This window comes from Rosa rugosa, chromosome 6 (genome assembly GCF_958449725.1).
Source record: "Rosa rugosa chromosome 6, drRosRugo1.1, whole genome shotgun sequence".
Lineage (NCBI taxonomy): Eukaryota > Viridiplantae > Streptophyta > Magnoliopsida > Rosales > Rosaceae > Rosa > Rosa rugosa.
The window spans coordinates 10,838,609-10,908,703 of NC_084825.1; the positions used below are offsets into that span (position 1 = coordinate 10,838,609).

The 70,095-nt window shown below is 39.7% G+C and overlaps 4 protein-coding genes, 1 long non-coding RNA gene and 1 pseudogene across 66 annotated transcripts; 2 read left to right on the forward strand and 4 right to left on the reverse strand.

Moving 5' to 3' along the window:
• Positions 1-11,197: 11,197 nt before the first annotated feature.
• Positions 11,198-18,850, forward strand: LOC133718665 (uncharacterized). Of its 11 annotated transcripts, none has more exons than XR_009850480.1 (8): positions 11,198-12,087; positions 12,686-12,831; positions 12,959-13,020; positions 13,164-13,405; positions 13,889-13,964; positions 14,341-14,496; positions 14,869-14,981; positions 18,534-18,850. It is a non-coding gene; the product is annotated as an uncharacterized LOC133718665 (long non-coding RNA). The 11 variants fall into 11 exon arrangements; XR_009850478.1 differs by having other exon boundaries at positions 12,694-12,831; XR_009850470.1 differs by having other exon boundaries at positions 11,199-12,087; positions 12,661-12,831.
• A 5,412-nt stretch (positions 18,851-24,262) lies between these two features.
• LOC133718187 (uncharacterized) lies at positions 24,263-28,013 on the reverse strand. Of its 2 annotated transcripts, none has more exons than XR_009850135.1 (4): positions 26,775-28,008; positions 26,205-26,329; positions 25,946-26,075; positions 24,263-24,545 (listed from the first exon to the last, which is right to left on the reverse strand). XR_009850135.1 is itself a non-coding variant. In XM_062144998.1 (4 exons), exons 1-3 carry the CDS (start codon positions 26,939-26,941, stop codon positions 26,036-26,038), a joined length of 345 nt encoding a protein of 114 aa, XP_062000982.1. In that variant the 5' UTR covers positions 26,942-28,013; the 3' UTR covers positions 24,263-24,545; positions 25,946-26,035. The 2 variants fall into 2 exon arrangements, 1 of the variants encoding a protein (XP_062000982.1); XM_062144998.1 differs by having other exon boundaries at positions 26,205-26,342; positions 26,775-28,013.
• Positions 28,014-35,798: 7,785 nt separating this feature from the next.
• Positions 35,799-44,149, reverse strand: LOC133716208 (loganic acid O-methyltransferase-like; annotated as a pseudogene).
• Positions 44,150-48,790: 4,641 nt separating this feature from the next.
• On the reverse strand, positions 48,791-50,783 carry LOC133715786 (loganic acid O-methyltransferase-like). Its single transcript, XM_062142430.1, has 3 exons — positions 50,139-50,783; positions 49,377-50,033; positions 48,791-49,255 (listed from the first exon to the last, which is right to left on the reverse strand). The coding sequence occupies exons 1-3, from the start codon at positions 50,199-50,201 to the stop codon at positions 48,926-48,928; spliced, it is 1,050 nt and encodes a 349-aa protein (XP_061998414.1). The 5' UTR covers positions 50,202-50,783; the 3' UTR covers positions 48,791-48,925.
• Positions 50,784-54,223: 3,440 nt separating this feature from the next.
• On the reverse strand, positions 54,224-65,354 carry LOC133714072 (loganic acid O-methyltransferase-like). 27 transcript variants are annotated; one of them, XM_062140107.1, is made up of 15 exons: positions 65,120-65,354; positions 64,351-65,007; positions 63,538-64,227; positions 63,306-63,436; positions 63,065-63,178; positions 62,873-62,936; positions 62,555-62,631; positions 62,403-62,463; positions 62,079-62,330; positions 61,782-61,850; positions 61,393-61,681; positions 61,201-61,295; positions 60,971-61,026; positions 54,765-54,846; positions 54,224-54,675 (listed from the first exon to the last, which is right to left on the reverse strand). In XM_062140107.1, the coding sequence occupies exons 1-3, from the start codon at positions 65,180-65,182 to the stop codon at positions 63,895-63,897; spliced, it is 1,053 nt and encodes a 350-aa protein (XP_061996091.1). In that variant the 5' UTR covers positions 65,183-65,354; the 3' UTR covers positions 54,224-54,675; positions 54,765-54,846; positions 60,971-61,026; positions 61,201-61,295; positions 61,393-61,681; positions 61,782-61,850; positions 62,079-62,330; positions 62,403-62,463; positions 62,555-62,631; positions 62,873-62,936; positions 63,065-63,178; positions 63,306-63,436; positions 63,538-63,894. The 27 variants fall into 27 exon arrangements, with proteins under 27 accessions (XP_061996091.1, XP_061996087.1, XP_061996086.1 ...); XM_062140103.1 differs by having other exon boundaries at positions 61,147-61,295; XM_062140102.1 differs by having other exon boundaries at positions 61,142-61,295.
• LOC133714075 (uncharacterized) lies at positions 55,055-59,196 on the forward strand. Of its 25 annotated transcripts, none has more exons than XR_009848424.1 (8): positions 55,055-56,306; positions 56,410-56,478; positions 56,552-56,661; positions 56,744-56,774; positions 57,568-57,610; positions 58,346-58,446; positions 58,518-58,630; positions 58,718-59,196. XR_009848424.1 is itself a non-coding variant. In XM_062140120.1 (7 exons), exons 2-7 carry the CDS (start codon positions 56,438-56,440, stop codon positions 58,525-58,527), a joined length of 336 nt encoding a protein of 111 aa, XP_061996104.1. In that variant the 5' UTR covers positions 55,055-56,306; positions 56,410-56,437; the 3' UTR covers positions 58,528-59,196. The 25 variants fall into 25 exon arrangements, 11 of the variants coding, with proteins under 11 accessions (XP_061996104.1, XP_061996107.1, XP_061996108.1 ...); XR_009848426.1 differs by having other exon boundaries at positions 58,518-58,624; XR_009848425.1 differs by having other exon boundaries at positions 58,518-58,581.
• Positions 65,355-70,095: the final 4,741 nt, after the last annotated feature.

Consider the following 70,095-nt stretch of genomic DNA (forward strand, 5'->3'; position numbering starts at 1 on the left):
CAATCACCCAAATGCGGCATACGACCACATCATGAGTGAGGCGGTCATCCACGCCCAGGCGGAATTCATTACATATGGAGAAACCCCACCGCCACCAGCAACTCCAACAAAATCATCACAGCCATCCCCCAGTCATCAGGAAACCGCTAACAAGACCCCTTCAACACCGCCACCTGACAAGAAGCGGGAGTGGCAGCAGGGCCACCACCAGAGCAAGCGGCAGAAGGACCAGCATTACAACAAGGGCAACCGCCCAACCCACGGGGATAACCGCAACAAGCAGGCGAAGTCCTCACAGCGGTATGCAGTGTTCACGGTCCTCACGGCCTCATATGAGGACATCTACAATCAATGCAAGGATCAGATCCCCCCGCCACCACCTCCAAAGTACCCAAGGACGGGCAAGCCCAGGAACACCGGCAAGTGGTGCAAGTACCACGAGGACAGCGGCCACAATACCAACAGCTGCAATGCTCTCAAAACGGCCATCGAGACTCTGTACCGCGACGGTAAGCTGGAGCAATTCAAGGTACGACAACCACCACCAGTAATTGCCAACGTTGAGACCTTGGGCCGCATCAACACCATCGATGGCGGCGCTCCAATCACCAGCATGTCTCACCCAGGCCAGAAAGCGCTATGCACACGCTAATCACCCAAAGGAGGTCTGCAACATCCGCTACGAGAGATCCGCCAAACTCCCAAAGTCAGGTTGGGAACCTATCACTTTCTCAGAGGAGGAGGAGCGCGGAGTCAATTTACCCCATGACGACCCATTCTTGGTCGACGCCATTCTTGGCAAATTCTCGGTGGGGAGAATCTTGGTGGACAGTGGGTCCGCTGTCAATGTCATCTTCAACGGCTGCTACAACAACCTCAAGCGGAACAAGAAACTACTTCAGGATCACGAGCCACTGCTCAGCTTCTCCGGCGACGTCACACAACCGCTGGGGTCTGATTACATGAGACTGGTTATTGGCACTAGTCCATGTATGGCGGAGGTACATACGAAATTCATCATTGTCGATTGCTTCAGTTCGTATAACGCCATCATTGGGCGGCCGACACTCAACAAGCTCAAGTGCATCATCGCCAGATACATGCTTCTCATGAAATTCCCTACACCCAACGGCACGGGCTGTGTGAGAGGAAGTCAACAGTTGGCTCAGGAGTGCTACTCAACGACCATTGCGCGCTCGGCGCGCCGCCATGAGATCCTGACAGTGGGCAACCACGCACCTCCCTCGGATATTTTAAAGGATCCTCGGGATGAGGAGGAAAAATATGTAAAGAAAGAGCCGGTCAACCCGGACACATCGTTGAGAGTTGTCTGCATCTCGGACGAGCACCCTGAGCGGACAGTCCGCATAGGCGCCCACCTAGACCCAGAAGTGGCGGCAGAGCTCACCCAATTCCTGCGTGATAATGCCGCAGTATTTGCATGGTCCTACGCAGACATGCCAGGTATCTCTCCTGAAATTATCACTCATAAGCTGACCATCAAACCATCCTTTTATCCCATCAAACAGAAGCGGAGGGCCTTTGATGAAGAAAAATACCGGGCAATAGGAGAAGAAGTTGCCAAGCTCCAGGGCATTGGATTCATCCGCCAAGTCATTTATCCCCAGTGGATCTCCAATCTGGTTATGGTCAAAAAGCCCAGCGGCAAGTGGCGAATGTGTGTCGACTTCAAAAATCTCAACAAGGCATGCCCAAAGGATAGTTTCCCGCTACCCCGTATCGATCAGCTAGTCGATGCAACCGCCGGACATGAGCTCCTCAGCATGATGGACGCTTTCTCCGGGTATAATCAGATCAAGATGCATCCCGGCGATCAAGAATGCACCACCTTCACCACCGACAAAGGCCTCTACTGCTACAATGTCATGCCTTTCGGTCTGAAGAATGCCGGCGCAACTTATCAGCGGTTGATGAACGCCATGTTCGCTGAACATCTGGGAAAAATTATCGAGGTCTACGTAGACGACATGCTAGTTAAGAGCATAAAGGCCAGCGGACATGTGGCAAACCTCAGAATCATAGTAACTATTCTCCTAGCCTACGGTATGCGCCTCAACCCAGAAAAATGTTTCTTTGCGGTCACCGCCAGCAAATTTCTGGGTTACATCGTCAGCGAGCGAGGCATCGAGGCTAACCCGGACAAGGTACAGGCCATCCTCAACCTGGCGGACCCCAAATATAAGGTGGACGTCCAGTGCCTCCAGGGCAAATTAACCGCCCTTTCTCGATTCATCTCCAGACTCACCGACAAGTGTGCCCCATTCTTCAAGCTCCTCAAAACAACTCACAAAAAGGTCATCAACTGGAACCCAGAATGTCAGGCGGCGTTCCAGGGCCTGAAGGAGTACTTGGCGGCAGTCCCTCTCCTTTCTGTCCCTGTGCAAGGAGAGACGCTCTTCATATACCTAGCGGTCTCAACATCGGCGATAAGCTGTGCCATTGTCAGGCGGGAGGATCAAGACGAACTCCCAGTGTTCTACGCCGGTAGGGGCATGAACGGGGCAGAGACAAGATATCCTCCATTAGAGCAGCTTGCCCTCGCACTCATCGTCGCCGCCAGGCGCCTCCGCCAATACTTTCAGGCTCACACGATCCACGTGTTAACCAATCAACTGCTGAGGCAGGTTATGCAGAACCCTGAACACTCAGGGCGCCTCAGCAAGTGGGCCATTGAGCTCAGCGAGTTTGACATAGAATACAAGCCAAGGACCGCCATGAAAGGCCAGGCGGTGGCGGACTTTATCGCTGAGCTCACCGATCGTCAGCCAGAACCCGGCACCGAGACGGAGTCTGGAACAGAAATGGTTACCGCGGAGGAAGCAGCTCCGCTGCACTCAGACTGGAACCTGCATGTGGACGGCTCCGCTAGCGCCAAGGCCAGCGGCGCCGGAGTCATCTTAACAGGACCCGGGGGACTGAACGCGGAGTACGCGTGGAAATTCAACTTCAAAGCTTCAAACAATATGGCGGAGTACGAGGCCCTCATTGCCGGCTTGCTCCTCGCCATTGACTCAGGGGCTGACAGCGTCAACATATTCAGCGACTCTCAATTAGTCGTTAACCAGGTCAACGACAGCTTCCAGGCCAAGGACCAGCAGTTATCGGCATATTTGGGGTACGTCAAAACGTTGCTCAAAAAGTTCAAATTTCACACCATCACACAAATCCCCAGGGAAAAGAACGCCAAGGCTGATTCACTGGCGAGACTGGCAACCGCCCAACCACACCAAAGTCCAGCGGACACAAGAGTGGAGTGCCTTGACAAGCCGAGTATCACAAAGACCCTGGCGGAGATCTTCAGCATTGAGGTCAGCCCCAGCTGGATGGATGAGATCATCGCATACAAACGCAACGGCACATTGCCGGAGGACAAAGTTCAGGCGCGACAGCTCAAGCGGAGAGCAACCCGCTACAACATCCAGAACGGTAAACTTTAACGCCAAGGATTCACTCATCCCAACCTCCGCTGCCTAACCTCAGAGGAGGGAAAGGCCGTCCTAGCGGAAATCCATGGCGGAGAATGCGGAAACCACTCAGGCGCCAGATCCTTGGCCAATCGCACAATGCGACAGGGCTACTTTTGGCCCACACTTGGCGATGATGCCAGGCGGATTTCGAGATCTTGCCACAAATGCCAACAATTTGCAGATCTCCCACATGCACCGGCAGAGCCGCTGTCAATTATCATTGGCCCATGGATTCACTCCACGTGGGGCCTCGATTTGATGGGAAAGTTCCAAACCGCCAAGGGCCAGTTCAAATACATCATCGTCGCCATCGACTACAACAGCAAGTGGATAGAGGCGGAGCCACTCACGGCCATAACTACCGCCAAGGTAATTCACTTCCTCTGGAAGAACATCTATTGCCGCTACGGTGTCCCACATACAATCATTACAGACAACGGCACACAGTTCAACAATAAGGAACTTATATCTTTCACCGCCAACCTTGGCACCAAGATGAGCTTTGCATCCGTCGCCCATCCTCAAACCAACGGCCAGGTCGAAGCAGCAAACAAGATAATCAAGAAGCTGCTAAAGAAGAAGCTCGACGACGCCAAAGGTTTATGGGCGGAGAAGCTGCCAGAAGTTCTGTGGGCCATCCGGACAACTTCAACTTCCGCCACCGGCGAAACACCCTTTTGTATGATGTTCGGAACAGAGGCTGTCCTACCTGTTGAAGTAACTCAGCCTACTGCTAGGGTCGAAGGCTACTGCCCAGAGACCAACAGCGACGGCGTCAACCTGGACAGAGACCTCCTAGAAGAAAAAAGATACAAGGCCCATTTGCACAACTTGCAAAACAAACAACGGGTATCGCGTTTCTACAACGCCAGAGTCAAGGCCCGGAACCTCCAACTAGGGGACTGGGTAATGAAAGAAGTGATTCCACCGCCAACAAAACTCCGCCCAACTTGGGAAGGTCCATACAAAATTGTGGAAGTCGTTAGCCCAGGCACCTTCTACTTAATGTACAAGGATGGCGTCACGACGACCCACCCTTGGAATACCGAACACCTTCGGTATTACTACAAATAGTCATACCGCTACCCAAGAGCATCTTGACTTAGCTAAATTTTTGTTCAATATTTAGCTAAGGGAAGCTACCCAACGGGTACTACCCCTCTTTTGTACACGCTGATCAATCAGCTATCAATGAAACGAGGAATTATTCAAACCATTGTTACCAAGTCTAGCACTGAGGGCAACTGGCAACGCCAGCAATCGTCAGCGGACCTCGTCCGCTACGTGGTGCACTTGGACCAATCTTAATTCCTTTAATGTTTCATTGACACAAAAAAAAAAAAAAAAAAAAAACTTCGAAAAACACATCATAGCAAACACAAGTCAAGGTACTAGCGGTACAAACACATCATAGCAAACACAACGTCGAAAAACTTCATTCCATTTCAAAATTTCTGTTACAAGCTATTGTGCCTCAACGGCTACACAAAAAAAATTCAAGGGGAATCTCTGGCGGTCCCAGCTGGCTTCAGGGGTTGCCCTCGGCATCTTCTGTTGCAGCAGGCGGCGGCACGATCGCTCGACTCGTTTGATCGGACCCTCGAGCTGTCGGACTGGGGGTCTCTATTGTGCCGTCCGCCCGGGTGTGCGCCGCCAGGAATCCGGCACGCGACACCTCCGACGGTGTGGGATTGGGGGTCTGCTGGGACCCTTCCGTCGGATGTGCACTGCTTTCCCCACTGCCTGAGCGGGCACCTCCCGCTGGGGCAGGCACGACCTCTTTGTCCGGCAGGGCACTCTTGGCCGGCAGCGCATCAGGCTTTGACGCTTTGGCGAAGTCGATGGCGCCCTTCCGCTTCAGCATTTCTATGTTTGCTAAGGCCCCGGCCTTCGCAGACTCGGTCATTGCCTTCGCATATTCCACCGACTGCTTGAACGCTTCAACAGCGGCGGCCGCGGCAGTATCCCCTTCAGCCCTCAGGCGGGCAACCTGGCCTTCCAGCCGCTTCAGCTCCGTCGCCCTGGCGACCGACTCCCGCTGCACGATAATAAGTTTCTTGTCCTTGGCAGCTATCCGCTCCTCCAGCAGGGCGATGTTCTCCTCCAGCAGGGCGATGTTCTCCTCCAGCTTAATGACGCGGTCATTCCTCTCCAAGTCCCGCTCGATGGCCACGTTGAGCTTACCGCGGACGTCGGCGAAGTCACATTCCGCCTTGACAAGCCGCCTCTCTGTCTCCGCCAGCTTCTCCCTCGATTCCCCCAGCTCCTTCTGGAGACTTTGAATCTCCTCCCTCAGCTCCCCTTCGACCAGAGGCTGCTTCTTCGCCGCCTCAAACATGTCGTACAGTCCGGCTGATACCTGACCAAACGCCGAGCTGTAGGGCGATTGGTCAATCGATGTCGGGCGTGAGATCCCCGCTAGGCCGCCAAACCCTAGCCTTTCGCACAGGTGGAAGAGGAATTCCCGCTCGCCACCTGTCATAAACTCCGCGTAGGCGGCAAATGAGTCCAGGTCGCTGGCGGTGGGCACTTCTCCCTCCACTACCGCAGCTTTTGGCGGAGCTTGGCGGGCCTTCTTCTGATGCCGGGCCCCAATCGTCTCCACGTCTTCATCCTCTTCCTCGTCGGGGGAGTTTATCTGCCGGCGCTTCCTCTCAAGCACCCTGGTATTCCCGCCAGCAGCCCTCGTCACCCTCGGCGGCGGTTCCTCCCTTGGGGCGGTCACAGTCCCTGCCGGCTGCACCGGCTTTTCTTTCTGAGAACCACGCCGGTTGGCGGGTACCCTCTCCTTCGTAGCAGCCGCTGTGGCGGCCCCTTGAACGACGGGCAGCCCATCATCGCCAAGGTGCGAGTGAAGCGGCATCTGCAACACCACCGGAACCTCTGACTGGCTCAGCGCCAGTGTCTCGGGGTTCACTACGCTCTGCTGGGCCACCAACCCCTCGGCATACATTGTCTCCAGGAAATTATCAATCTCCGCACGGTCCATGGCTTTTTCGAAAGCGTCCCGGCTCGATTTGTTACCTGGCGGCGTTTCTAAAAAAAAAAAAACTCAATCAGTCAGTCGGCTACTTAGCACAAAAAAAAAAAAAAAAAGGGGCAACCTGGCGGCACTTCCTTACCAACGGACCGAGTTAATTTCTGAGCAACTAGCAACTCCCAGCCAGTCAGAAGTCGGAAGTCCAGCAAGTTGCGGTTCCGCCAACAACCTCTAATCCGTGCCACGCGACACTCTTCCTCGCGCATTAAGTTGTACCGCAATCCCGCTGCACAAGCACAAACCAATTAGTAAAAGTACGTACAATACGGGCACCCGCCAGATGCAGTCAGCGGAAAATGGTTACCGACCTCGGATAGGTTGGAACTCCGACTTAATCCTAAACGTCGGCCCTCCCTCGTTCCCCACACCTGGTACTCCCACCCTTCTGTGGCGACTCAGAAGCTTCCCCGCCAATAGGACATGGAATCCCTTAGATTCTCAATCAACTTGGGCGCTCCCTGGCGGCGGCTCAGGTTCACTTGCCCTCTACAACCCTGGCGCTTCACGTAAACTAGCTCGTAGAAGTGCAGCACCTCCGCCACAGTAGGCCTCTCGCACCCGGACAACCGCCACAGCGAGTTCATCGCCAACATCAACCGCCACATGTTGGGGCAAATCTGACCAAAAGCAAGGCCAAACTTGCACACCAGGATTTGGAGATTTGGCACCAGCGGGAGTGTCACTCCTTGGCGGAATATCGCCTCATGTACAGCCGCCGCCCCCTCTGGGAGAATCGACGCCTTCTCATCTACCGTCGGCGGGCGCAGCTTCACCGAACCCGGCAGCCGAAACGTCTTCTTCATTCGGGTAACGGCGGCGGCATTCATCCGCCCTCCTGCCTCATCAACAGCGGTGCCATCCGGGAAGAACCACGCTGACTCGACATGCTCCCCCGCCGTTTCTTCTACCTCAGCGGAGCCGCTGGCAGCGCTATTGCTCGCCAAACGCTCGTCGCACCTAGCTTTGGTAGCAGCGGCCTCGCCCGCCCTAGAGCTCTCTGGACGTTGACCACGACCCATGGCTACTTCCCAGGGTATGGTCTGTAGCGGCTCAACCTCTAGCGGTTCTGGCAGTGAGGTTCCTGCATGGGCAGACGGACGCAACGAGTCAATAAAAGTCCTATCCGCCGCACTGAACGACACGTCAGACCCGGAATCCTCACTGCTCGAAATCTCTATGACGTTAGCCATCCCAAACCCTAAAACCCACACCAGTTAGCACAAACACAGATCTAGCCTACCCTTACATCAGTCACAGCCAAGAACATCAAGAGCAATTTACCCAGAAAATAGCAGATTCAATGAAACAGGGAAAGAAATCAAGAGACCAACCTTAGTGACGAAAACTCCGGAGTAGTGGTGAGCGATAGTCTTCAGGGGGGAAAATCTTCGTTTTTTCGGGAACGATACCTCCAAACTCTGGCAGCCTCTCCCTTCGGTATCACACGAGCAAGGCAGGAAGACGACGACTGAGTTTGAAGCTTTTGCCAAAGTGTCAAATCTCGCTGAGTTTCCCCCCCCCTTTTATGTCAACATCAGCGCGTTCTCAGCCGTCCGCTAAAAAACGACATCATACACCGGCCGTACACGTGTCACGGTTTTCCACTTACTCTCCGGATTAACCGAGGCGTCGCCTCGGTTACGGAATCCATAATTACCATCATTAATGACGAGAAGACGGCCAGGCTTAGGAGACAAGCCTCCGCAAGCTAACCCTCTACGGGTTGGACACGTGTTAACCACCACCAGACGAAACGTCTGGTGGAAGTAACCACTTGCCATGACTTCCCCAACCATCCGAAGTCTCCGCTGAGCGAAACCCCGCCAGCGGAACTTCTCCCTTGTCATCTGCCAAGTGACGAAGTCTCCGCTGAGCGAAACCCCGCCAGCGGAACTTCTCCCTTGTCCTCTTCCAAGTGACGAAGTCTCTGCCGAGCGAAACCCCGCCAGCGGAACTTCTCCCTTGTCATCTTCCAAGTGACGAAGTCTCCGCCGAGCGAAACCCCGCCAGCGGAACTTCTCCCTTGTCATCTTCCAAGTGACGAAGTCTCCGCCGAGCGAAACCCCGCCAGCGGAACTTCTCCCTTGTCATCTTCCAAGTGACGAAGTCTCCGCGGAGCGAAACCCCGCCAGCGGAACTTCTCCCTTGTCATCTTCCAAGTGACGAAGTCTCCGCTGAGCGAAACCCCGCCAGCGGAACTTCTCCCTTGTCGTCGTCCAAGTGACGAAGTCTCCGCTGGGCGAAACCCCGCCAGCGGAACTTCTCCCTTGTCGTCGTCCAAGTGACGAAGTCTCCGCTGGGCGAAACCCCGCCAGCAGAACTTCTCCCTTGTCATCTTGTAAGCGGGTCAGCTTCCGCTACACACCTCTAGCGAAGCCCCTTATCATCTTGCAAGCGGCGTACATTGTTCAGCGCAGTATCGCTCAATAAAATACCGCCAGGCACGTCTACTGGACGCTGTTTCCTGCTGCAGTCAGCGGGGGGATTTCCGCCAGCGGCGGATCCCGAGGCCACGCCTCACTCTGACAACGACCGCCACGCGGCGTTACGGTCAGACGGTCCCTACGGGACACGGGGACTTGTGTCAACAGTCTACGACGGCCCTGATCAGGCACGTTGACCCCCGTCACTTGGGTGCTAAAGATTGGGCTCGCTACCCAACACCCTCTGCTCCGCGCAGCTCCCCCTCAACAAACAATTTACAGACCATCCGGAGGTCTATCTTAGCCGGGGAGTGGGGGACTCCCTGGGGGGCCTAGCAGGGGCCCACCCGAAAGGGTATAAAGCGTTTGCTCAGAAAAATCCATGGTTGACAACGCACTGACGCTAATTATGCTCTTGCAAGTCTAGCGGAGGAAAACGCTTCAAACCGCCGAACAACTCCCCAACCAAGATTGCCCTCCTTGACTGGGGACTTGGGGGACTTGTACATACATGTACATTTGCAAGCATAATTAGCTATAATGAGCCACGCTCATTGTACCGCCAAAGGTACTAATTCCAACCAAAGGAATGACATACAAACACACCGCCAGGCGGGCTACAACCTCAGCGTCGGATCACCCCCGGATCACCGCCGACGCGCCGCCACGCGCCGCGCCAAAGTAGCATCAGAAGCTCCCAGAGCTAGGAACTGAAGCACATCAGTCCCACATCGAAAACAAAGAGAAGATCAACATCTTCCTCACCTATAAAAGGTTCTCTCCTCTCTCCTCATTAATGACGCATTCAATACTGACCTACTGTTACTTTGTCAACATAAATACATTGACTAACTTAGGCATCGGAGAGTTGAAGACCGCCCGACGCGGTCTCCCTCTGACGCCCTTTGTATTTCACTTGACAGGTAGCGGAGGCTTTAAGAGTAACACAAGTATCAATCCGCCCACCGGATTAGCGTTAACAAAGGTTCAGCTACCGCCGAACCTTTAGACATTAACATCTTGAATCTTGTAGAGGAGAAGCCTTTGACGAATCCTTGAAGATTTGGGTGAGTGAATCCTTCAAATTCCTAAAGGGCTACCTGTTTTTGGTGCGGCGCTGTTGATAGATATAAAGTATGAACAGAGGGCGAAGAGTATAGGAGTATATATGTGTGGCTGGCTGTGTGTAGGGGTGTACAAAACATGGTACAAACCGGCCAAACCGGCCAAAACCGACCGATAAATATGGTTTGGTTAAGGTTTTTTAACTTTAAAAATTGAAAATTGGTTCAATACCGAACCGAACCATTTATGAACTGGATTGGTTTGGTTTCTCTTGTACTTAAACCGCGGAACCCGAACCGACCGGTATGTTTGAAATATAAGAGAAAAAGTTTTTTTTTTTTTTTTATATATATACACATAATAAATATATATTCATTTATCCGGTTTGTTCTAAGTAAGTTTAAATCTCCAGTTATAACTTTATTCTCAAATGATATACTATCATATTGAATTCAAGGCCCAAAGGCCTAAAACCTTAGTATATAATCGCTACAATTTTTTTGATCCTTTCATATCACATCTCTGATCTCTCAATGTCTCATTCTTTGACCTTTAATACTATCATATTAAGCTAGCATTCACTATGCCAAAAACTGCATCACACTACACTTTTTAGACAACGAAAAATAAATTTCCGTTGTGTGATCACTGAAACTGCTTCACACAACAGGTTTAATGAGATTGGCGTTGTATAAGGAGGTCGTACATCAATTTTTTTGGGTCCAAGATTATTGTACAACAGTTATAAGGATTTGTCTGTTGTCTGAATGAAAAAAAAATTTCCCCCTCACCTTGCTCAAATTCGGGTCGAAATTTTGACTCACCTTACACAACAGTATAGTTGTATATGTTGTATGAGAGTAAGTTGCAAAATAACATACAACACATTTTCTTGTTTCCGTTGTGCAAGTTTGGAAGAAAATCAGATGTACCCCAAAACGGCCAATTTTTTGGTGAAATGGTGGTACATGATTGTAAGCTCCTACAACAGAATGATCTATTTTGGATGTGTGAATGTGAGATGACAATCCTAGGCGGGAGAAATGAGTTTGAGTTTCGTACAAGGCGGGAGATTTGTTTGCTGGGTCCCTAAGCTAAAGTTTCAAGTGTAGACTATCAGACAACCGAAATTCATTTATGTGTTGTCTGAATTGATTATACAAAGTAAAAAACTAAACTTTATGCGCTTTTGTCTACCGCTTCAACAAACTTAATGCACATTATCTCCCACTTAGCCGTTTTCAACACTTTGCTGGTCTCCGACAAAAATAGCAAAACTCATCTTCTTCTTCTCAAAGAACATTGAATCGAACCCATCTTCTTCTCAAAACACCATCTTCTGAAAACACTCGATAAATCCTAGGGCTCGATCTAGTCAATTAGGGTTTTCAATTTGGGGATTTGAAGGATGGAGGAGGAAAAGGTAGGGGGTTTCTCTGGTACATTAATCGATAAATCTGGAGGAAGAGAGGAGGAGGAAGAAGAAGACCCAACAACAACAATAACAACGAGATTACTAGGAACAACAGCAGAAGAAGATCATCATCCAAATCCTCTGGCCTCTGATTGTCGAGGGCGGTCTTTTATCTGATTGGTTTTTACCTCAAACCCCAATCACAGGTCTCTGCTTTATTCCTATAATTCATCATTAACACATAGTCCTCGGCACCCAGCTCCTCACCCAAGCCAGATCTATCACCTCTAATTCTCCACCACCTCTCTCTCTCCAAGGAAGCTCTCGACGAAGCCGAGAAGGCCATCACACTCCATCCGCAAGAGGTTGCCGCTCACATCCTTAAAGCCTTAGCTCTCGACTCCCAGGGGCTTCAAGACCTCCCTGCTCGATGCCATCGACATTACATTCTTCAAGCGGACGGAGATTAGGATGTCCATGAACCCTAACAGACACCAAGGAGATTAGGAGTTCTATGAGAGAAGAAGATGATAGAGGAGGTCAAGAAGGCTTACGAGGAGGCTTTGAAGCTTCATCTAAGAATGACAACCAGTCCCCCAAGGCCACAGGAATGGTATCAAGAAGCCCTAGAGGCACCGCCACACTTTCACCAACAGGGTAAGCTTCGTTTTCTCTTTCTGGTTCTTCAATTAATTGTTGTTGGTTTCCTTATATGGATTGTTTGCTTCTGAATGTTATGGAGTCCGGTAAGAGCTTGTGGATTGCCTTCTGGCCTCAACTACTTGCTTTAGGCCTCCTCCGTAAGCTCTCATTCTCACTCTTAAATTTGAATTTCCTTTGCATATTTTGGTTTTTACATATAATTCCTTGAATTCATGCAATTAATATTCACCAGCTATTTTCTCTAATTCAAGCCTGAAATAGGTCTTACTTGTTGAATATGTTCTGGTTCTTTTATTCGATGTATCAAGTTTTGAATATAAATTGCTTTACCTTTCTATTGGGTTGTTTGGAATTCATGAAAAGGAATGATCAAAAACTGTTTAACTGAAAGCAACTTACTTTGATTAGTTGCATATGGGGAGGAATAAAGATTTGAGATACGCAATTTTTTGATCTATTCCTTTTCATGCTTACTCTAAAAATTGAAATGAGATGTATGTTTTGATCATGGTGTCACTGAGGAATATAGTTTAATTGGATTAATTTGACTCGATTTTATGTTGACAGTGGCTTCATATTTGTTCTTGTTGAGATTAGCAGAAAGGGATCAAGTATGTGCCATATAGCTTTATTGTTGTTCCTCTGATTTGCAAAGAAAGAGGTTTGACATGCTGAATAGAAGGCAATAAGGCTTGCCACTTTTGAAAGAAGCTCTCGAAAATGTTCATGCTAAACTAGGTATGAAGAAATGCTCCTTTTATTTCCAGATATGTTAAACTGAGCATGTTTGATATGTTAAACAAGTCAATACTTGCTAATACCTTGAAGTATTTATAAACATATATGGTGGTTTGTGATGATGCAGAGTCTAATGTACCAACTAAGGAAAGGTGGTGCCTTCGGCCATGGTCATGGAATCTTACACAAGTAAAGCTTTTATCAATTTGTTTGCTCTGGTTTTACTTTTGTAGAGTTTTATATTCCAGTGATAGGCATGTCGCAATCCCAACTTTATCCAATTTCAATTTTTATTCATACTAACAATGATGATGATTGCATGTTATTTGCAGTCCCATGGAATCAAATGAGAACACACAGAACCTTCAACTGCCACGGAGATGCAAATATGGAAGTTACGATCATCCATAGTATAGCACGCATACATGTCAATCATACTGTCATATTGAGATGCTTTATAGATAAGGGGTCTGGGGGACTTTATCCTCTGTCAGGTATGGAAGTGAAGTTCAACGAAACAAGAGAACTAAATATGATACAGCAAACTATACGGATAACGATTGTGCTTTAAAAGGTATCCTTCCTGAAGAGTAACTAAATTGTGGCTTATGTTAAGAAATCTTTTGATTTACTAGCATTTGTAACTAAATTGTTCTTTTGATTTACTAGCATTTGTAGAAACAAACAAAAAATGACTCTGCCAAAAGAATTCTAAAATTTTTGAGCCTATCATCATTAATTCACCAAAAGAATGTTTGTGTCTTGCCTTGAAGTTGTGCTAGATGTACTAATTTTATTAGATAGTTAATGTTTGTGTCTGTCATAATGAATTTAATTACTCACCAACACTTTGCTGGGGACATGAGCAATGTAATTGAAGTACATTAATTGTAATGCGAACTAGTCGATGAGGCTGGCTTATGTGACTCTAAGGGTGTTCTTCTCTTTCACTCTTAGATTTACAATAGAGTTTGTTTGCTGCACATGATGAAAGTTATCATCATAATTGTTACATCCTGGATGCTTAATAATCTGTTTTATTTTTTCAATGGGGTAGGTGCCAGTAGAAGTACCTTATTGGAATCAAGTCTTCAGGGACCTGGGATGGGCACTGATGGTGGATATTGGAAGGGGTACCATTCTTATTCCTTTAATAATGAACTCTCTCTCATGTCTATTTATAGTTACAACTCCTAGTGTAATCTATGAATTTAATAATTTTTGTTATAGACTAATGTATTTATATGTTCTTACTAGTATTTGTTCATTGCTCTCTTTTGTTTGTCATTTTCATGTTTTTGAGCAGTTTCGGTACAGTTGTTTTGCCAAATATCAAATTGTCGGAAGTCTGATCAGTGATTTGATGCTGGAACCAACTATGCTTGAATTTGCTCTACTATACTTGCATTTTCTTCCCAGTACTTGTATAGGCATTTTTGTTTTGTTTTCTGTAGAGTGAATTGTTCAGTGCTGTTTGAGTGACATTGTCTATAATGCATTTATTTGCAGAACAAGGCCCAGCTTGTGGTTATCGCTCATGATGTCGATCCAGTTGAGTTGGTTGTATGGCTCCCTGCTTTATGACTGAAACTCTGAAGACCATGACTGAAACTCTCAAGCAGACGGGTCGAAAAGCGAGATTGATTGGGCAAGGGATCCCAGAAGGTTAGGTCTTTTTTCTTGCTTTTGGTTCAGTTCAAATTTGTTTTCATTATCTTCTTACTTTGTCATTGAATCAACCATTTAGGGTACATATTCATTGTCATTGGTACCTTTTGCATGGCTCTGGTTAAAGACTAAGATTCTTATTCGAGCGAGTTTTTCTTTTAAGTAATGTGAAAAATGAACAGCAAGACTACTTTTTAGGTAGTCTAGTGAGTTATAAAGTTTAAAAAAACCATCTTTTAAGTTATAAGTAGAATACAAATTATATATCTGAGTATGAAGAATGGTATGGTTAGGCACATAGAGCTTGTTTTGATTACCCATATTAGTCAATCACAACATCCTGGTTTTCTTAATGGACTTTCTTTGCAGGTCATCCCATTAAAAAAATTGTGCTCTTGCGTATCGGATCCCATAATTGAAAAGGCATGTCACAACCCAACCTTGAGTCATGACTAAGGTGGTGGTTAAAAACTGAAATCAGAGTAAGGCATTTTTTTTTTTATGGTTAAATTCTAATCTTTTTGGGTGAATAAGTATTGAGACTCTTGTGATCACAAGAGTCTCAAGTACTTATTCCTCAGAAAAGATTTGTTATGTTAAAGTTCTGTTTCATAATTTGCTGGAATTCTTCGAAGTATGAACATAAACTATAATATTCTTTGTGTCTTCTTCTTACAAAGCTTTACGGCAAATAAAGCTGCATCATGATACGCTAAAAGCAAGCGCGCAATTTAACCCTGCAAAATGTAGTTGTTAGTATAGAATAAGTAGGGATCGTTCTATTCCGGGGATTGAGGGTACACCTGTCATTGTCAAACAATTAAACAATTAAAATTAAAACAAAGTATAATATTCACAAATGTATTCACAAAATATAAACATTTTACACGAAAAGGGGGGATTTTGTTTTTGGTTTTTTTTTGAAAATGAAACTAAGTTAACAAAAACAATTAAAATGCAAAAACATAAAAATACGAATGGAATGAAGGAACAAAGATCAAAACCGAAACTTATGATTAAAATTGATTCAAACCCTAATATTGTTCATCTAAGTCATGAGAAAGGAGTTGATCATGTGAAACATTCGAAAGCAAATGAATTCCCATTTTTTACTTTTCAATGCTAATTAACCTAAGCGAAAGCACCTAGATTAATCCTATCAAACATGCAATCAAACCCTAGAAAGCTAGTCAATCATGTCATGTTTAACGCATTACACATAGAGAAAGGCTATCAACTCAAGTGTACAACTTAGTATGGAAAAGTCCACCTAATTGCAATTCTCTTTAATTAAATTCGATCTTTGTACAAAACCTTTACTACTTTGATTCAAGTTTACACAAAACGAAAAGTCGATTTCATGTTCTTAAACCTAGCACCATTCATATCGAAACCCTAAGTGTTTGCAACCACATAAGATTAAAATACAAAAGTTATCTATAACGCAAATTTAATTAAACAAACCCACATAAGCAACTCTCGAATCACAATATATGAATCTGAAAATTCTCAATTAATCATAAAAATTCCAGAAATAATACTTTGTTCAAACATATATGTCAACTAGTTCATAACCAACGAAATTCAAAGCAAAGGTTACAAAGGAGAATAGGATTACACCGTGGATGAAGATGAGATGGATGATTCACGTTGTGGATTCTTGAAACTCGAAAGCAAGCTTCAAGGATGGCTATGGATGGAAGTGCTCACGGCTTCTCTTCTTCTTCTTTGGCCTTGCTTGAACTCGTGGAGATGACTAAACTTGAAACTAGAGGATGGAAAGGAAAATGGAAAGGAAATGGAGAGACAAAGAAAATGGAATGGATGAAGGAATGTCCTTTCTTCTTTGTTGTAGCCTCTATTTATAGGCTACCAAGCAAAACTATTTGGATTTAAACAAATGATGATATGTTAGGTTTGAGCATTTAAACATTAATGGAATTTATTAGGTTTGAATATTTAAACACTAATGGAATTTGTTAGGTTTGAATATTTAAACACTAATGGAATTTGTTAGGTTTGAGTCACTTTCTACTCATTTTTCCTTCAATTAATTCTCCACCAAGACTTCAGATTTTGCCCGTGACTTCTTCATATGAAATGATCCATCATGAGTGTAGATCATTCTGTAAAATTTTCAGAATTTATCTCCATGTGTTTGGGCCGGAATTTCTGCTGGACTCCTTACAGGTCCAGTTTTCCAGTTTTGCTTCTGCAGAAAATTGGGCTGACTGTTTGAAGGCCTTCCACTTCTTTTTGGCTCTTGCACTCTTCATAAGAAATGTTTCTTAGGATGTCTAGAATGGATCTGGAAGGTTTCAGCTCATTTGAAGTTCATTTGGTCAGGTGGTCGCTCCTTCTTCCTTGCTTGGCTTGGTTTCTCCTAGCCGGAGTAGGAAAATGTGTAAAGTTGACATTTTTAGTGCATTTCCATTTTTCTCCATCATTTTATGGACCTAACACTTATTTCATCATCATCTACTCCAATGTACCTAAAAGTAAAAATTGAATTAAAAATCGATTCGTTAAGGAATTAACTAAGCAAAATGTGAGGAATTAACTATTAAAATACCACATTAAAATGCTCCTATCACATCATGTCTTTGTCTATTAAAAGTTGATGCTCAAGTGAAAAGCTGATTTGAAACTCCTCAATTTTACTATTTTCCTTAAATGCTTTCTCGTATCAAGTTCTCAATTTGGTACATATGACGTTGTGTTTTGGTATGAAAAGTCTGATTTGAAATACACTCTTGTGTCACGTTCGTTGAGTCAAACTTGGAACCAAAACTTTCATTATTAGGCCTATATTAAAACAAAGTTCTTTTCTTTCTCTTTTCTACACCCTTTTGAATTTTACGACTGCTGATATACATGTTCAACATACTTGCTGACTTCTTTCCTGCCTTGCAAAAAAAAAAAATGATTTTTGATTTACCTTGCACTACGTTTTGAAACAAAGCTTCTCAATTGTTGAATTCACTTGAAGCAAAGCTTCGTTCTTTGACTACAGCTACATTGAAGTTACGAGTTTACGAACTCAAAAATAGATCACTCAATAAAGGTCTGCCTGTATTAATAACTAGGGCTAAATACAAATTACTACCCTGTGGTTTAGGTCCAAAATCAATTCAGTCCCTGAACTTCTAATTTCATCAAAAACACCCCTGCACTTTCAATTTTGATCTAATAGGTCCAATTTGTTAGTTTTCCGACAATTGAGTTATTTAACTTATTAATGTGGCTCATATATGGCCTATGTTTTATGATGTGGTGTCGAGGTGGTCTGCATAGTCAATTTAGGAGTGAGTCCTACTATTAAAAATAAATAGTTTTTCAACAAATAATCCAACTATAACTTGAACTCATAATAGAATATTAACGAATTGGACCTATTAGATCAAAATTGAAAGTGCAGGGGTGTTTTTGATGAAATTAGAAGTCCAGGGACTAAATTGATTTTGAACCTAAACCACAGGGTACTAACTAGTATTTAGCCCTAATAACTAATAGATGCTCTTGGCTTTTAAGTACTTGTGACGTTTTAGCCTTCGCCATTTACCAAAAGCCTTGGCAATGACTTTCTGATATGAACAAAATCTTTTAGCTGTGCACAGTTGGTCAAATTTCCCTTTTTTTTCCTACAAGAGTTTGCTTATAGTAAAGAGACTTTACATGTTAAGTTGATGCCAATTTCAGTTTTGCTAATGAAAAAGCTGATCTCTCATACTTTCGAATCAAAGTATGGGTAAACTTTTCATTTGTTTTAAATCTAATTCTTTTATCTGATTACTCTTTTACTCATGGTTTGTGAACTTGAATTTGTATGTGGTCGAAAGTCTAGCTATGCCTATGAAAAGTGAAAACCAACCATTACTTCAATGTACAAGGTTTATATATATGTTTACTGATTTGGTTTTTCATTAAATTTTATATGGATTATTTACTTGAGATCAAATTTTACTCCCTGATCATGCCCCTTGTTATTCACAAAATGATTAACTAATTCTTTTGATATAATAAACTGATTTCAGTGGGAGAGGAGAGGCAGTAACCAATACACCCAAGCGGATATTGATCAAGTGCGAAATGAGTGGGGGAAGTTTGTTGTCAACAAATATGTGCATGAGCCATGAAGTAGCGCGCTTGTTGCTGGTCCATTTTTGCTAAGGAAAGCATCTTTTTTTGTGCTTCTCTGCTGGTACATTGTCATGCACCATGTGTTGCATGTTTTGGAACAATCGATATATATGTATTAGCTTTTTGATGTCCCAAGTAGATGGGCATGCACTAGAATGCTTTTCTTGTTTAAAATGTTAGGTTCAATGATTAGTGGTTTGCAATGTTTATATTTGATGGTTTGCAATGTTTATATTTGATATGTAAATGGATCAAATGCACAATTTAATTCAGGAATGGGATATGTTTAAATAATCAGACAACAGAACATATATAATGATAACTGCCTGTTGTCTGAATGGCCAAAAATGAGGACAAATCACACTGCAATCATTCATATCACACATCGGTTTTTAACAAATCACTGTCTTGTAATCTACACTCACACAACAGAAGCAATTAAACTCTGTTGTCGCAAAGTTAATCAGACAACAGAAGAAATTGAATTATGTTGTCCCAAAGTTAATCAGACAACAGATATAGTCCAAGAACTGAAGTTTGAATATCAGTCAGACAACACACAAAATAAAAGTCTGTTGTTTGAGAAGCTCAACATACAACAGCTTCAAAACTAGCACTGTTGTTTGAAGGCAGCGCCGCAACTGCCGCGCAGCTGCGCCTAGCATCTGCCGAGCCACCTGCCAAGCCATCTGTCGAGTATCACACAACATGTTTAACACATACACGTTGTCTGTATGTTTCTCAGACAACTGTGTTCCACCGTTGTCTGAATTTTCATCAGACAGCGGCTCGGTCTACAACGGTGGCTCTCCATATCCCACAACGGTTTCCATCTGTCGTCTGATAATGTTTTTGGCATAGTGATTGATGGCTAAGTTGTTAAATAAGTGAATCACTTTGAATCTAATTTAGGTTTTAGTTTTGGACTATATGTTTTGTGTTTAAGTAAATCTGAATTGTGTGTAGCCCAAACTCTAGGTTACTTGACCTAGTGGTAATAGGGTTTTAATTAGAGAGAATCTTGGAGAATATCTTAGAGATATCCATTCATTGTATGATTACATTTCCTTGTACGATTCAGATTCTATGCATTGTAATCCTCTATATAAAGAGGCCCATATTATCAATGAGAATACATAGCAATTCTCTCTCAAATATCGTTTTCCTAAAACACGTTATCAACACGAAACCCTAACCCTGAAACCCTAAATTCGTAGCCTTCAAATCCCAGAAACCACCGCCGCCCACCTTGAAGCTCTCAACTTCAGGAGTCTAGAACCGGCGGCGCCACCCCCAGAACCGGCCAGAAGGACACCGAACCGGCCCCAAGAATAACCACAACATCTCCTGCCCGGTTCACACTTTTTCCGTCCACCATTTACCTTCAAATTCTGTCACAGATCGCAACTATACCCCAGAATCCGGGAACTTGGAAGAAACTCACCGGAACCAGCCATATACTTCCTGAACCGGCCAGTTGAAGCTCAGAAATTCCGAGCCGGCCAGCCACTGCCAATACCTGCACCTGCAGCACCACCGAGCCCAAACCCAGAAGCCTGCAAGCCCAAAAAGGACAAAAGCCCATAAATGAGAAAAAAAAAAAAAAAAAAAAAGGAAGGAGGCAGCCCAAGCCGAGCCCACGCCGCGGCCCATTGACGCAAGCCACGTTAGCAGCATCGTCATCAGCCACGTCAGCAGTTCGGCGCCACGTCAGCAGTTCGGTGCCACGTCACCGCAGACAACTTTTTCTGGCCACCGCCGGCGACTTTCCAGCAGTTTTCGAGCAACTTTTTCCGGCCAAATTTTCCGGCGACCTATTTCGAGGTATTTTTTTCTAAAGGTTCCGGTTTTTTTTAGAGTTTTTTTAATTCAATTTCTCTTCTTTTTCGGGGAATTGCAACCTCCCTTCTTCTACCCCCCTTTCTACATCATAGAGGAGACCAAATTAAGCCGAACTGTGGGGGTTCGTGCTCACTCCAAGTTTGGAGCTTGTAGAGTCCTCCAAACTTAGAGTTTGTTGAGATAAAACGATCGACCACAAACATCATTGTTTCGATCTAATCCAACCTCTCTTGGAATCGAATTTCTTGGAAGCGACTACGCTCGGAAATTTCTAATTTCTTGGAAATGACTACGCTCAGAAATTTTTATTGTTTTCATGGTAGCATTTTTTCGCTCCGAAACTAACCCTAATCTTTTGTTGTTTTTCTGGATGAGTAACCTGAACAAGTTGAGCTTCGCTCCACTAGAGACAACAGGCGCAAGATACCACAAGTGGGTCTGTGATGTGCTTCAGCATCTTAAGGCTGATGGGATCCTAAGTACGATCCAAGAGCCAAGTGAGAACGTGCTTACTCCTCAACAAGCTACCGCTTTTGAAGCGAATAGAGCTACGAGAGAGGCCAATGAAGCTAAAGCCATAATTCTCATGACAAGGAACATGAATGACGCGCTCCAGAATGAGTACCTCAATGAGGAAGACCCCAGAAAACTATGGGTAGAACTCGAGTAGCGTTTTGGCAATGTTCGTGACTCCCCGCTTCCTGATTTAGAAGTGAGATGGCATAGCCTCCCCTTTTGTGATTTCAAGTTTGTACTTGACTACAATTCGGAAGCACTTCGTATCAAGTCTTTAATGGAATTCTGTGGGCAGAAAATCACAAATACGATGTTGATCGAGAAGACTCTCTCTACCTTCCCCGTCTCTGCATTAATGATAGCCAAGAACTATCGAATTGATGTCAATGCTGGACGCATCACAAGATTACATGAGCTTATTGGTGATATGAACATAGCTGAAAAGCACGACAACATACTTGTGAAGAACTATAACTCTAGACCTGCGGGAGAAAAGCCAATTCCGAAGTCTAATTATAGTCGTGCCCCTAAGGGAGGGCACCAGGAGCGAAACCCTAAGGAAAGGGATTATTCTGGACGTTCTGGTCCATATTGTCACCCCAAAGAGGAAGGAAATCGCCAAGATAGGTGTGCACGGAACCGTAGAGGTCAACGTGTGAAGAGAGAGAGAGGCAGAGCCTCCGGCTATGGTGGTGGTGCCACCAAGGATTATAGTCGTCCCCAACGCGCTCTAGGCGCACCTCGATCAAGGGAGCCTAACCATGATGATGCTTGTCTTTGGTGTGGTGCGTCCAGACATTGGGCTAAAGCATGTAATGCACCCCAGAATGTTGCTAACGCGTACAAGACGTATCGTGAAGCAAGGGAAGCAAATTACATGGAGCAAGAAGATCAAGATGACTATCTCGCTCTAAGGGTTGAAGACTTCAAAGGCCAAGATCCAGAGACTGGCGATTTTGATTAAGTTTTTTTATTTTCCAAGAGATGTAATAGGCAATTGCCATATATTTTTGTAGTAGATGCCAATGGTTTAGTCTTTCTTCAAAGTAGGCTCACCCAAAGTAAGTGTGATGTCGAGGAGGGTTCTGAGATTAGTGGTACTTAAGCGAGCCTTGCTCCACTGACATCTGTCTACTCACCTGGTCACATTTATTTTGGAGTTACCGAAAGAAGTTAGACGACTACCATTGTTTTGCATTAGCTAGCATTTTGGATTAGATTTTCTTTGATCAAAGAGACAATGATGTAACTCCGTTGGCTTATGAATAAAATTTCGAGTTCTTTTCATGACTCCATTTTGATTATGAGCATATTACTTTGTGACTACGATGGCTGGGCCATCAGTATTAATTCAAGGACATGGAATGGCCCAAGTTCCCCTTGCCTAATGGCACCTTTATTACTGTCACAGAAACTCTCTACTCTCCTAGGGCAAATCACACCTATGAGTAGCCAACGGATTCCATGCGAAAAGGCATGTAGAGAACGGAAATGAGTTCCTTTGCAATACCTCTAATGATTGCGAACAAAGGCGCATCTTAGAGAAGTTTATGTGTCTCTCTAGTGGACTCTATGTCACTATTCGAGCTATTAAATCCAATAAAGTTATGAGAGAAGATCTTTTGGATTTAGACACATATTGGCTTTGTCACGACAGGATAGGTCATCCTGGCCATGATATGATGATCCGTCTACCAAAGACTTCACATGGACATCCTTTCCTTTGAGCGAAACGAAGCATGAATCAAAAGTTGATTCCTGGACTAAGTGTGACCGCCGCCGCTGCCTCTGGAGCCGCCCCCGTCCACCACCAGCCTAGGGCTGGCATAGTCCTTGTCCATGATGCCATGGATAGCGTACATCATGGTGATGACGCCGTAGGTGATGCTGCAATCACCAACTTTGCTTCAAATAGCGTTTCAGACGCTCAGGCCCAACCAAAATCCTCATTGGTTGCTTCTAAAGCCTCTCGCTCGTTTACAAATCCTGTTCATTAGGGAAACCTATGTAAGGGATATGAAAATACTCGTTCTGTTCTTATATAGAATCCATGGGGAATCTGTGGATTAATTCAACCAACCTGCGAACGGTTAAATATCTCATGATGTTGGTTGACTCGCAAACATGCTGGTCACGTGTTGTGCCATTGACCACTTGTAATGCTGCTTATACTACACTCCTAGCACATATCATATGACAACGGGCTCACTCCCCGAATCATCCTATTCAGTCAATTGGATTTGATTATGCTAGAGTGTTTACATCGAAGACTTTCGATGGTTATTGCAATGGGACTGAAGTTGGACATCATATTCCATGTACACACCCAAATGGTCTTGTGGAAACAACTACGATGGTAGTCAGGACATTGGTAATTCACACCAATCTCCTTATATCCGCTTGGGGTGATGCATTATCGCATGCAGCGATGCTAATTCGTCTACGACCCATCGCTACTCAATCTACCTCTGCGTTACAGCTAGTGACTGGGTACAAGTATCCTACTTACGCATATTTGAGTGTGCCATTTATGTGCCAATTGCGCCGCCACAGCGCACTATGATAGGTCCTTACAGACGAATGGGCAACTACGGCTTAGTTTGAGATTGCTGTGCTGTGATAAGAAGCATTTCCGAACTTGCTGTGAGAAGAAGCAGCTGAGGTGTTTGGTAAACTGTTTTTAAAAGTGTCGTGAGAACGAAAAGCAATTTCTAGGTGTTTGGTAAGTTGTAAGACAAAAGTGCTTTGGCTGGGTATAATTACCAAAATAGTCATACATGCTAAGATATGCTACTAAAATACATAATTTTGTTTTTTGATTATGTAACCATACCAAATAAAAAAATTTCTCATGTATTATCCTTGTACCATTGCTTGGACCGAATAAAAGATTTAATTTAAACCCTTCAATATGCATATTATGTTTTACTATTACACAAAATAAGTCTAGAATATTTAGATTAATTTCCTTACCATAGTTCAACGGGAACCATTACACAAAATATATTAAAGTTACTTGAAATTTGCAACTAAAGGCTAAGTAGATACATTCATTAGACTTTGTGCAACTGTATTTTTTAACACCTCCATTTCTTATAGTTTGACGCACACATGAGAAATGTTCATTCAACAAGTCTATAGTTTACTCTGCCTGGTAAAGAAAAGTGCATCTTATAGTTTGACGCACACATGAGAAATGTTCATTCAACAGGTCTATTAGGCGAATCAGCTGTAATGCAAATTCTTCACATCCCAAGGGAAGAAGGGAAGAAGTGAAAGCTTTGATACATTGATAAGTTGAAAATTTGAGATCTCACAATTGCAAGATAATACAATCAGAGAGTCATACACGAAAATCTAAAATCTAAACATCACCTCATAAACTTAGTAAGAAAGGAAAACGAGTATCGTAAGACTAGGAGGTGGTCTAAATAACATGAAAATTCAGCCAACAATATAAACTCTAGCAACTACTTTATAGAGCATATCCTCTTGGTACTAGCCGTCCATCGAATTAGTCATATGAAGCAAGAATCCTGGACATTGGCCTGCAAATATCATCCATGAGAACACAACATACAAATAAGGATTAATTACAGTTTACCCCCCTGAGGTTTGGGGGTGTCATCATTTCACCCCCAAACTCTCAATTTCACTTTTTTACCCCCTGAACTTTCCAATTTCAATCAGTCGTGTCCAATTTCTCCTATTCCGTCCAAATTGGACATTAACTCTGACTTTTAAGGGGTAAAATGGTCATTTCAAGACAAAAAAATAAAAAAATTAGTTTTTTTTTTTTTTTTTTTTTTGTCTTCAACCTATACACCACAAGTTATAATAGGTTTATAAAAACAAAAAAAATACTCTAGGTGGTTAAAAGGCGCTCGCTGGTCTACGATATTTGTGATATATCTCCGATAAAGTGAAGAATTTTAGGATATATCCCCAATAAAGTGAAGAAATATCTGTAAAAAATAATTTTACACTTTATCTGTAAATAAATATCTGTAAAAAATGATTTTACACACTCGCTGGTCTACGATATTTGTGATATAGCTCTGATAAAGTGAAGAATTTTAGGATATATCCCCAATAAAGTGAAGAAATATCTATAAAAAATAATTTTACACTTTATCTGTAAATAAATATCTTTAAAAAATGATTTTAAACAGATATTTCTTCACTTTATTGGGGATATACAGATATTTACAGATAAAGTGTAAAATCATTTTTTACAGATAGTTCTTTACTTTATTGGGGATATATCATAAAATTCTTCACTTTATTGGAGATATATCACAAATATCGTAGACCAAAAATGATTTTACACAGATATTTCTTCACTTTATTGGTGATATACAGATATTTATTTGCAGATAAAGTGTAAAATTATTTTTTACAGATATTTCTTCACTTTATTGGGGATATATCTTAAAATTCTTCACTTTATCGGAGATATATAAAAAATATCATAGATCATCGAGCGGCTTTTAACCACCTAGAGTATTTTTTTATTTTTATAAACCTATTATAACTTGTGCTGTATAGGTTGAAGATAAAATAAAATTTAAAAAAAAAAAAAAAACGAAGAAACATAAAAAAAAAAACAAAAAACAAAAAACAAAAAACAAAAAAACAGAAAAAAAATAAATAAAAAAAAAAAACTAATTTTTTATTTTTTTTTATTTTTTGTCTTGAAATGACCATTTTACCCCTCAAAAGTCAGAGTTAAAGTCCAATTTTGACGGAATAGGAGAAATTGGACACGACTGATTGAAATTGGAAAGTTCAGGGGGTAAAAAAGTGAAATTGAGAGTTTGGGGGGTGAAATGATGACACCCCCAAACCTCAGGGGGGTAAACTGAAATTAATCCTACAAATAATTTCACTTTTGAAGAGATATTCACTACTCTGATATTGGCGAATGTTAAGGAGTCATGAAAGGCACTTGTATTGCAGCTACAGATTTCCAGTGCCTTCATAGAAATCATGTTGACAAAACTGAAGCCACCATAACTTTTAAGCAAATATATTAGAATCAATATGCTGTATGTTCAGGAAGGTTTCCTATTGCCATCCTGAAAGAAAAGAGAGCATTTGAACAAATATAGAACCTCAATGCCGTAAGTGAATCAACAGTGGCAATAGGATTTTAAATGTTAGCACACGTACATATATAAGGTTTAAGGATGTTAACATAAATATACCAGCAATGAGTTCCAACAAAAGTATTTCTGGAACGTTGTCTATCTCCAGAATCAAACATGCATGCAGATACACCAAAGTCAGCTAACTTGACTGCCCCATTAGAATTGATCAATATATTCCCAGCCTGCAAATGAGGGCTAAGAACATCAATAAGAAACTCAATGCATAACATCCTTCAACATGAAAAGACATGCATAATGCTGTGCTATGACATATGCAGACATGTTCTTACAACTATAGAATGTCCGATGCATCTAAGAGTGATGCCTAACTCAAAAACTTTAAAGATGACTTCTCAGGTAAATTCTGTTATAAATGCCTCATAATTGTGCGCAAACTGTAATGGGACAAATTCTTTACATACAAGTTTCCTATAACTACTCAAGTCAGCCAAACTTTAGTGGATGTGTGGAAAAAAGTATGTTATCTATAAATGTCCATATATGTTAAGACAGAGGACCCAAGAGAACAAGTTGAGCCAAATATAAGCACTAAATCACCAATATGTTGGATTTGAAAGAATAAAATAAAGAAACAACTTTGGATTACAAAGAGATTAGTCCACATACCAGGTCATTATTGCATTTTCCAGATCAAGAACCTTGATAGCAGCTATCTCATTAAGTGGTACGTAGAGTGCTCTGTACACACTAGCACTAACACCTTCACCCACTTCTTCATATAACTTATACTCTTTTGGATCCAAAGGAAATCTTTTCTCTGATACTTGCTCCATGATTTGTTCTTATATCACACTGTTTAGACCCTCTTTACTTCTGGATTTCTCAAAGAAGACAAATAGAGTGAGCCCCAAAGAGATTAGCATCAAACTAGAATGGGGCTTCTTCCAATTTGGTAGCATTTTCCCTTCGTTCAGCACAAAATAGTTGATACATTCAGCAAGTTCATCGGTTTTCCAGATCCCTCAGTTTCAGTATTGGTAGATTTCTTGCTTCCCATCTAAAGATAAGACATGCTTAGTAGTAAACAAACAATTGTTATGAAGTACCATGTCCAACACCTAACACGATTCTCAAAAAACAAAGATGTTGACCACAATCTAAAGAGCTACTTTGTTTCAACAAGCAATCTTTCTAAAGCTGAAACCATATGAACTGAGTTTCTAAGACAGGTCTACAAATAATGGGGAGGGCTGCAGACTTGCATTATTGAACCTAGGAAGATTTCAATCAGAACGTTAACTAATGTGATATCATGACACACACACATGGTAAACAAGAAACTACATGCAATCCCAACCAATTCACTTATCTATCTTCTTAATCAGCAACCAAAACGTTCAAAAAAGAGTTTATCAAAGAAACTGAACTCCTTATCATTCAGGAGTCCATTGATGAGAAGGACAGAAGTGAAACTGTTCATACATTATATGTTGATATGGACATACCATATCCACACATGTTGCTCAAATACTGATAAAAAAAGCATACTACAAACAACCATGCTGCACGATCATAATTGTTTCTCAAGCTATGAAAAGTTGACTATGGATTGAAGCTGAATCTGAAATTCATCATCTCTAAGTGGAAACATACTTGGTTAATTTAGCAAAAGAATAATGTAACAAAGAGAACTAAGCTGAAACCATACTTTTAGTCATTTAATTTTGATAAGTAGAAAAGAAAATATGATCTTCCCCACCATTTTTTAAGAAACCCAGAAAGCTTCAATTGTCAAAGCTTCACATCCCAATAGCCATTATTCATAGTTAAGTAAACCAAATTAAACCCACCTGATAATTCAGGTAGAATAAACAATAAGAATAACAGAGTTCATCCACCAAAATCATAATTGTTTCTCAAGCTATGAAAAGTTGACTATGGATTGAAGCTGAATCTGAAATTCATCATCTCTAAGTGGAAACATACTTGGTTAATTTAGCAAAAGAATAATGTAACAAAGAGAACTAAGCTGAAACCATACTTTTAGTCATTTAATTTTGATAAGTAGAAAAGAAAATATGATCTTCCCCACCATTTTTTAAGAAACCCAGAAAGCTTCAATTGTCAAAGCTTCACATCCCAATAGCCATTATTCATAGTTAAGTAAACCAAATTAAACCCACCTGATAATTCAGGTAGAATAAACAATAAGAATAACAGAGTTCATCCACCAAAATTAAATTTCTCCTCTTTCCAATCTCTATTGTAAGCAGGACAATTATACTTCACAATAATTAAAACTTTCAGCTTTGTATCCCAAAATAAGCAAGACACAAGCTTCAATCTATCTTAAAAGCACAAACCCAACTCACAGAAGAATACCAATTGCATGGGTACGAATCAAAAAAAGATTGAATCTGAAAGAGTAAGGTAAAGAGAGCAAGGTTGAACCTTTCAATGACAGTTGAGAGAGAAGGAGGAGAAGTTAGATGAGGATCGAATTATCCAATGTTGAGATGTACAAGAATTCTCCTATATAACAATTCAATGAAATCTGATCAATTTCTCGAAATAAAAAGTAAAGAGAAGTAGTCAAGCAGACTTTGGGTTTTGGAAATCTGACTGAGTAAAGCTCACATACCTTACTCCTTTTTGTGCAGTTATAGAGGAATCAGAGAAATTGGGTTCCTTTTGATTCTATCTGCAGAGAAGAAGCATAACCCAGAAGACCCAAAGTTTGCGCAGAGGAAGGAGGCGAGGCCGGCGAGAATCCACGAATTAAAGGAGGTCAACAGCGACGAGCTGAAGAAGAAGGCGATCTGAGAGAAGACGAGGGAGAACCAAACACCGAAGAAGAGGAAGGGCTATGTCTGCCTCGCGATGGAGAAAAGATAGGCTTTAGCTGTTTCGATGTAATTTTTCGAAAAATGACAGAATTGGCAGTTTGACAAATTTCATTCAACTCTCTACTGTTGGTGCTCCGTGTTTTCCCAAAGCATCTTTTAAAAGCTACAAATTGTAGCTTCCCAAATTCGGCTTTCCGGATAAGCAATTTCAACCAAAAGAAGCTTTCAAGAATTTTACCAAACACCATACTTTTGGCCCAAAAGCAGAAGCAGCCCCAAAAACACTTTAGGAATCAATCCCAAACTAAGCCTACGTTGGATTTGAGATTCCCACAATCGTCCGCCACTTAATGCCCTTGCGGATGTCACTTTGATGAGACAGTCTTCCAGTCATTAGGGGGAGATAAGAACACATATGTTCAGCAGGAACGACATGAATTGTCGTGGTCTGGCGCCACTATGTCTCATCTCGATCCTTACTAAAGTGACGAGATCACACATATCTACTGCAAACATACCTGCAAGGATGGACGTCCCTTCGAGAGGACGTAGTGCCACCCTACACGGAGGTAGGCATGGCTCCAACGCCAAAGAAAGTGGCATTCTGGCGTTACAGGCCATGGCCCCAGCTAGGATGCATGGGAGGCCCATGGGTTCGAAGGATATTTTGGCACAACCCAATCCTTGGATCATCGACACTTAAAATCCGTCTCATGAGTATCTTCCGGATTATGGTTATCGTTGGGGGACGCCTCAACGTCAGAACCTATTCCTGAGAATATAGAGCTCTATGAAACTTACACTGGTGTACATGAGACGTGGGATAGAAACTCCATCATAATTGATGATGTAGTTGCGCATTTCGTTGTGCATGAGTTTGTTGAGTCCGATGATATCGAACCACATTTCGTTGATGAATGAATGCCGACGTAGAGAAATTTGGCCTAAATGAAAAAATGCAATCTAGGTTAAGTTGGATTCTCAAATGAAGAGGAAGGTTTTTGAGCTAGTGATGCCAACACCTCCTAACATAAAGCCTGTTGACTAATGGGTCTTCATTAGAAAGTGTGGTAAGAAAAAGATGTGGTAATCTCGCCTTATGGCGCAAGCCTTTTCACAAAACGCCCTGGAATCGACAACGATGAGACATATTCTCTCGTAATGGATGTCACTACACTCCACTACCCTATCAGTTTGGTAGTTTCTGAATAACTGATCATGCAGCTTAGAAATGTGGTCACTACGTATCTCTATGGGGATCTAGATACGGAATGTACATGAAGGTTCATGGTGAACTTCATTTACCCAAGTCAAGTGGCTCTAGACCACGGAACACGTTTTACAAAGAGGTTGAAACGCTCACTAAAGTGACCACTTGATTGGGAAGGGATAGGCCCATGCGTTTCCATAACAAGTTTTGGATTCCATCACAGTTCGTGTTGGACATGATCTTCATTGGAAGCCCTTAAAGAGTTAAGGGAAACAGCTGAACACTTGAAATCCGTGTTTGAGATGAAGGGTTTTGGGAGAACACGATTATGTCTCGGTTTGGAACTTGAGCATCTTGTTGATAGATGCTTAGGCATTTTGACAAGGTCAAGCCTTCAAGCACTCCCATGATCTTCTGTAGTCTTGATCCTAAAAAGGATCCTCTTCGTCCAAAGGATGATGACGAAGACGTGCTAAAGGTAGAAGTGCCTTACTTAAGTACAATAGGCGCATTATTATACTTAGCTCAATGCACAAGACCAGACATCTCATTTGCAGTGTTAGTTAAGGTATAGCTCTGCACCAACGCGACGCCATTGGATTGGTGTAAAAGATATCTTTCGTCGGTACTTGAGATGTACGATTGATATGAGCTTGTTCTATCCCTACAGAGAGATGATGGATTCGGACCCATCACACACCAGGAACGCCGCCAACACTGGCCTGCGTCCATTATCTCCATCCCAAAACGACATGTGTTTTGGAAGGTTTTGCTGATATTAGGTATCTCTTTGACCCACACAAAAGTCTTCCCAAACTGGTTAAGTGTTCAGCATGGGTAAAGAGAGAAGCACCGCGTTTGGGCGACACAAGGGGGAGTGTTTAAGTAAATCGGAATTGTGTCTAGCTCAAACTCTAGGTTACTTGACCTAGTGGTAATAGAGTTTTAATTAGAGAGAATCTTGGAGAATATCTTAGAGATATCCATTCATTGTATGATTACCTTTCCTTGTACGATTCAGATTCTATGCATTGTAATCATCTATATAAAGAGGCCCATATTATCAATGAGAATACACAACAATTCTCTCTCAAATATCGTTTTCCTAAAACATTTTGGATTTTAAATTTAGATAATTTAACATAATTTCAATTCTTGAGATTGACTTTTTACTATGAATTTTTTCATAAATAGCATGTTAATATTATATAGGTGAAAACCGCCTAAACCGACCAAACCAAACCATCTTTAATTGGATTGGATTGGGTCAGGTTGAGCTTATTTTTTTTGATGACCGGTTTTCCAAAATGCCTAAACCGTTCACTTTGGCATAGAGATGGTTTGGAGTTAAAATCAATCCAACCCAATCCGTGTGCAGCCCTAGCTGTGTGGTTGCGACAGAAAGATATGAAATAGATAAGGCCATGTGGCATCTGATGCGGGAAGCGTGAACACGATAGTAAGAGATTCTGTCAAGCGTCGAAAGCCATATGAGATGAGCTAGAATCCACTAGCAATTACGGGCACAACCGTAAGAAACATAGAGAAACTTCTCTAATATTTGGTTTTTTATTGATAAATTGAATGAAAATTACAATCTAAGAGGTGCCTTATATATAGGGCACATAGCATAAACCTAATACAACTAGAAAACAAAAAGAATAATTTATTATAGACTAAAACTAGAAAACCTAATTAAACCTCATTAAATAAAAATCAGAAATAGAATCATAGATACTAAAGAATATTGCGCAAATATATAATTGGAATCCCAACCAAGATTTTGCTCGAGAATCCCGATATATCCAAAATAATAATTTATGATTAATTACATCATTAAGAACCCTATTTGAATACAAATTGCCAATATTCAAATTATTCTTCTTAATGTGAAGACGCTTCTTTCTTTTCGAGATTTTTTGTTGAAATTGGCTAAAATCTCGTCCTACATCAGCATCACATGATAGGCCTAAAGATGAAAGAAAAAAAATGGTCTGAAATGGTCAGCAAAGCTTAATTAAGCAATCGGTCCATTAATTACTTAATTAATTGATCACCATGTGCATGCAGATTCCATTCTTCAATTTATTTTAATTTTTTTTTCTTTTTCTATTTCTTCTTATCCACCAACACATGGCCTTCACATTCTTGATGATGTTGATCTTGGTCAACTCGTTCATTGATTGTTGACTTTTCTCATCATTTGTGTCGAAAATTCTACTTTGCTCTTAAATCGTGTCATTTCTTTTCGGTTTCCGTAATTCCGCTTATTTCCTACAAAATAAATAAAAATAGATTAATTATATAATAATTGACTTGAGGATTAACTTATTTATAGTGTTTTAGATACAATTACATGCATAGAAATGCGTTTAATCAAGAAGCCCCTACCATTTGGTGTAGTGGCATAAGTTTCCTCTTCATAATTGGGGGGTCATGAGTTTGACTCACGGAAAACTAGTTGTCGTAGTTAGTCCCTGTAGTTTCAATTTAATCAATTTAATCAATAACACCCCTAAACTTTCTAATTTCATCAGCCATGTCCAGTTTCACTTGTTCCGTCTAAGTTAGACGTTAACTCCAACGGTGGGGCCCACTTTAGGGGCTAAAATGGACATTTCAAGACAAAAAAAAACCACCTACTTCTTCGTCTGATCCTCCTCTCCCTCTCCTCAACACACTGGGAACCTTCACCGAGGTCTATTCTCTCTGTTCTTCGCCATGTGAAGCCTGAAACCCAGCTCTACCTCTCTCCGGCTCTCTTGTCTCTAAATTTTCTCTTACTCTATTAATCCCTATTCATTCCACTTATTAAGAAAATTTTGGATCCAAAGACTCAAACTTTCCCTTTCATTTCATAGTTTTTAGTGCTTCAAACCGCCTTGAAACAAAGAAAGAAACTTACACTGTTCATAAGACATGTAAAAATCCAAGCAATTATAGCACAAACAATGGGCTCACAGTTTCCACGAGTCCCAATCGTAAACATAAACGGATTAAAGAGCCATGCCATCATAGAAATCATCGACAAATTCTCCAGCATCCCATGAAGCTTTAGTATGGTCCGTATTAACAAACTCACAAGCAAATCTACATAATTTGAATAACCCAAAAACCATGTCAATTCAAACTCTGGCAAAAACAGCATAACCCACATTAAAACGAAGTAAAAATTACTGTACCTGCAGCTGAGAAGATGAATTTACCCCAAGAGCAAACTAGGTAAGAGCAAAAACGGGAGCAGAGGGGAGTACGTACCTATAGGTCGATCTTTCGAATGGGGATTTACCATAAGCCATTAGTAAAAAAGCTACTGAAAAAACTTACTTTCCGAATTCGGTGTTGCGTGGCTTCATCGGTGCCGTAAGTTTTTTCCCAATCAAAGTCGACCCGGTTCTATTTGATAAAGTACTGGATGATGCTAATCTTCGATATCAACCACAAGCTTAACGAGGCGGTTCCGGTTCTGTATTCGCACTAATCTACGACTCAAACTTCCCTTTCGTTTTGATGTTTTGTTGGACTGTTCAACCGGTTGAAGGTTTTCGTGTACTACTTGTCGGTGAATACAACATGAACTTGCTCTCCGAGGTGACAATTCATCGGGCGCTGTTGACTAGCGACTTATTGACTGTTCACCCTTCCCAAGCAGACTTGTCTGAAATGACCATTTTAGCCCTTACAGTGGACCCTAACATCGAAGGTAATGTCCAATTTGGACGGAACAAATGAGATTGAAGACGGCTGATGAAATTAGAAAGTTTACGGGTGTACTGATTAAATTGAAATAAAAGGGACTAACATGATGTTGGATCCAAACCTCAGGAGGGTAAACTGAAATAAGTCCTTATTTATATGAAAAGACCAAGCAAGAAGGCATAGCAAATTTATTAACAAAATAACGATTAAGGGATATTATAAAGGTGAAAATGTATTGTATTTGGACTTCTATGATCTTTTAAAGATTTTTGTGGAATTCAGAAGTCTAGGGGTATTCAATTATGATTGTTAAAGAATCTCTAAAAGTCTGGGCATATTCAATTTGAATTTTTAAAAGCAGATTTCAAATCTATGAAATTTCGGGAGTATTCAATAATGACTTTTGATTTTTTTTTGAAAAAGAATTTCATTAAAATTGATTAACTTTTGATGAGTCTACAGAAGTTTAGATGTATTAAAAAATCCATGAATTGTAAAAGGTTAATTTGCAAATGATGGATTTGCATAGATTGTCTAGTGTAAATTGTAAACAAAATAGGCTTTCATCAATCCAACCTCTAGACTCAAGATTTCTGTGAAATATAATTATCTTCTTTTTATTATGATAAATTTTATTTACACGTGCTTTTTTACTGGATACACATCTCATTAATTTTTTTGTTCAATTTTCTCATCAAACTTCCTCTTATATCCCTTCATATTTTATTTATAAAAAAAAAGTAAAACAAGAACAAACAAATATTATTCCTTCAACATGTTCTAAGATGAAATTTTTTTTCTTTTATTTTCTTCTAGTTCTTTTTTAATCTTTTCGAGAAAGAAAATGTTGATTGTGTTTTAGTTCTTCTCATTTGTACTTGGAGATTTGGTGAGGTGATCTCCAAATTAAAGAACTGAGGAAAAGATGTGGAACTTGGTTATACCCAACAACTAAGTTTAATGGGTACTAGTTTGGGAATTTCTCTCTCAATGAACTAGGTTTGTTGATATGCTCTGCAATGATGACTGCAATTTCTCTCATAAATCCTTTTTTTTTTTGGCTTTTTTAATAGGACGTGATAAGAGTAATATGGGGTTTAGAAAAATCCAAAAAATTAGAAACAAAAAGGGGTGTGTATTAAACAATAGAGGATGTGTTAATATAATTACTCTTTTATTATACTGTACTCTCTCTCTCTCTCTCTCTCTCTCTCTCTCTCTCTCTCTCTCGTACCGAGGCGACCTCCCTACCATTCTCGCCAAGTTATGCCACTAAGAGCTCATAGCCGCCAAAACCCTACTCCGACCTCGAGATCATTTTTAGCCTTCGAATACCATACCAAACTTCACTTCTATAACCCAGCATGCTTATATATCTACAAATTGAAATAATGAAGTTAAATAAAGTGAGAAAATAAGTTGTCGGCAAGTAATTCATGTATCTGATAAAAAAGTAATTATAAATGGTTTATTCTCTCTTTCCATAATGTGTCCTTTTATATATATAGGAATTATGCATGTTAAACTTTTGTTTATTAGAATTCTGTTAAGTGATGAATCATAAAAAGTTTATCCAATCTTCGAGAATCCATAGAAGTTTATCATTTGTCTTCACAAATTCATAAACATTTATCTCTTAAAATCTATGGAAATCTTAAGATTTTCTAAATTTGCCTACTTTAATTCCGTAGAATTTTGGAAATCATGAATTCTTTTTAAATCGATCACTTCAAAAAAGTTTGCATAAATCTAAATACAATACACTCCTTAGCCAATAGGTGATAGATAAAGAAAGATCTTAGCATTTTATTTTGTCAATTTTTGAGAGAGGTGGCTAACAAGTTTACAATGCAGCAATCTTAGATGTCACTTTATTCAGATAAGATCATCATGGAAATTCAAGCTACAAGCATGTTCAGACAATCTGCTTTACGTCTAAGAACAACAAGAAAGGTGTCCAAGCGGAGTGTTAATTATCGATTGTTCACATTTTTGTCGGTACAAGTCGAAGAGCTCATCTAAGATTTCTTCTCCAAATTGCTTCTTTAGCATCCCCTCCAAATAAGCTCTCATGTGAGAAGCAATCTTCTGGGATATTGAAAGAGTGTCGTCTACCAAGGGATGAGTTATGTCTGCCATTATGTCTATGCTAAAGCATCCATTTCGTTTGAGAGCAACTTCAAGTTCTTGAGGTGACATGGAATACACAGGCATGTTGAATGAATCTACCTTCTCTTCGCTAACAACTCCCTGCATAAAGGAAAAATAAACACATAGCAGGCATAAGGATGTGCTGTGCAATCCAACATAATAACAACATGAATTGCATGTTTGAATAAAATCTGCATTATTTGCTAGGTAAAATTAAGAATTTATGTGTACTAATAGCGCGCAATTTATCCTAGGGAACTATAATGCTATTGACGGTGAGTTAAACAAGCTAGGCATTTGTTCCATTTTTGAACATATTAGATTATTGACATCACTGGATGAATCATGGCTTAACTTTCTAACCAAGTCCATGAGGCAAGATCCAAGAAGTTGCAAGCTCACAAGAGAATGAGAATAATTAAGGAGAGCCGTTGTTGGTGACGAAAAATTTCGTAGAGGATTTTGACTCACCAATGAATGCGGACTGGAGCGGGAGCTGATCGGGAACAAACGAGAAGTTTCCTTGGGGCGTTGACTCGAAGTTTGACCGTCGGCTCGAGGAGGAGGGGGGTACCTGCAGAAAACCCTCCGATGTCTAAGCTAGTACGTTTCTTAATAGTGGAGCAGAAAGAATCGGAATGAGGTATCTTACTTGTTCAGTATGCCCCTATTTATAGGTGAGGGAGAGCTCGCACCACAAGTCGCTTTTTTATATCGCTTTGATAATTGTAGTTATTATCGCCATCATTCTGCGTTATTTAATAACGCCATCACTCCGCGTTATTTAATAACGCCATAACGCCAACCGTATTATTAAATAACGCCATCACTCCTCGTTATTTAATAACGCCATCACTCCTCGTTATTTAATAACAGCATCACTCCGTGTTATTAAATAATGTCATCACTCCGCGTTATGAAATAACGCCATCACTCTGCATTATTAAATAACGCCATAACGCCAACCGCGTTATTAAATAACGCCATCACTCCTCGTTATTTAATAACGCCATCACTCTGCATTATTAAATAACGCCATCACTCCGCGTTGTTAAATAACGTCATCATGCCACGTTATTATGACCGCCTTTAATAGCCTCCTTCATTGTGGTATTAACAATGGTAGTTATCGCCGGATTTACGATCGTCATTACCGGCGTACTTATGGCGAAGGTGAACCGTCACAATGGTAGGCCAAAATCGTTGACTACCCCCATAATGCCCCCAAATTTTCTCTTTGGACACTTGTTCTAAGAGGAAATTTCTAAAATCTAGCCCCGGCCCCGACCCGAGCCCAACTCTGAGGTTCCCTCTTTCAACGCCGTATGATCTCCTTCTCCTCCTTGCCTTGATGCAGCTATCACCATCACCTTGAACCTCGACAAGATTTGACACCTCGACGAGGTGACGCTTAATGCTTTTCGAATTTACGTATCCTTTAGAGTTCACCTCCTCAGCGATAACTTTTTTCCCCTTCGAGACCCTTTTTCCTTGCAAAGAGATATTTTTTTCTCATCGAGAGCATTGTTCTTCGCTAAGAGCTTTCCTTACCGAGAGCCTTTTTGCCGTCGAGAGCTTCTTCTCGTTGACGATGTTTGGTCTTTTTGTCTTGAGTTTTCCCTGTTGAGGACGGGCTTTCCTCGTCAAGGAAATTTTCCTCCGTTGCGGGCTTTCCTCGTCTAGGATACTTTTCTTCGTCGCGGGTTTTCCTCGTCGGGAGACCTTCCTCGTCGACAATGCTTTTCCTTCGTCTAGAGCTCCAATCGGCGATGTTTTTCCTTCATTGCGAGCTTTTCTCGTCGAGAGATCGGCCTTCCTCATTGATGGTGTTTTTCCTTCGATGAAGGCCCTCCTCGTCGAAGACATCTTTTCTTCACTGAAGGCTAATCGAGGGCTTGCTTTTCCTTCATCGGTAGTCCTTTTACTCCTCATATTGCCCCTGTGTTTTTCTTTGCTACGTACTCAAAAGCATAGGAAGAGTAACAGTCCGTCGCCTATACTTCAATGCCGTTCTTACCAAGAACCTGTACTTAAGACTTAAGAGAAGTTCAATAACAATGAAAAACACAAATTTATTCAGAGCAACAACAGTTCAAAATCAAACCGTATATGATGAATTCATGGATTACCCTCAAGGTGAAGAATTAGTTTTTGTATGGGACACAGAGTTGCCCCCATTTTCCTTCAAGTCTAATAAACAATATATTATTTATTTTGGCCACCGGCCTCATACATTCCTTTTGGCCCTCGGCCTCACACATACATTTTGGCCACCGGCCTCATACATTCCTTTTGGCCATCGGCCTCACACATACATTTTGGCCACCGGCCTCATGCATTATTTCGGCCACCGGCCTTGCGCTTATATTCCGGCCACCGGCCTCATATATTTATTATGAAATGAGATTCGGTTATAGCTATCCCTGTTTGTTCGGCGGGCAAGGTTTACCATTAAATCACACAAGTTAAGCAAATAATATTTTATTTATTTTGGCCACTAGCCACAAATACATTTCGAATACAAAAGGAAGTGAAAATCAAACAAATGATTATTAAAAGAAAGAACATCAGTCTATGTTACCTGGTTTTTGCCCCCTCGACCCTTATAATAATATCATCCGTGTCTCTTGGCGGGTCGCGCAATAGATTTTCATATAGGGGTGTACCTGGGAAGAGTCCTTCGCGGAAGGCGATTGCCGCGCATTGAGGGTCACAATTGATGTGCATCATCTCTGCCTTGAATCTCTTGAAGAAATACTCGATTTTCTCTCCTACCTTTTGCTTGGTGTTGAATAAGGTCGCCATGTCCTTCTTTTCTTTGCGGCTGCAGAAATATTGGGAGATGAAGGTCCTGCTCAAAGTGTCGAAATCCGGGATTGACTGAGGCTGGAGATCCTGGAACCAAGCCGAGGCTGGTCCCGTGAGACTTGATGGGAAGAGCTTACACATCAGCTTCTCATCTGTTGTCTCGATGGACATCTGTTGTTTGTATCCTTTGATGTGGTCTACGGGGTCGGTGGTTCCATCATATTTTTGGAAAACAGGGGTTGTGAACCGTCGGGGCTTTGTCTCATTTAAGATGACGTCGGTGAATGGGGATTTTCTGACGTCCCTCGCGATATCAGCCGCTAGCTCTCGGGGGCCAGTGCGCTTGCACTGTTTGATCATCTTCTCCATTTTCTCTCGCCACTCTTCATTGCGTGATCGCTTGTGTCGTCCTTCCCCGATTCTACCATTATCGTTCAGTGTGCCGCTCAATCTCTCAACCAAGGTTTCGCCTGCGCCACCGGCTATCGTGTTGATTATCCTGTGGCTATGGTGGGCATCGTTGAGCTCTTCATCCGAAGAGTGGCTGTTGAGCTGGAGGATCCTTTCGAGCCTTCTCTGTCGACGAGCTTCTCGGTCCTGCTTTTCCCTCCAGAGTTGCTCAACTTCTTGTCTCAGCGTTTGTGCCTCGCCAACTGGAGGCAAGTTTAGATCGCCGACCAAATTTGGGAGAGGCTCATTCAGGGGCTGGTCAGGGGGTTGGGCTTCGTCTCTCCCAGTCCTTAGAGACAGAAAGGGGATTCCACCAGGCACAACTCCCGCCATCACTTTTTAGGGAAAAGTGTTTCCCACAGACGGCGCCACTTGTTGGTGACGAAAAATTCCGTAGATGATTTTGACTCACCAATGAATGCGGACTGGAGCGGGAGCTGACCGGGAACAATCGAGAAGTTTCCTTGGGGCGTTGACTCGAAGTTTGACCGTCGGCTCGAGGAGGAGGGGGGTACCTGCAGAAAACCCTCCGATGCCTAAGCTAGTACGTTTCTTAATAGTGGAGTAGAAAGAATCAGAATGAGGTATCTTACTTGTTCAGTATGCCCTTATTTATAGGTGAGGGAGAGCTCGCACCACAAGTCGCTTTTTTATGTCGCTTTGATAATTGTAGTTATTATCGCCATCATTCTGCGTTATTTAATAACGCCATCACTCCGCGTTATTTAATAACGCCATCACTCCTCGTTATTTAATAACGTCATCACTCCGTGTTATTAAATAATGTCAACACTCCGCGTTATGAAATAACGCCATCACTCCGCGTTATTAAATAACGCCATAATGCCAACCGCGTTATTAAATAACGCCATCACTCCTCGTTATTAAATAACGCCATCACTCCGTGTTATTAAATAACGCCATCACTCCGCGTTGTTAAATAACGTCATCATGCCACGTTATTATGACCGCCTTTAATAGCCTCCTTCATTGTAGTATTAACAACGGTAGTTATCGCCGGATTTACGATCGTCATTACCGGCATACTTATGGCGAAGGTGAACCGTCACAATGGTAGGCCAAAATCGTTGACTACCCCCACAGCCGTTAGGGCTGCCTGGAAAAGTAAGTAGCATCAGTCCTCCATACACAATTTCGTGTGCCCTAGCATGCAGGAAGTATTCCATGTCCTCAGCATATTGAGCTTCGTAAGCCCTCACTACTTCATTTGTGGAGTTTGAGTAACAGATGTGACGTCCTTTATTCCAAGCAGGACTTTTTTTTGTCCAATACCTCTTTTGGTACTCTAGAAAGCCATTTAATGGCATGAGAAGAGTGAACATAGTGGATGGAAGCATTAGGAAATAGCCGACCATAGATACAACCCAGCACACCAGCTGCATAGTATTGGTTGTTCCGAGGGAGGGACTTGAAGAGCATGTTAAAGTTTTTTTTTTTTTTTTTTTTTTTTTTTTTTTGTAAATTCAATAGAGGATTAGGTGATATTAGTTCCTTTGCGATAGCCGATTTGGGGTGACTGACACCCACCCACAATCTCAAAAGAAAGGGGGCTATCACAACCGGGAACCCACCGCCCATCCCTCTATTTTATGTTATTAATAAAAGAAAAGAAAATACAAGAAGAGAGAGGGACATGAACCAAAACCTCTCTGAGAACAAAATGAAATAAAGCACTCAAAGTGAGCACTAAGCAATAGTTACAAACTGATGGATAGAAGAAGGACATGCAGTAACCATGCCTATATATGTGACCACGCAGCAACCATATATATGGAACACACCTATAGTTCATCAGCAACCATGCAGCAGAAACCACCATAACCCAAGCCCACCTTTTCATGAAGTCTATCGAACACCACAAAATTTGAGGTATGATCATTAAAGAATACTTGAAATTCAGGGATTTGAGAATTCATTCCTCGCCTTTGGTACTTGAGTTCGACAGCTTCATCTATGTTTTCAACTGCGAAAAATGTTTGGGTCCAACAGAGCAACCCAGGTCTGCAATTTTGAAGGTGGAAGATGACAAGAGGTCTATGTCAAGCTTTTCTGCAATTTGCCCTTTTTAGAAGTTTTTTGGCAACATCCACAACTCCTTTCTGCAAAAGCCAAGATTGTGCTTGGTTACTTTTTTTTTTTTTTTTTGGCTAGTTTGACGATGCTGCTTTTGGTTGAGAAGATCCACAACACTTGATTTTTTTTTCTTTCTTTCTATTTTTCTTAGCCAAATTTTACTGTAAGGACTGAGAAACTGTGAAGGTTCATACAATCAGATAAATTAACATAAAATAATTGCTAGAAAGAAATTCAACTATCTGATTTTGTAGTATTCTTAGACTATCCCAAGTCCTAACAGTAAAGAAGAAAACCAGCAAAGTAGAGTTCTTGGCATAGCTGTTGGGGCCATCTCCACCGTCCATAGCATACGTCCACTGGCCATTCTACATTAATCTACTGGTATCATCTTCTGCCATCTCTCTCTCTCTCTCTCTGCACTAATGGGAAGTCTGAGATTTTGTTTTGTGGTAGCATTGTTATATACAGCTATCAGCACAGGAGATTAATAACAAAAGTGGAAGACATTCTCTACTGTTATTTTTTAATTTAAGCAAGTTTCATTTCAGATCGGTATCTCATTATTTTAGCTTAAATCTACTGCACTACTGCACTAGTATTATTAAAGTTCATCTGAATTTTTTGCCAGCTGACGCTGAGATCGTTCATTACTTCATTAGCAATACGAGTAATTATCAGTTACGTAAGACATGCTCAAAAGTCTTAAGGACGGTGTATATATTGATTATATTGTCAGAAACAGTATGCTTAAGCAATCACAAACACATAATTTAGAACCTATACTAGATCAAATCATGTATATTCAAAAACTGAATTATGTTCCAACAGTGTTTGGAAATCTCCTTGAGTTAAATCCAAGTGAGAAGAAATCTCCTCTAGACAGATCTTGGAGAGGTAATATCCCCTTGAGATGGATCCGAGTGAGGAAGAAAATCCTTAACGGATCCCTTTGAGACAGATCTAATCCTCTTCAATGGAAACTGATTTCCATTGAAACTCCAACACTGAATTTAAGTATGAAATAGGGATTGAAAACAATATATCAATCCTGAACCTGCAGAAAACAAGAACATAAGAACATGAACCCAGAAAACTTACTTGATGCACTCCCACTGTCAATGATAGTCTTCTCCTGATTTCACCGTTATGTTCTCTTAGTATATGGGACTAAAACAAGAACCACACGTGCATCAGAAGGGACTGATCTGACATATTTATAGCAACCTTGCAAATCAGTTTCATCCATAAAGAAACTGCTGCAATACCTTAACTGCTTATCAAACCTCAACTGCTCTTTCAACTGCAACTTGATTTAAATTTAAATAACATATAAGCTTGTCTTAATATGAAATACATCATAAGCTTATACTATAGTCTAAACTTAGATTAATTACATATATGAAGTATTATGAAGTATATATGCAGAACACAAGTTCTAAACAATGTCTTGTTCCATAAGCAATGTTAGTTTGCTTACAATCTCCCACTGAACTTGACATTGATTTGAAATTGTAAGTGAATGCATATATAGATACTCACATATGAACTGATCTACTAAAGTGTGCACTGCAAGTTTAGACACTTAGGTTATTTAAACCAGCATATCTAGATTCTGTCAATAATGTCTAACTACAAAGAACCTAATTAAGAACATTATAGTGAATAAGGATAAACACTAGTGTTCCAAGATCACATTGCAGCAGACTAAAATCACATGAATCTCAGTTACAATAACAGTATAAACACACCTGTGTTATGAATGCATTCAACCACACATATGTATGTTTAAAGTCCTACCAAAATTTCTAAATTAATAGAATTGGCAATCTAATTATATTTCACACTACTTAATATTGTCAATCTGCAAGATTTGCTATTCATTGATAGCCAACTGAATTTGTACAACTTGAGTATGCAGAAAGACAATAAGGTGAAATTGCAAAAATGTAGATGAACTTTACTGACCAATTTAATGCAGAACAATGAAAACCACTCTATGCCATGATAAGTAAGGATGACGAACATCCAACTAGCCTTGTATAGGACATATTTTCCATGCTTTTCTTCGGTGATGCATTCTTGGGGTACTAATATTTATGAGACTCATCTCCCTTAGACATTGTTGACTCTTTTTTTTTGTGTTTCCTTCAACACACAAATGTTGCTGCTAGAAGATAAAATATCATCAACATGTAGGATCAGAAAAATGAATTTTCTCCCACGGCCTTAGTGATCATCTTCTATAAAACCTTCAAGCTGCTGTATTTAAATTTCTGCATTTTTCATTATTCATATAATACATTGCTTCTATAACTGAAATAGGATCATTCTCTTCTTCTAAATCAGTCACCATGATGATCAGATACATGTAATTATCATCTGATGTGGCTAGTTTTCTTGCTCTTACGGATTTTCTCAAGATTATAGCTTGTGATGCTTCTGCAATTTCTATGGTTTGTATTTGACACTGTACCACCTGCAATCTGCTCATTTTGTTCATTTGTGCCAATAATGACATTATCCATAATTGAATCACTTTGTGCTGCACACTTGGATTTTTCTCCATTGTCTAGGATTGATATATTGCTGCAATCCTAATCTGGAACTGATATGTTGCTGTCTTGATAGATAAATCACTTATCCATTTCATTAGCTACCTGTGATGAGTTTGCATCTATTTCTGAACCACTTGCTGCTATATTGCTAGAATCAGCCATTCCATAAACACATATAGTCCCAACCTCCTCTCCTGTAACATACTCCTTAATCTCATTAACCATACTTCTTGTTGCCTAGCCGAGTACTTTTGTGTCACTGCTTATCATATATCCAACTACTTTGGATTCTTCAACATTGATGACTTTGATGACTTTGTTATATATATGATTGTTGTTGCTTATCAATATATGTATTTATATGCATATACACAAAATCAAGACAATTTGCGAACCTGTTATAGCTTGTAAGGATGTTGGTCTTTGTCTTGATGATGTCTAAAGTTGATGTAGTTGATCCAAATTTTCTCCATGTGTTCTTGCAACGCACGAATTGCTTCTGATGTACGAAGACCATGCTTGTAAATCTAATTTCCAAACATCATTTTTGCAATTTCTGATACTTAAAATCTCCTTAGCTACCCTTTTATTGAGGCTTTCAGCAGCTAACCATTCCTCTCTAGCCTTGATTGAGTGTTGTTGAGCAGAATAATGGTCACCTCTTACAAAGACATTAGTGGCAGCTTTCGAATGCTGAGACGTTGACCTCATCATCCGTAATGCATCTGTTCATATCCTCAAGTAAACATCATCCTTTTCTTACTTAGGTTTGATGGGTACAAACTCCAAAAATCCAGTAGTTAGTTTCATATCTCCAGCACCATTAGGAAGCTTTGGTCTATATAAATCATATTTATTGCAGCCATAATATCCTCCACCAAACTGTAATCAGCCTAGGAGTAACTTGATCCTCTTCATGGAATATCTCTTATAGAATTTCCATCTAATAAGGATCTTTTACCATCCCTATTTTCTGTCATGAAAATCTTTAATGCTAATGGCTGGGAGGATGGCTCAATTTGTTTATGCTTGGTCAGTTGCTCCATGAACATCTATCGTATTGCAACTTTCTGCTCTATTTTCTTTGTGCAACTTCGGTATCTATTCATCCTTCAGAACTTCCTCCCTCTCTATTTTCATCAATGAATTTAACCACCAAAATGACATTTCATTTATGAAAATAACACCAAATATCGATAGAGCAAAGACAACTCCAGAAAACAAAAATTGAAGAACAACAAACTTACTTGAGGAACTGGATTGGTTCATTTTAATGCTTCTCCTTGCTTTTATTTGCTGCCAGTTCTCAGATGGATTTCCTTCAACACATTGATCATAATCTTGTACTCCCAAGTTCAACTCCATGTCACTTTACCATTTCCCAAAATTTGAGTCATCCTGTAGTTCAACCTAATTGATGCTCAAAGGAAAATGCATAAATGTGTATGAAATTGATCAGTAAAATCATTCTAGTTTATCATGATACTAAAATTTTCTGTATGTCCCAAATAAAATGAAAATTCATGATTTGAACATTCATTTCACACCAAATGCATATGTTCAGAAAATAAAACTCAATCATTTTCAAGATTTTGACATCCTTTGGGGTGTACTAATCTCCAATGATTTCTGAACGTTCAATTTTCATCATATACAAAATCAAGAACCAAATGTTTGCATTGATACCAGACTTCTTTGGAATTAAGGATCAAATTAAATTTTAAGTTGCTTGATTTTATTGTTGAAAACCAAATAAGACAATTAATCTCCTTTACACTAAGCCAGTTTGACAGCATTTAGCATCTAAGAAGATTTAATTGACTTTATATCAACAATGTGATCATGACTAACCTGAAAGCCATTTACTGAAATATGTATGTATATATGCAGAAAATGAACTCTTCTATTTTCGAGATTTGACATCCTTTGTGGAGTACTATTCTCTAATAGTTCTGAATGCTCATTCACCTAATATATACAAGATTATGAAACCAAATGTTTGATGCAGAATTTCTTTGGAAATTAGGACCAAATTCAATTTTAAGTTTCATAATCTCTTTTCTGATGAAATTGAAGACAGTTTCATTGCTATCTATATGAGACTATTTTGATAGCATTTTCATATGCAAAATGCAACTGAATTCATTCTATATATGTCATCAGTTTTGTTGATCCTTTAGGATATTCATATATGAGGCCACTTTGACAGCACACCACATATGAAGTTTTCAAAATCAATATCAGAAACCTTAAACATGCATATCCATCATTTAGCATTTCAAAATAACATGGATAACATAAATATGCATTGAGATAAATAATTAAATACAATGTAATCTTCATATGAAATAGAGATCCTCTTTGAATCAAAAGTGCTATAAGAGTCTACCTTTGGCTAAACTTAATAAGCTGATATCAGAAATTTCTGTGACTGACTCCTGACTTTAGAAAATCATAACTAATCCCAGAAAATTCCGTTTTGGGTGATTCCAGTTCCAAATGACTCTTTAAGATGTCGACTAAAACTCTTTAGTATAAACTGACCTCAAATTCCCAGTAGATCGGCACAGTTTTGCAAAAGAAAGCGACTGGGTTGAAATTCCAGAAAATCTGAAAATGGCTAAAATCTCTTTCTTTGGCCAAAAGCCTTTTCACCAACCAAGAAAAGCATTGTGATTTCTAAGCAATGTTCTAAGGCTATTGCTCGGATTGAAAGCACATCAATTAAACAAGTAAACATCCTATGTCCCCATGATACAATGCTCAATATGTAATGTATGAATGGCAAAGCAAATTTGATCTTGTTGCTGACCATTAAGTCAACAGTTATCTCTAACTATGTAAACACTTGGACATATATAGCAATTGAGAGACCATTAAAATAGCAACAGCATTTGTCAAGATCTGTCATGCAAATCATGCATATACAATTGATTATGAATTTTGGTTAATTCTGAGTATGCCATTATACAGATCAACACATGCTAGATAATTAAGATGACTATGCCAAATATAAGATTGTAAATCAACAACAATATGAATCAAAGGCAAAACATAATTTGCACCAAATTAAATATTAAAGCCAGAAATCAAAACTGAAGAGTATGTGATACTAACAAGATGCAGTTCTAGAATCCATTGATGCTTCTCCAATATCCACTCATCAATTATAATCCAAGTAATACATAAACACATACCAATTAATCTAGCCACACACTAACAATGTAAACAGCATACATTAATATCAAACAACCAAATAAAATTATATTTTCACTATAATGCCTCAAGGGAACTCACCAAATCGAAGACTGATATTTTGGATACATATCTCATCTGTTCATAAAGCAAGACTTGTATCGACACCAACTTGGTAGAAGGCACTATTTGGTGATCAACAGAAGTGATAGAGGTTGGTGATTGCCTTAATTGCCCTCTGGTCATTTTCTCCTCCTCTCAATGAATGAGGGTAATGGATAATAAATTTGGGAAAACCCAATTTCATTTACATCAATCCAGAGCAAAATGGATTTGCAAAGGTGAGAGCGTGCATATGTGGATAGATGCATCAGATATGCAATATACATGTAAATAACTGTATGCGGATTATATGAACAAAAAATTCCCAGAATTCACAATTTAATGCAGTTAGTTTCTTCAACATGTAATTGATCTATGTATGGCTGCTCTGATACCAATTGTTAGAAACAGTATGCTTAAGCAATCACAAACACATAATTTAGAACCTATACTAGATCAAATCATGTATATTCAAAAACTGAATTATGTTCCAACAGTGTTTGGAAATCTCCTTGAGTTAAATCCAAGTGAGAAGAAATCTCCTCTAGACAGATCTTGGAGAGGTAATATCCCCGGCCTTGAGATGGATCGAAGTGAGGAAGAAAATCCATAACGGATCCCTTTGAGACAGATCTAATCCTCTTCAATGGAAACTGATTTCCATTGAAACTCTAACACTGAATTTAAGTATGAAATAGGGATTGAAAACAACATATCAATCCTGAACCTGCAGAAAACAAGAACATAAGAACATGAACCCAGAAAACTTACTTGATGCACTCCCACTGTCAATGATAGTCTTCTCCTGATTTCACCCTTATGTTCTCTTAGTATATGGGACTAAAACAAGAACCACACGTGCATCAGAAGGGACTGATCTGACATATTTATAGCAACCTTGCAAATCAGTTTCATCCATAAAGAAACTGCTGCAATACCTTAACTGCTTATCAAACCTCAACTGCTCTTTCAACTGCAACTTGATTTAAATTTAAATAACATATAAGCTTGTCTTAATATGAAATACATCATAAGCTTATACTATAGTCTAAACTTAGATTAATTACATATATAAAGTATTATGAAGTATATATGCAGAACACAAGTTCTAAACAATGTCTTGTTCCATAAGCAATGTTAGTTTGCTTACATATATTCAACTCATTAGCATTAGCACTAGCTAATTATTAGTTATGTAAGACATTCCTTATACAAGACCTTAGAATATCAATGTTGCATTAGACAAACTAGAGAAATCCTCAAAAGTCTAATAGATATAGTTTGGGATATATAGTCTAAGAAATCTAGCTAATCAGATAGTCGAAACTCTTTTAATAATTTATTTCTTATATGTTAGCTCATCTAATTATATGAACCTTACTTCACAGTTTCTCAACTCTTGTAGATACTAAAAGTTTTGGATCCTCTCACTAAACATCTGTGTTTGTGTGTGTGTGTTGGAGCTAATGGACATGGATTTTGTGTATGGTTGTTAGTTTATCTAGATCTGCTACTTCATATAGATTTTTGTTTCAATCATTAGAACTATTAAGCAGACTTTCTTGACCATTTGTACAACAGAGTAGTTTATTGAAAATGACAGAAACAACCAATACCACTTACTAGTACAGTAAGATCACATTACAATAGCAAAGTTTCACTAGATAAACTAAAGAAATATCCTCTGTTTATATTACTCAGTAGTCAGTACTTCCTATGCGCGCGTTTGAGTAAAACAAATAAACTAACAGCTTTCACTGATTCCAAGACGGAGGTGGATTCTTCATATTTCTTGCAAAATGTGTCAAAGAACTCATCTAAAATCTCTTCTCCAAAATTCGCTCGAATTATATGCTCCGTTCCGGCTCTCACAGTTGAGCGAAACACATTGGGCTGTAGCTTTTCTTGAGGCAAGTTTTCCATTCTCTCTATGCTAAAACATCCATTGCCTTTCACAATGGCTTCCACTTCTTGGAGAGAAGCATTATATATTGGTAGATTGAAGGAGTCCACTTTGTCTTCGGCAATGACACCCTACATAGGAAAATGAAAAGTCAATCACCAGCATATCTTATGTCTTAACTTCAAGAACTTTATAACTAAGTGCTGTGGTTGTTCCTTATGTGCAAGAATGCAATGAAAGAAAATTTTGTACCTTCTTGGCCATGTCCATGAGACTGGAACCACATAGGTCTAGTGACATGTTGTAATAGCTTTGTGCATGAGGGATTTCATTGGGGCGGCCGGGAACAACAAATGCCATCAACCCTCCTCCGACGATCTCTTGTGCTCTAGCATTTAGAAAGCACTCCATGTCCTTGGCATATTGAGCTGAATATGCCTCAACAACTTGGTGTGCAGAATTTGAGTAATGAACCCTACCTTTGTTCCAAGCAGGGGAGCTCCTGTCCAACACTTCCTCAGGCACTTTAGAGAGAAACTGCAGAGAAAATGAAGAGTATACAAAGTGAAGATGTGCCTTGGGAAACAAGCGAGAGTAAAAAGATCCCGGTACGCCCATTGCGAAGTAGTTCCTGTCTGGAGGGAGGGATTGGAAGAGCTGATTGAAATCATTTCCAGCTTGATCACTGAAAAAGACTTGAAACTCGGGGACCTCAGAATTGCGCCCTTGGGTTCGGTACTTGTCCTCCACAGCTTCAAGTATGTTTTGCACAGCTAGGAACGTGTTGGGCCCCATAGCACAGCCTAAATCTGTAACTCGAAAGGTGTTGGAGGATGGGAAGCTTTCGATGTCAAGCTTGTCGAAAACTGCCTCTTTGATCAGTTCCTTGGCAGCATCTATAGCATTTCTCTGCAAAAATTTAGCTAATGGGTTACTTACTTTGTCCCCATCAATGCACAAAGAAGTATGTAATGGTGATAAAATGAGAGTTACATGCTTGCTAATTTGCTATACCTGAAAAGAAGAGTATTTGCTATAGCTGTAGAGACTATCTGCACCATTCATTCTTATTGCCATCTCTTAATTTCTTGTTTCTTTCTAGCTACTATGATTTTGATAATTTGATTGGTCTACAATCCCCTATTTATAACATTGCAAAAGCCCTTAACTAGATTCGAAATAGGAAACAACTCATCAGATTGCTAAGGCGGCTTGACCTTTTCTCAGGAAATGAAGCAACGTGTCTGCATGCAGCCCTTAACTATATTCAAGTTTAGGAACAGTCAAATGGTGTTCATCACAGGTGTCTACACTCGACTAAAAAAACAAAAAAAAACACCATAAAGTCTGCAAGATAAACAATAAACAATCTAAATAGCAAATGAGGATTGACGAGAAGTCATAAATCTGAAAATATTATTTTGGTCAATTTTGGCGACTGTTGTCATCGAACTTATCATGTAGTCATTATGTGGTTAATTGGCCAAAAGGAAGTAACAAAGCTGGAGGAAACTTGAGGTTGCTGCTGCTTCGAAGAAAATCAAGAACCGTCAGTTTAGTTCTGCTAAAAGAAATCTGGAAATGGAGGAGGATAAGGTGGTGACGGAAGCTGATGTGGAGGAGGACCTCTGCGTAGAGAGGTCCTGAGTTTTGTTGAATAAGTCAGTTTTTTCTTTCCTGCCCTAACATTGTCTCAAGTTTGGGAATTGGTCATATTATGTTAGGACCATTCTGCCCTGGACCGATTATCCCTATCAGCACACTCCATCAGTCCATCCAAATCCACATTCAATAGTTATCTCTATTTGCTAAGATATTTTCAGTCCATTTGGACACGTGTCTCATTTAGTTGTTGTGAGGACAATGGTCCCAAAACTCTACTTTTATATGCTGTAGTCTTCATCTTTGGATACTCACGAATGAAAATATGAACTTGCTTTGAATTTATCTCTTTTCCTTTCTGCATTTCCTTTGTTCCTATCATATTATTATGGTGATTTCATTAGGTTGCCTAAGGGTAGCCTGCATGGCTTGATATTAACGTGACCCTCTCAGGTAAGTCATGTTATGTAATTACCTACATTTAGTTATATTAGAGGCGTGAGCCGCGTGACGTCCTCTTTTCAAATAAAAATAAATAAAAAATACCAGTTAATTGAAGGATAATAGAATATGAATCAATTTTGATTGAAGTGGGTTAACCCAAAGACAACCCGGCCACTAGTAAGTAGTATACGACCATCAACCTAGCAAATATCTAAAGGGTGCGGCTATTACCACTGTACTAACTACTTTGTTCACCATATAAGTTGTTGATTTATTAAAAAACTAAAATATCCTAATACAAAATTACAATAAAAGACAATATCTTGTTAAATATTACAATTTGTTTTTTCTTATCCCCTAAAGTACAAATAATTATTAATGCAATTCAGCAATTGAATGGTAACTCATTTGTTTTTTAACTTTTTTTACAGGGTCCTTGACCCAAAGCACCAAAATTGACCAAATATTATCCCACTTACTCCAGCAACAGATTTTTATTCCCACATCTAATTTAACAGCAAATGACCATTTTGTCCTTAACCTAATTAATAAACTACATCATGCCACTCAACATCTCTCTCTCTCTCTCTCTCTCTCTCTCTCTGCACTAATGGGAAGTTTGAGGTTTTGTTTTGTGGTAGCATTGTTATATACAGCTATCAGCACAGGAGATTAATTAACAAAAGTGGAAGACATTCTCTACTGTTATTTTTTAATTTAAGCAAGTTTCATTTAATTAAGATCGGTATCTCATTATTTTAGCTTAAATCTACTGCACTAGTCTTATTAAAGTTCATCTGAATTTTTTGCCAGCTGACGCTGAGATCGTTCATTACTTCATTAGCAATACAAGTAATTATCAGTTACGTAAGACATGCCCTTAGACAAGGCCTTAGAATATCATTCTTGCATTGAACAAACTAGAGAAAGCCTCAAGAGTCTTAAGGACGGTGTATATATTGATTATATTCAACTCATTAGCATTAGCACTAGCTAATTATTAGTTATGTAAGTGTTTGAACCTATATTTGGCAAGGCCCACGGAGCAGATAGGTGGGCCCGACTCGCAAGGCCTAATGAAGGACCGCAGCTAATGAAGGACAGCGACCAATTAGCCGCGGCACATTAAATGTTTATTGTCAAATTGTTGCCAAAAATAACGTGTGCAGAGAGCTGTTATTAAATCGGAAGAGATCAAATGACCCACAAGTCATAATGAATGACCGCGGCTAATTCATCAAAGAGGTTGATTATCAGGAGAAACGTTACCGAAGTTTGGGGCAATTAACTTGAATGAGCATCAGGAGGTGTTATTGTCAATCATCAGTTACAAGACCTAATTAATTGCTCATGATAGAATCAATCATTGATAACGATATCACAAACATGAATACTGTTCTATTTGTAATCAATGCGGTCTTAGCTGTAAAGGTTGAGATTGCTTCTTTTCCTTCATTCAGTAGTTTAGTTTCACTATAAAAAGGACCATAGGTGTCATTGTTAGAGGTCCTCGACCAAACGCTCTAACCGATTACTCAAATTTTATCTCAATACATTTCAACAATTCAACAACACTTATCAATCTTTACGTGTTTATCTTATCGCTTTCTTTACCGGTATTTATCTTTCCTGCACTTTACTTTGTTGCTCTTTACATTCATGCAGTTTATCTTCCTGCACTTTATTTGCTGCACCTTTATATTCCTGCACTTTCATTTATGCTATTTATTTGTAAATAACAACATTTAATTTAGGGAAAACAATTTGACAATAAACATTTAAAGTGACCTTTATATTCCTGCACTTTCATTCATCAGTTATTTACTTCACGTCATTTAATTTAGGGAAAACATCACCAATGGTCACTGAGTTATGACTTATTCGACACTTAACTCACTGTATTTTCAACAATATCACTTAACTCACTCAGTTTTACATTCGTCTTTCACTCAACTCACTGTCGTTAATTCTACCGTTAAAAGGTATTAAAATTGAGGGTATATTTGTCTAAACACTAAAAAAATGCATTTCTAACTCTCTTTTTTTTTTTTAAAAGACAATTTTTTTTTTCAAATTATATTTAAGTTAAAAAAATAATTTTTTATTAGAAATCTCAGAAATTTAAAAAATTGAAAAAAGTCTAATAAATGTAAATTGAGGGTATATTTGTCTAAACACTAAAAAAATGCATTTCTAACTTTTTTTAAAAAAAAATACAATTTTTTTTCAAATTATATTTAAGTTAAAAAATCATTTTCTATTAGAAATTTCAGAAATTTAAAAAAATTGAAAAAAAGTCTAATAAATGTAGTTTTTTTTAAGTTAAAAATGATTTTTAAGTGTTTTGACAAATATACCCTCAATTTTAACGGCTTCTAACGGTAGAATTAACGGCAGTGAGTTAAGTGAAACACGGATGTAAAACTGAGTGAGTTAAGTGATATTGTTGAAAATACAGTGAGTTAAGTGTCGAATAAGTCATAACTCAGTGACCATTGGTGATATTTCCCCTTTAATTTATACAAAATCACAAAAAGAATTATTATCACTTCACCTTCACCTCAATCACCGAGTTACATAGCACGAAGACTGCGGCTAGTTAAGGCCGATCCGTGCTAAAGTCCTTGCATTCAAGGCAGAGAGAACCCCGCAGCCGAGATTGATCATTCCTTGGCCCACAATCAACTTATCAGAAGTTAGATATCTACAATCTATAACAAAACCTCGCTTGGCCTACCGGCCGCGAGTTGGCACGCCCGCTCACACGTCACCACTCCAGAAGAACAAGTGTAAGCCAAAGAAGCCCTCGGCCCAGTGACACGTGGCCGGGACGATTTTTGAGCGAACAGTAAGACATTCCCTATACAAGACCTTAGAATATCAATGTTGCATTAGACAAACTAGAGAAATCATCAAAAGTCTAATAGATATAGTTTGGGATATATAGTCTAAGAAAGCTAGCTAATCAAATAGTCGAAACTCTTTTAATAATTACTAGCCATAGCTGCACGCGCGTTGCTGCGAGAGTTATGGTTGTTAGTGAATTGCTTAGAAAAGTAAATGATTGTATACATGAGAATATCATTGATTTTGTATTGTTGGGTTGTACATGCATTTGGTTTGCTTTAAATTGTTTGATGGTGATGCAAAAATTTAAATTAGATTTATTCGATTTGAAAGGGTATTGTGAAGACATATACAGTAGAACATTCATTTGGTGTTGCTGTTGCTTGCTGGTTCATCGACTGCAATTTCTCTAAAAGAAGAGCTTGTCTTACTCTCTCAGCAATCTTGACAACCATATGTCGATTTTCTTCAGAGTTCTTTTTCAATGTGGTTACTCTGCGGGTGTATTATCAATATGATTCAATTACTTGACAAACCTTGTGAGCAGTGTCTGAATAATAATGTTGAAACACACGCAGATGCAAAGCTGTCCTTTTCTTGTCTTGGCAAGGATAGTTCCAAAGCTTCGGGCAGGTAAGCGTTCCTCTGCTGAATCCTCCTGACAGTTCAAAAAGATTAAACGGCAAATGACTTGTACAAAACCAATACTAAAATAAATCCAGCACAAAGAGTATAAGGGTAACATACCTCGGGAGCTTTTGGCGGTCCTCTCATTGAGTGTGCAAGAAATTTCCTAAATGCGTCATTAAATGTTTCTATGGGCTGAACACTGAACAAAATAATAATCGCTTAATGCATGTCTACACTGAGTAAGAAACAGAAGAAATGCGATATTCAAGTTTAAAATGAACATATACATGGAGACCTTGATATCCCAAGATTTGAAATTCATTGGCAGCTTTCACCTTGTTCTTGGATTCCATGAGCAAAGCATAAGATATGTAAAACTCAGAATGTGTCTTTCCAATCTCATTTTATTCACTACTACAAAAATCCAATTAGACGACGCATTACAGTTTTTCGCCGTCTGATTGATTTTTATTTTTTTAGACGTCGTTTTTATAAAATTTGTCGTCTGATATGCAATTATGAATTAGTTCAGAAGACGTTTAATGATAGAACCGTTGTATGACCCTAAAAAATTTGAGCGGCAAGTTTCCCACCATGTTGTAAGTGGTGCCAAATGGCATCTCAAATCCCGAATTTTCCCCAAACCATGTATACCATGTATTGATCATACGATGAAAAATAATAAAACTGTCGTCTAATCAATGTGTTTGACAGAAAGGAGGGACCCACCACCATTTTTCTTCAATTTCCCCAAGAGGGAAGTCAAATTGATAGGAGACAAACCCCAAATTTCAAGTGGCCGCATACATACCACATTTTTATAAAATTATGTTGTGTGAGTCGTTGTCCAAATTGACAGGGCTTGTCCGATAGGGCTTGTCCAAATTAATGAAGGTCGGGCATGAAACACTTTCAGAAAAGAAAATAACGAAGAACTCAAACCTCCTCACTCTCTCTAGGTCTATGTCGAAAACCAAAACCCGAAACTCCTCACTCTCCCGACAGCGTCTCCCCAAAACCAAAACCTACACTTGGAAGTCCATCGGATTCAATACCTTTGTTCTACACCGACACCAAATTCATCGGATCCAAAACCTAGACCTCGCTCTCTCTCTCCCTCTTATCTTCTACACCTATACCTCAAATCCATCTCTCCAACAACCAAATCAGTTTCCACATCAAACTAATCTGAGAGGAGCCTCTCCGGCCTCAAAGATGTCGTCGTCACCGGCGGCCGAACTCCCTTGGCTCAAATTCTAATTTCCCTCTTTACTGGAAGTTTGCTATGAAAACCACAAGATAAAGTGACGCCCTTTAATGATATTCTGTGGAGGACTTGGATTACTGATTTAAATAGCTAAAATGGGTCTGGTTTTGTTTTAATTGTTTTAATTGCCTCCGAAATCGATGACTAGATATGGATGTAAGTACTTTGATCAATTGCATTCTATCTGCTTTTCACTTGCTTTGTTATTTGATTGTGCAAAAGTTAAATTGGTTATGAAATATTTGAAGACGCAATTTGAGTATTCTAGTTGAGAATTGTTTTGAACTAATTCAATTTGCTATCTGCAGGCTCTTCATACATATTTGGACAAGCTTTTCAATTAGTATGTTGTTATAATCCTCTCCGTGACTTTTATCCTGTTTTTCAGAGAGGTGAGGCTTTTTCCATGATTTGGCATTGTGGTTCTAACATTTGTGCTCGTTTATGGTTGGGGTGAATTTGAATTTGATTTGGTGTTTGCTTTTATTTTGCTAGGTTATTCCACAAGCAATATGCACTAGATATGGACTTGCTGTGGGTTTCAACCAATATGTTATCACTTGGGTGAGACAGTTTGAATTTATTTCTTTATAACTGTCTCTACCTTAATGTTCATTTTGGTGAAATCATTCTTCAGATACATTTTGAACAACATGCAGAAATGTGAAATTATGCTCAATGATTTGATTGGTTCTAAGAGGACCAACACCAATATTAAAGCAACCATAGCTCAGCCATCTCATACAGGTAGCTTTGAAATTTGAAGATATGTTGGAATTGCAATTTGAAGATAGAGAAATGCAGTTCAGGGTTGCTCTTCTTCATGCAGCAATTATAATGCAATTTCAAGATCAGAAAAGGTAATGGGAAGGAATATCTTAGTATATCGTTTTTGGTTCAATAATTTCTCTCTTTATTGATATTGCCTACTAGGTATTAATAATCTCTCTCTCTCTCTCTCTCTCTCTCTCTCTCTCTCTCTCTTCTGGGTTCTCATTTCTCACTTGTCTACTTTCATTTGCTTCATTATTTTTGTCAAATCATGAACTGTAACTGATGGTCTGTAACTGTTATATCTCTGTGAGTACTTGAAACAATTATTCCATGAATTTCTGTGTATTGCATTTGTTCTTGCTTTCGTGTGTGTTTTTGATTCAGTAGATTATTTACAATCCTTTGTTTTGTAGCTACTTTACTGTATTTGGTAAAAGTCCTCTATATTTCTAATTCTCTTGGTTGGAATTTGAGTTCACAGTGGATTGCAAGGCAACTCTTTGACTGGAGCACTGTCCCCTGATATGTGTCAATTAACTGGTCTGTGGTACTTGCAAGTATTTTCCTTCTGTATTTCAACCATTTTTGGTTTCTTTGTGTTCTTTTTGTGTTTCTGTTGGTATTGAAGTTTCCTTTTATGCTCAGTGATGTTAGAGGCAATAACCTGACTAGCCCTGCGTCTTGTATCAGATTACCAAAATCAATCTTTACAAGGTTTGTTTATTGCTGGGTTTTGAGAAATGATAGGGATTTGAGATTGGTTTGAATCTTCTGGTTTTGAATTTGATTGCTTGTGTGTACTGTGGGAGTGGATTTTGTTTTGCGTTTTCTTGATTGTTTAAGGGTTTAGGGTTTATGCTGGTTTTTCAATTTTGACAGGATGGTAGGCATGGAAAGGCTTGGGGAGTCGTTCATAAGGAAGGTGGGTTTTACATTTCATGGAATTGGCCTTTTTATGTGCTCGATTTTAGTTCTATTTGCATCAGTAGTAGTTAGCTTTGTTGCATTATTAGATAGGATTGGTTTCGATACTTATTTCGTATAAGAGTTTCTAGTGTGAAGAAGTGACTCAAGGGAATTATAATTGTCTACCAGTTGATTGGTTTTGCTAGTCGAAGTACAAGGGTCTACTCAATTAGGTTTACTACTCTGATCAATGTTTGTTTTCTGATGGGTTGTGCATTTCATTTTGATCCTCTATGTACCATTTTTCTTGTGGTGGCCAAATTTTGATAATTCCATGTGGGATATCTCTTAATAATTATCTTCTTTACGTTCATTTGGAACATGTCCTGAATGGTTGGGAATTGGTGCGTCTAGGTTTTGGTCCAAAGAATTGTTTAGGAAACTGATTAGAAATACTTGCATAAGAGATTGAACATGCATCTTCCTTGTCAGAGTATGTTAAACTGTGATTGTGTGCATGCAACCTAGCTTTAATTATAGGTGAAAACTTTGTAATTCATAAAGTGATATTGACACTCGCTTTACCTCCATAAGTGCTTGAACATATAGATGTGATGCATATATATACATGGATTCCATATATAAGAGGTTCCTTCCTTTTAGAGTCTTGATTCTTTATTTCTCTCTGTGTAGACTTGTAGTTGTGACAATTCAGCACTGCTCAAATAATGTTTTGCTGTGTTTGTTCTAGGTTAGGCTTCGCTATGAAGTTAATATAGTAGAATTTGTTGTAGGCTTGCCAGCTGCAGATGCTCCCAAGAAAATAAGTAGAGTCCACAAGCGTGGTTGGAGGTACATTCTAAGCTTATCTAAGTCGACTGAAAGTCTTTCAAGTGTGAGTAAACCAACAGAAACTGCTCCAGCAACACCTGAAGTTCAACCAGCTTGATGCATTTCCTCCTTTTTAGGGATCGTGTTGCCTGCTAAGTATGAATCTTTCCTGTGAATAAGTTTACTTGTGGGCTGCCATGTAATGGTCTGAAAACTCTTTTTTAAATCATAAAAAATATCGTAGTTGATTAAATAAGTAATTATTTCTCAGATTCACTGAGTTTTGTTTTAGGTTGTACTTGACTCAAACCAGGATTCAGGTTAAGTTGAAGATTGTGAGGGACAGAAGAAAAGGGTAAAGTTTGTATGCCGACCAATTCATCGCAAAGGGTTGGTTTGTCCGTTTGTGTGTGAGTATGCAGGTATTGATCACGTACAACCCACATTTTCGATCCTTTTTTCTAGTTTAGCACTTGTAATTTGCAATTGCCCCAGACTTAATTGCAATGTTTCTGTTTTGGCATGTGTACCCCTCAGTGAACTATTGATCCATGCAACTACAGAAAGAGAGCAAAAAGCTCCTACAGAAGCTACTAAAGCTAGACTCCAATGAGGCCATGAGAGCAGCAAAGCTTGCAAAGCTAGACTCTAGTAAATTTCTGGATGTATATTGCTAGGAGAGTAGTATTAGATGTACTCCTTTTGTAGATGAAAGATTACCTTTGCACAATCTATTTTGGTGCATGATATAGATTATAACAATTTCTTCTATATATTGATCAACTACCGTTAATTTGATCATTTTTATTTCAGTTTCAACATATACAATGCATTGAATCATTCTATTAGGACAACAATAACCACAAAAAAACTGTCGTATGTGCACAATATTCACAATGACCCAAAAATAAAAATTGTCGTCTGAATTTAAAATAGATAATGGATACTTCGAAAAACTGTCGTCTGAATGAAAGTCACACAACGGTTATAAAATAAAGCGACATCTGAACTGCAATCACGCAACAGTTTCTAAAGTCGCCCGTCGTCTGAAGAATAGTCACGCAACAGCTAATGCTGTCGACATGCTGCCGACATGCTGCTGCCATGCTGCCGAGCCCTTCACACGACGGTTCCCTACAATCGACCTTCATCAGACGGCGCCTCGATATACGACGGTTTTTAGCCGTCATCTGATTCAATTTTTGTAGTAGTGATTAAACATTTTAAATCTTTGAACTATATGATTAAGAATTAAAAATTTAGGAGGGATATCAACAGTGATGAAGGGGAATACTTGATTTATATTTTCATACTTTAAAATAGTTTTGGAACTATTCCTAGACCTCTGCTATCCTATAAAGGTTCAGAAGAGGCAGAGAAGCTGCTTGTAATATTTATTTAAAGAATTGTAGAGAAGTTAATTCACATAAGTTTCATGCTTTCACTTATTAGTAGAGTAACTGAGCACATTGATGTGCACAATATTCACAATGACCCAAAAATAAAAATTGTCGTCTGAATTTAAAATAGATAATGGATACTTCGAAAAACTGTCGTCTGAATGAAAGTCACACAACGGTTATAAAATAAAGCGACATCTGAACTGCAATCACGCAACAGTTTCTAAAGTCGCCCGTCGTCTGAAGAATAGTCACGCAACAGCTAATGCTGTCGACAGGCTGCCGACATGCTGCCGACAGGCTGCCGACATGCTGCTGCCATGCTGCCGAGCCCTTCACACGACGGTTCCCTACAATCGACCTTCATTAGACGGCGCCTCGATATACGACGGTTTTTAGCCGTCATCTGATTCAATTTTTGTAGTAGTGATTAAACATTTTAAATCTTTGAACTATATGATTAAGAATTAAAAATTTAGGAGGGATATCAACAGTGATGAAGGGGAATACTTGATTTATATTTTCATACTTTAAAATAGTTTTGGAACTATTCCTAGACCTCTGCTATCCTATAAAGGTTCAAAAGAGGCAGAGAAGCTGCTTGTAATATTTATTTAAAGAATTGTAGAGAAGTTAATTCACATAAGTTTCATGCTTTCACTTATTAGTAGAGTAACTGAGCACATTGATCTGAATCACTCATATTAGTGGTTAGAGTTATTCAACTTTGGGCATTTATTTGCCGAAGATCAACTCAAAGACTATTCAGCCAAAAGCAGTAATTGTATGATGACCCTATAAGCAAACAAATCCATGCCAATAGAATGAAGTTTAATCGCTTTTAAGAGCTTGGAAAACCAATTTTCACATATGGCTCAGTAAATTCGACAGCTTTTCAAAGTTGAAGCAACTTATGTTGCAGAAGATGCCACATGGAATTCAAGCTGGGTACATACAGATCAGTCTAAACCTCTAATTAACACCTTTCACTCTAGAACAAACTACAACACTACCAAACAAAACACAGTAAACATATCAATTCAATGCACAGAGACTGGTAGTAAAATACAAAGGAAATACCTCTGACCTAGAAGCAAAAATGTTTAGTGGGGATAATCGAAAATAATACTGAGAGTTGAAATTACCAGTTATGAGAGTCAACTGTTGTTGCGGTTGTCCCCCATCACAGAGACATAGCCTTCTGGAATGAGCAGCAGAATCAAGCAAAACAGGCAACACAGACCTCGTAAGTGTAATTGAACCTGTTATTATATGCAACGAACTGAATAAAAAGAGAAGCAAGAACAGGAACTTACAAAACCTGTTATTATATGTAACCAACTGAATAAAAAGAGAAGCAAGAACAGGAACTTACAATTGGTGCCATTTCATAGGCAAGAGGCTCCAATATGTAATTTTCATTTTCAATTTCACCATTCACCAACAATTTCCCATCATGTACCTATTGCACTGAACCACATGAACATTAGAAAATGTAATATAAATTCTACTTCTTTCACATGAATCCAGTTAATGCACGCAATAACCAAGAAAATCAAGATATTACCTCAACATCATCTCCACACCTGGCCACAATTCTTTTTATAAATACATCGCCCGAGCTAAAGCCAATTTCCTCCATATTGCACAGAATACCCAAGGAGAAAATGTTTTTTGTTTTTTTGAGACTAGGGTATCCGAGTCTTTGACCCGACTAATCCCTAGGTCCCCCGCCTGACCCCACAACATTTGGGGAACTGGAAACTCTAGCAATTGCTAGGTGGGTACCTTGGGAGAGGGTCGAACCCCAGACCAGTTGGGAGCAAACCAAGGGCCTGACCGCTAGACCAACAACTCTTTGGTACCCAAGGAGAAAATGTCAACAACACATATCACAAAGTTCTTAAAAACAACAAACAGCAATTCACTATTAATATATAAAATGTTACACATTACCTGCAAGATTGGAGGTGCCTTGAAAATCACTATTTATGAAACCTCAGGCTTTCTAAAGAGATATGAAACCTGACACCAAAACAGAAGCAGGGATTTCTCAGATAATATACAAAACATATAATCTGGTTGAGCATATAAAATCGAATTTCAAACAGTAAGCAATATCTCCACTAACAATATGCTCTATGAATCAACCACCAATAATTATTATTCACTTAAGTTCACACCAATGCATATGAATTAAAAACCATTCCGCAAATTTGAGATTAATGATGAACAGATTTGAACATTACTAACCTTCTCAGCTAAAACACGATCACCCACATCAAGAGTAGGGTACATAGAAGTGAAAGGACTGGACCTAGGCTCGGCCAAGGAGGACCAAAACAGCACGCTGACAGTCACAGACTATCTTTTGGAGGAGATTTAGTCTGAAATTTCACCGCTTCCCACGCCTTGAATATAGACATTATGATCATATTCAATAATCCCAAAAACCATGCAAACACAGGAACCACAGCAAACCCAAGAACTCGAGCAACACGAAATCTGTCACGCTCTATGTCAAGACTAAAACTTAAAACCATAATCTGACATAACCGAAGAACACTCAAGTCTTACCAAGAAAGATAAAATGTCATCCTATAATCTTCAAGTTTGCACTTTTCCACACCCACAGTAACTTTATATATATTAGCAAGAAGAACAAAATTAATAAGTTCATAACTTGTGAAACAATAGCATCAATTTCATCAATTGCGCCTAGAAATTACCTTCACCCGTAGATTTTTGGCATCTGCAGCTCCACCGTTTTCCCCAATCAGCCCAACCAACCGCCCAGAACCTCTATCTGCAATCAATCAAATACAAATTCCTCAGAAGAACCAAACTTTCGAATCAAATAGTGGACAGCCAAAACCTAATCAACCCCCACTCTCTGTCAATTCAACTCAGAAATGAAAGAAACCGATCAAATTAAACAGACCCAGAAAAAAAAAGAGAATTTGTGCTCTGAGGCTAAAGCCCCATCAGAACACACACAATTTTCAACTAATCACTCAAAGAAAGAAAAATACAACCAAATACCATACCTGTTCCACTTGTTTTCAACCCAATCTTCTCGTCACAAACTGGACCCAATCAAAACTCAAATCACTGGATACAAAACAAAAACGAAGTAAACACCGATTATAACCACTACAAAACTGAAAAACACACATAACAAATTGAAGAAAATCAGCTTGAATAAAACACAACCAATACAAAACAGCAAAGCTCAATACCTCTCTCTTTCTGCCTGCAACGATGAGAGATCAGATCTTTCTCTCTATCTCTAGATCGTTCTGGCACTCTCAGTCTACAGCTCTCTCTCTCTCTCTTTCTATCTCTCGATGATTCTGGATTCTCGACAAAAAAAACACACACAAAAAAAAAAACCATTTTGTGATTGATATATTAAACAGCAGTTGTAATTTCCATTTTCACCCACAGCTACGTCATTTCCCACCCCCAATCTCAACTCACCACCTCAACTCATCTTTAGCACATGCTCTCCCCAAAAACCCACCACAGCAATTTTCTTACTCCCCAAAAGCACCTACACCAATTTTGTGATTCAAACCCAAAGTCAGGAACATCTGCGTCATTTCCCACCCCTGATGAACAATTGAAAACAGTGAACTCAGCTTTAGTAGTTTAGTATATGTATAATAATTTCTTATATGTTAGCTGACTTAGCTCTTCTAATTATACGAACCTTACTTCACAGTTTCTCAACTCTTGTAGCTACTAAAAGTTTTGGATCCACTCACTAAACATCTGTGTTTGTGTGTGTGTGCTGGAGCTAATGGACATGGATTCTGTATATATATGGTTGTTAGTTTATCTAGATCTGCTACTTCATATAGATTTTTGTTTCAATCATTAGCACTATTAAGATAGATTTTTGTTTAAATCATTAGCACTATTAAGCAGACTTTCTTGACCATTTGTACAACAGAATAGTTTATTGAAAAGGATAGAAACAACCAATACCACTTACTAGTACAGTAAGATCACATTACAATAGCAAAGTTTCACTAGATAAACTAGAGAAATCTCCTCTGTTTATTACTCAGTAGTCAGTGCATGCTATGCGTTTGAGTAAAACGAATAAACTAACAGCTTTCACTGATTCAAAGACGGAGGTGGATTCTTCATATTTCTTGCAAAATGTGTCAAAGAACTCATCTAAAATCTCTTCTCCAAAATGCGCTCGAATCATATGCTCCATTCCGGCTCTCACAGTTACGCGAAACACATTGGGCTGTGGCTTTGCTTGAGGCAAGTTTTCCATTCTCTCTATGCTAAAACATCCATTGCCTTTCACAATGGCTTCCACTTCTTGGAGAGAAGCATTATATATTGGTAGATTGAAGGAGTCCACTTTGTCTTCGGCAATGACACCCTACATAGGAAAATGAAAAGTCAATCACCAGCATAATCTTAAGTCTTAACTTCAAGAACTTTATAACGAGGTGCTTGTGATTGTTCCTTATGTGCAAGAATGCAATGAAAGAAAATTTTGTACCTTCTTGGCCATGTCCATGAGACAGGAACCAAATAGGTCTAGTGACATGTTGTAATAGGTATGTGCATGAGGGGTTTCATTGGCGCGGCCGGGAACAACAAATGCCATCAACCCTCCTCCAACGATCTCTTGTGCTCGAGCATTTAGAAAGCACTCCATGTCCTTGGCATATTGGGCTGAATATGCCTCAACAACTTGGTGTGCAGAATTTGAGTAATGAACCCTGCCTTTGTTCCAAGCAGGGGAGCTCCTGTCCAACACTTCCTCAGGCACTTTAGAGAGACACTGCAGAGAAAATGAAGAGTATACAAAGTGAAGATGTGCCTTGGGAAACAAGCGAGAGTAAAAAGATCCCGGTACGCCCATTGCGAAGTAATTCCTGTCTGGGGGGAGGGATTGGAAGAGCTGATTGAAATCATTTCCAGCTTGATCACTGAAAAAGACTTGAAACTCGGGGACCTCAGAATTGCGCCCTTGGGTTCGGTACTTGTCCTCCACAGCTTCAATTATGTTTTGCACAGCTAGGAATGTGTTAGGCCCCATAGCGCAGCCTAAATCTGTAACTCGAAAGGTGTTGGAGGATGAGAAGCTTTCGATGTCAAGCTTGTCGAAAACTGCCTCTTTGATCAGTTCCTTGGCAGCATCTATAGCATTTCTCTGCAAAAATTAAGCTAATGGGTTACTTACTTATTTTGTCCCCATCAATGCACAAAGAAGTATGTAGTGGTGATAAAATGAAAGTTATAACATGCTTGCTAATTTGCTATACCTGAAAAGAAGAGTATTTGCTATAGCTGTAGAGACTATCTGCACCATTCACTCTTGTTGCCATGTCTTAATTTCTTGTTGCTTTCTACTATGATTTTGATCATTTGATTGGTCTACAATCCCCTATTTATAACTTTGCAAAGCCCTTTACTAGATTCGAAATGGGAAACAACTCATCAGATTGCTAAGGCGGCTTGAACTTTTCTCAGGAAATGAAGCCATTAATGGAGCAAGATGTCCGCAGCTGCATGGTATATATATTCAAGTTAAGGAACAGTCAAAAAGAGGATTGATAGAAGTCATTCAAAAAAAAAAAAACACCATAAAGTCTGCAAGATAAACAATAAACAATCTAAATAGCAAATGAGGATTGATGAGAAGTCATAAATCTGAAAATATTATTTTGGTCAACTTTGGCGAATGTTGTCATCGAACTCATCATGTAGTCATTATGTGGTTAATTGGCCAAAAGGAAGTAACAAAGCTGGAGGAAGTCAATCTTGGAAACTTGAGGTTGCTGCTGCTTCGAAGAAAATAGCGTCAGTTTAGTTCTGCTAAAAGAAATCTGGAAATGGAGGAGGATAAGGTGGTGACGGAAGCTGATGTGGAGGAGGACCTCACTACAGTTTTGTTGAAGTTAGGGTTTTTTCTTTCTTGCCCTAACAGGCTAACATTGTCTCGAGTTTAGTTCTTGGTCATATTACTATGGTGATATCGATCATTAGGTTGCTTAAGGGTAGCATGCATGGCTTGATATTGATGTGGCTCTTTTGGGTAAGTCATGTTGTATAATTACCTACCTTTGGTTATATTAGAGGAGTGGCGTCCTTTTTTTTCTTTTTCTTTTTTAACAAAAAAGATAAATTAACCGGTTAATTGAAGGATAATACAATATGGATCAGTTTCCATTGAAGCGGGTCAACCCAAATCCACTAGTAAGTAGTACTACCCTTTTCTGAAACCTCAAATCAAATTCTATTGTTTCACCGAAGTTCCTAGCTATGTCCTAGTGTTTCTCCAATCTAAGGATTAGTAAGTATTGCAAGTATAATAGCAGGCTGAAATACAAACGCAATACTCTGCTTCAGTGTATCCTCTGCTTCTGCAACGCAATATTACTGGGTAAGTACTAAGTTGTTTGCGACTTTGCTAAAAAATTATCGCTGACCATATTTCCTTTTACCCTAATACTTATATTGCTCATCATGCATGGTTCATTTGAAATCTTATAAATGCAGTATAGATCATAAATTCATAATGTAAATATCTGAATTTTGATGTATTGATTTTGTAATGTGTACTCTCATAGAGCCTTGCTGAATAAGGGGACATTATGATTCATTATTGGGATTATGGTTGACAATTTTTACTTCAACAACATATAGGGTTCCTCGATCAATGAAATATCTTACTCCAGGTAAATCCTTAATTAAACTACGTTCATTCCAAACATAATTTGATTAACGCTTCCGTCTCTCATGTTATGCCTCTGTTTCTTATTATATATAGTAGGCTACTAGGCTTACAAATTTATGTAGCAGCAATTTTACTTGTCTTTTCATAATACGCTTCAAGGACACAAAGAAAGCTAGCTAATTGCATTCCTTACTCAAAATGGGTTGCTCTTCAACTTTTTTTCTTACTATAAAATTCAAACAGTTCATCCAATATTTCTTCTCCAAAATGCTTTTTGACGAGTCCTTCCGCCAGCTCTCATGTCACTTGCAAATTGATGGATTTTAGCGGCAGTGTCTAGTGGCAAGACAAAATGTAGGTGCTCGATCCATTTTCTTTGACTAAGTCAAGGAAAAAGCAGATTAATTAAGAGAATTAGAAGCAGCAGACACAAGGAAAAGTCCATGGTGGTGATGCAGTGTAAGATAATTTCTAGTCATCTTTTTGCTTACCTTTTTCTTTTGAATGATTAGGAATGATCGATATTTACTGTCGGTAAGTTGGTTTAACATTGATGTCCATTAGCTTAATTGGACTGTCATTTAAATTTTAGTGTAGACTAATAGCCAGCTGATCATTGCAATACTTTCTTGTTTATCTCTACACGACAGTATTCTTATTGGGATAATGACCACTTACCCATAGAATACCAAAATACACCCCATACACTCCACCAACTTATTTTCAACCCCACTCACACAAAAGTTTTCTCTTTCTCTTCCAACTATTCCTTTCACTTAATGTTTGTCACGCCCCGAATTTTGAATAATAAATTCAAATCCGAAACCTGAATAATTACAATTACAAAAAAACAAATCTCGAAACTTCGAGTTCATTATTACAATTCACTCTCACAATATATTATAAAGCTCAAATGAGCATAACACACCTCACAACTTACAATTGTTGTAAAACTCTAACAATTGCTCTAACCGCACGATCACCGTCCTGGTTCTCCTGTCCTGTAGGATTACCCGCTACACAATTTGAATAGTGTACCGGGAGTTGCAACAACACAAAACCCGGTAAGCTTTTTACAGCCAGTATGAGTAAACAAGAAAGAACTGTTGATTTATTAGATTTCAAGACTACCACAAACCCACGTTACTTTCTCACTCTCATATATATATATAGACACTTATGAGTTACTCTCAATTTAGCTCATAAGATCACTCACTCTCATATATATATGTAGACACTTATGAGTTACTCTCAATTTAGCTCATAAGATCCCTCACTCTCATATATATATATAGACACTTATGAGTTACTCTCAAATTCGCTCATAAGATTTCCCAACATTTGGTAGACAGACTCATATATATATATATAGACCCTTATGAGTTACTCTCAATTTCCCTCATAAGGTTACCATATATATATTGACACTTATGAGTTACTCTCAATTTCACTCATAAGGTCACTCCACATTTGGCAGACAGACTAGAGCTCTAACTGAACGTAACCACTCGTCCGGCCACAGACGTGATTACGATTTAATACTATTAATAACCACCAGCCCGGTACGAGAGCGTGATTCACTAATAGATGCCATGGTCACCTCGTGACCTAGTGATCTCCACAGATCACAACAATTTATTGTTCCTCAACAATAAAACTCAACACCTCTCACAATATATTGTTTCTCAACAATAAACTCAATACCTCTCACAATATATTGTTTCTCAACAATAAACTCAACACAACTCCAACAATACATATTATTTCACGTAATAATATATATACAGACATTCACACAGGAATGTCTAGTAATACCAACAATAGTTCATATGATTGCAACAAAATAAGCAATTAATTGTATTGGGTTCGTAATATGAACCACGTGAGGTTTACTCACCTCGATAATCCCGCTGCGTCTTCAATTCAGCTCAAAATACGATCCACAATCGTCCACCAACTCAAACCGTCAATCACCTAGTCCAATAATGATCTTGACTTAGCCAACAACTCAAATATGAAATTAAACGACGATCCAACGCTCAGATTCAAATTAAACGATGATCCAACGGTCGGATCTGAATTTAATGATGATCCAACGGTCGGATCCTCACGGATCGCCTTTAGGATCATCCTCCAAAATTATCACGAAGATCCAACGGTCAGATCTTCCTGAATCGCCTTTACTAACATCTCCACAAAATTATATGAAAATCCGACGGTCAGATTCTCACGAATCGCCTTCCGAATCACTATTTCTCAATTATACGAAGATCCAACGGTCGGATCTTCGTCCGTGACCTCACAAGGTCACCGGGACAGTCATACGATCAACATATCCAAAATTGAAGCAAAACCGATGGTCAGATCTTCACAGATCGTAAACCGAAGATAAACGTAAAAACGTTAAATAGTAACGTCAAAACGTAAATCCACTATTTATCAACTTTTTCTAACATGACCATGTTATATATCAAAACGCTCGTATGGATGCATAGATCATCGCCTAGATAATGAAAACTCGAAATATGGTCTGATGCGCCGCCACAAGCGGTGGTCAGTGGGCGGTCAACGCGGCGGTCAACGACGGTCAACCACCTCAGATGGCAAAGTGACCAACTACAAACTGGTTCAAAATGAAAGGGTGATCGACTTCCATACCTGGAGCTAAGTCTGGTTTGGCCTAGATCGTCCTAGATCAAGCGTTGAAGTTGGATTAATCTCGTGCGTCTGATCAGATTCAGATTAAATCAGGGACGTCGAAAAAGTCAAACCATGATCTAGCGTTCTATACACAAAATCGTGATGAAAGGCTTACATGGGGATGATCAGCATGAGGAGGAGATCACGAAAATGGGGACGATCGGCCCATGCAACGCCGGAAAAGTCGTTTTCCGGTCGGGTCGGGTTCACATGGCTGGGGCGTCTTCGATCTCCATCTGGGGGCAGCGGCGGGGCAAGACGGTGGCAGGGAGCGGCTGGGCGTGCGACGGCGAGCTCGGGGAAGGCCGGGTCCGTGGCCAGAGGAGGCCGGAGGAGGGCCGTTCGGCCGGGTCGGGTCGAGCGGTTCGGCCGCGTGGGAGAGGAGAGAGGACGGAGGGTTTCGGGGGACTATTCCGCAAAATCTCCATTTTTTTGTCCTTAATGAATAAATCAGAAATTTTTCCTATTTATAGAAAATTCCCAATTTTCAAATATTCATAACTTAATCATACGAACTCCGAATAATGCGTTCCACATGTCCACGAACTCGTATCGACGAGCTCTACAACTTTCATGAAGGAAGTTTTCCCAAATTTTGAACGAATAAAAAGTCAACTTTGTTGACCCCCTAAAAACGTTCGTTTTCGAAAATAAAATCGTTCGAACTAATTCCACAACTTCTCCAAGCTTCGTACTCGCTCCTACTATCGTGAAATCATTTCTAAAAATCCACGGAAATTAATTTGGATTTTTCGGGGTATTACAATCTACCCTCCTTAAAGAAATTTCGTCCCGAAATTTGAGCGTAAGTCAATTCCTCTCGATTAAGGTTGACCTAATCATAGAATCTCCATCTTTTCC

Coding starts and splice junctions, on each gene's coding strand:
- LOC133714072 (XM_062140107.1), bottom strand. CDS start 65,182: ATGGCAACAAGAGTGAATGGTGCAGATAGTCTCTACAGCTATAGCAAA. Junction 65,008..65,119: donor GCAAATACTCTTCTTTTCAG/GTATAGCAAATT, acceptor TAATTTTTGCAG/AGAAATGCTATAGATGCTGC. Junction 64,228..64,350: donor TCATGGACATGGCCAAGAAG/GTACAAAATTTT, acceptor TTTCCTATGTAG/GGTGTCATTGCCGAAGACAA.
- LOC133714075 (XM_062140117.1), top strand. CDS start 56,438: ATGGACTTGCTGTGGGTTTCAACCAATATGTTATCACTTGG. Junction 56,775..57,567: donor CAATTTCAAGATCAGAAAAG/GTAATGGGAAGG, acceptor CAATTTTGACAG/GATGGTAGGCATGGAAAGGC. Junction 57,611..58,345: donor GGGAGTCGTTCATAAGGAAG/GTGGGTTTTACA, acceptor TGTTTGTTCTAG/GTTAGGCTTCGCTATGAAGT.
- LOC133718187 (XM_062144998.1), bottom strand. CDS start 26,941: ATGGAGCAAGTATCAGAGAAAAGATTTCCTTTGGATCCAAAAGAGTAT. Junction 26,343..26,774: donor GAAAATGCAATAATGACCTG/GTATGTGGACTA, acceptor TGATGTTCTTAG/CCCTCATTTGCAGGCTGGGA. Junction 26,076..26,204: donor TTTGTTGGAACTCATTGCTG/GTATATTTATGT, acceptor CTTTTCTTTCAG/GATGGCAATAGGAAACCTTC.
- LOC133715786 (XM_062142430.1), bottom strand. CDS start 50,201: ATGGCAATAAGAATGAATGGTGCAGATAGTCTCTACAGCTATAGCAAA. Junction 50,034..50,138: donor GCAAATACTCTTCTTTTCAG/GTATAGCAAATT, acceptor AAATTTTTGCAG/AGAAATGCTATAGATGCTGC. Junction 49,256..49,376: donor TCATGGACATGGCCAAGAAG/GTACAAAATTTT, acceptor TTTCCTATGTAG/GGTGTCATTGCCGAAGACAA.